The sequence below is a fragment of the Malurus melanocephalus genome, unplaced genomic scaffold, assembly GCF_030028575.1.
Source record: "Malurus melanocephalus ecotype Western Australia unplaced genomic scaffold, MMel_1.1 scaffold_129, whole genome shotgun sequence".
Taxonomy (NCBI): domain Eukaryota; kingdom Metazoa; phylum Chordata; class Aves; order Passeriformes; family Maluridae; genus Malurus; species Malurus melanocephalus.
The window spans coordinates 169,049-241,137 of record NW_026623361.1 but is presented as its reverse complement, the minus strand read 5'-3'; the positions used below and the strand labels follow the sequence as shown (position 1 = coordinate 241,137).

At 39.8% G+C, this 72,089-nt stretch overlaps 1 protein-coding gene across 1 annotated transcript; it reads right to left on the bottom strand.

The window, feature by feature from the left end:
- Positions 1 to 25,905: 25,905 nt before the first annotated feature.
- On the bottom strand, positions 25,906 to 71,709 carry KCNK13 (potassium two pore domain channel subfamily K member 13). Its single transcript, XM_057370581.1, has 2 exons — positions 71,332 to 71,709; positions 25,906 to 28,843 (listed from the first exon to the last, which is right to left on the bottom strand). Exons 1-2 carry the CDS (start codon positions 71,669 to 71,671, stop codon positions 27,951 to 27,953), a joined length of 1,233 nt encoding a protein of 410 aa, XP_057226564.1. The 5' UTR covers positions 71,672 to 71,709; the 3' UTR covers positions 25,906 to 27,950.
- Between the last annotated feature and the right edge of the window lie 380 nt (positions 71,710 to 72,089).

Genomic DNA, 72,089 nt, shown 5'->3' with positions numbered 1-72,089 from the left:
ACCTGAGGATAAAATTCCAAACAGSCAGAAGTTCAGTTTGTATGAACCTCTCTCTCTCAGTCCTTTCCCCTCAGCTCAGGTGGTGGCCAGGCATCCCAGCTGCAAAATATCATGAGGTAGGAACATCAGCCCCAGACAGACAACTCACTTCCCAAAACAGCTGCAGAGGGACAAACAGGTGCTGAAAGCATCCAGCCACCTGGAAACTTGTAGTGACCAGCCCAGAGGGAAAATCACAGACTGTCACCCTTGTGCTCTCAGGTCTCCAAAACAGAAAAATAATAAGGAGGAATGGAAACACACACAATGGCACCTACAATGTGTCAGGAAGCTCCGTGCACATGGTTTGTCATTATAGACATATATACAGTTAGGCCACTTGACATACTGATCTAATTTGAATGGGTGTACTGCTGAGAAAAAGTAGAGATGAGAATTTCCTCTCATAGCCTGTAGCAGCTGATTATTGTATCAACTCACTGTGAGAATATGGAAAACACAATAGCTGTTGAAAACATGTGAGCTGCTTATTGCCTTTTTGGCCACCTCCATGTTATCTCTGGTGTAGCAGAGAAATTCTCAAGTYCTTTGACTACACAGATAATTGTAAATTAATCACCACTTTCCAAGCATGGGTGCAACACTCAGGACCAGAACTGGGTTTGGTCATTAGGCTAATTCAACTCTGTGACAGTAAGTGTGCATCAGGATTGGCTGTAAGAGTCTGCCTGCMGTATAGACAGAGGCCAGAGTCAAGAGCTCTGATGAAAGTCCAGAAGCAGCAATCATACAAATACCGGAAGTTTTCTCACTAAAAACTGGAGTTCTGTTAGAGGCCTGTTAATTCTTCCAGTTAGGCTTAAGTGCATTGGGCCAGAAGCATTTCATGCTGCTTGAGGACTATGTCATTGAACAGCTATTGTTACAATTAGCCTTAATAGAGAAATCCTCCTGAAAGAACATTTCAGTTCATGGTCTGAACTCTGCCTTTAGCTCAGTTATTCAYTTCCTATCTAATTACCAAGTCATATTTCCTCTTTGCTACAAATCCCTTGCTATTTTTTGCCTTAGGAAGAACTAGTCTAAATTTTCAGGTGTTTACTGCTATATATCTAACAAGTAAATTGTTTCAGGAATTCTCTTGGTGCAGTTTGTTATGCAAACCTCATTAATTTACTTGTCTGGATTGCCTACACACTTCTCTGCAGCTGGCAGTGTGGGTGCATGTAAAAACTGGTGACCTCATTTTACAACCTAATCCTTTCCTTTCCTGACACTGGTGAGTGAAATGTGTGCTCCTTTAACTTGCAAGAGTSTGCTCAGAGCCGTGCTCCTGTCACCTGGGCTGGCAGCTACAGCATCCATCTGTCCTGAGTCAGGCATGGCCAGGGCTCAACTGCCCTCAGATTTTTAGTTCTAGAGTCAAACAAAACTTTACCTTGTGCATCAGAATGGAAGAGCTAACAAGCACATAACATATTTCAATAAATTCAGAAAGCTGGAAGGGGCTGTTTGGGTCATGAAACCCAGTCCCTATGATCCCAGGCAGCCACACAATAGAATTCTCCAAAGCATCCCCTCTGTGCTATATCTCTAGCCTGGAAATATTTCCCCATTTCCTGTGATAAATATAAACTCTTTTGTACCCACTACCAAAGGTCCACAAAACCATAACCTGCCACAGCAAAAAGGCACAGRAGAGATAGGGAGGAGACACCACAGTCCCTGCAACAGTGGATTTTTAATGGGCATCTTTAATTCCAATCTGATCTAGAAACTGACAGCAGCTCATCACCCCTTCAGTCTGGGTTGGAAAGCCACATGGCTGAATGTTCATGACCCAGCATATTCCCTGGTAATCTGCCTGCTCTGAATGAGTTGTGGAGGAATACCTGTGATTTCTATGTCGTGGAAGCAAACCTGGGAATGGACTACCAGATGTCCTACCCAAACCTGAAACTCTTCCCTTTGGATCAAAGAGGACAGACATAAAAGTTTTCTTCTGAGAGGATGAGAAAATTTTTTCTTTGCTTTGTTTGTGGGTTTGGGTTTGTTTTTTTTTTCTGTTATTAATACAAAGTTCTGTCATTTTTTTCCCTGGGGAAACCCTCACACAACCTTGACAGGAGTAGCTGTATCAGTATAGCATTATACTGATCAACTTGTGTTTGATGACTCCAGTTCTTCAAATCATGGGTAAATGTTCTATTCAAGAAAGAAGCAATACTTTTTCTCCCTTGCTAATTTATTAATGGTATGGTTTACTATGGCTATAAAAGCACTAAATGGCACTAAATGACATGAAGAGCTATTTAAACATTTAATCTCTATAAATGTTTATAGAGATTCAGATTAAGGTCAGCCATCCTTTMAGATCTCAGCTTGACCTTCCTTGTGAAATTCTGTCACCTCCAAGGATCACAGTGTGCTCTGTTTGGGAGTCTGCTGCTCCCACAGGGTGCACTTGTGCCCTAAAGATCGCAGTGAAGTTCAGAAAACACACAATTAACATGCCATATCCTGAGCCAGATCCTGCAAGGACACCATATGCTTCCACAGCTTGCTGAGATTCTCAYTTTGTAAAACTTTCAACAAAATCATGTAACAGTGGCAAATTTAGGGGGAAACGTTTTGCCATTTGGACTCCACTGTGAGCCTTTTGCAGGTGTTGACTTCATTAGTCTGACTTAACTCCCCTGGCTGGATGAATCAAAGCATCCACACCATAAAGAGAGGAGCCCTGGCACAGTGCCACTGCCAGTGCAGTCAGATGTACTTGAGATCAACTGATTGGGGGCAAAGTGCTCTGACTTCTGTTTGGCTACAGTCAACAGGTCAGTGAGGTGGAGGTCCCGCAGATCAAAACAGCCCCTTCTGGAGAGCTTTTGGTTTTGTCCTGGGACTTCCCAAACTGACAACATTGAGGTAACAGCTGCTAAGAGAAGAGTTTGTGCCTCCCATGCTTCAACAACCAAGCACATTGATTGCCGAGTGAAACAGACTCTGCTGTTGGGTCATGCAGTCTCTATTACAGGGTTTCTTCCCGAGGAGGCTGCATTTCCTACTCTCTTGAGGTGTTTATTCATTAGCTTTGAGAATCTCAAAGTCTTCAGATTGTCAGACAGAAGCACAAGGACACACTGGAATGGTGCAGAAGTTAATATACTCTYTCAACAATTATACTAGTTTGGGAAGACAATTTGTAATTGCTTTTGGGTCCATAAATATATATCAAAAGCTGTTAATGTACAACTGCAATGCATAAATGCTGTTTAACACTGTGCTTTCCTTTTGTGCATCTCAACACATCCTGCGAAATTGAGCTACTGCAAAGACTTAAAGAGGTGGGGAAAGCAAATTACAGAGAATTTAAGTTACTTTTCCAAATCCCTGCTCAGAATCAGCATTATCCAAGCAAAGTCCAGGTTCCATAAATCAATATCCATAGTACATGAAGTGCTAGTCTCACACAGAAAATCAGCAAAGTTGTGCTCCAAGCCACAGATTTCCCAGCTTAGTTTGGACCCCACTCCACCAATTCCCCAAGCCTCAGGTGAGTTGGTGTGTTTGTGTGAGCAGGTGTGCTGGAAGGTGTGGGTTTACACCTTCCACTGCTCCCTTCTTCACCGTGGCTCTGGATCCCACAGGGTCWTCTGGTGAGGTTCTTCTGAGATTCCTGCTGCTCTAAGTGAATAGGTTCTTCTCCCCAGTGCTTGAAGTGTGGATAAGACCCTCCCTTCTTCTGGCAGCAAGCTGCTGTTGCAGGCTGAGTGATCTTGTCAAGCTGTGTCCTGAGACAGCTTGTGCTTTGACTGACTCTGCTTTGAGGGTCTCTAGAGCTGGATCTATTATTTCACAGTGTAGAATCAAGCATGAAGCAAATTAATAATCTGGTAACATTCCTCTCAAATAGCTGAAGTTCCTTCAAAATTTTTGCTCTGACAGACTTATCAACCTTGCATTTTAATCTCCACAAGGTCATGAAGCTGGTGTAAACGCCTTATTCTGTACTCTGGCTAATTTAATAAGAATGCAGTTGTGTGTATGTGTTGGCCATTATGGCTAATGTTTTATTGTGTGATCTATGGATCTGCTGTTAACAATTACAGACTGATCATGCCAGTGGGTCTGATCATAAGAATAATTCCTTCAGTCTCTWCCAGCTGCTCAGTACATTAGGATATTCACCAGCTAACCTGTTAAACTAGGGGAGTTTATCTTGTGTGGTTATCTGAACTCAGTCACTAAAAATGTAACATACTGTTGGATCCTGAATACAGAACTTAACTTGCAAAAGAGAAACATGAAAAAGCCACGTAGCCAAAACACATACATTGATTTATTCATTGTACAATGGTAAGATAAACACTCATCTGCATTTATACCTGTAACACCACAAGCTTCTTTGAAAGTCTGGTCACACCTCATAGCAAGCTGTAGGTTCTTTGGAAACAGGGTACTTCAAGGGATATGAAAATGCCATTGTCACTCAGCAAAGCTATAATTAATTATGATTATATTGTCTGGTGATTAATTGGTAGTTGAATTATTATATTATTGTTGTTTTTCAAACAAACCATGGCAGCTTTAAATTGCTGAAAGGAAATGTTAGYTGTGATCTAAAGATACTGAAATGCTGTGATATAACTGGGCATTTGGTGTTATCATTTCTGTGTTTGTTTGAATTAGTTTACTGCACATGGCTCACTCTTGCAGGGATGTCTGGAATTTTTGCCTCTGAATGTTGCTGTGATGCTGAAGGATGAAGGATCCCTCAGTTACAGGAAACCACCCCAAAAAGCAGCAGCAATTAGAAAGTGAGTACAGTTATTTTCTTCTCCTGCACAGGTACCCAACCAACCAATCACTCTCTGCAGGAGCTGGAGTTTGCGCTTGTGGCCASAGAGCCACCCACTGCTGCTGGCCATGCACCTCTCTGCTTCCCACTGGAACATGTGGAAGGGGGAGGTACAGWCAGGGTTCATGGGATAAAAATGTTTTGGCTACACAAGTAAGATGTCAATTCCAAGAATATTGGCTTGACTACAGACACTTGTTGGGCAATATTTATTTTTACAATAGAAGATTACCTGTCAGTCACAATAAAATTTGTACTCTGTCACAAAGATGCCCAAATAAGGACCCTAAGAAGAGGATTCTAAGGATTATAAAATAAGACCTGGTGACTGGTTGCGTAATTGTCAGAAAAAAACATTGAACATTTCTGCTTAAAGAACATCCAGTATTATTGGCATTGCAGGAAATAATTACCCAGACAGGCCCAGAGGGTTGGATCAATGCAACAGCCATTATATCCCTGTGATCACGCTGGAATGATTCTATTTTTAAACAGTGGGTGGAGTCTCAACCCCAATCATCCTGATCGAAGCTACCTGCATATAATGAGGTCTCTCAAAGTCTGCCTTCCCCTATCACATGTGCTGCCAGAAAGCCTTGTTGTCCCATTTCTCACAAGCCCAGGTACACCTGGCTCTCTTTGCATCAAGTAACAGGACACAGCTTCTGCCCTGTGGTCTCTCACCTGAACCCACAAGAGGATTTGGTGCTCTCACATCGTTCAGTTGGGCTGCACCACCCAACCCATGTCATAGCTGCCTCCCCCTCTGTGCTTCACTCTACCAAATCTGCCCATCTCCCAGGCCAGCTCTGTTCCCCATCTCACACAACACAACAGTTCCTGTACTTTTTTGGACCATCASACTTGTTTTGTTCTCATGGTACATTTTAAGAGAGGTCTTCCTCAGCTAAGAGCCAAAAGGGATTGTGGCACTTGCTTGTGATGCAGAGCCTTTGGCTCACTGAGGCTTTCCCAAGGAATGGGCAATGCTGATAAGAGTGATGGCTTTTCCCCTCCTTGCACTGAGCCTTTCACTCTGCCTGTGCCTCMACACAAAGAAAAACCACAGCAGAAGAGGCCATAATGCTGCTGCTGCCATCACCCTTTCGACTCTTGGGGCAGAAGGAAAGAGAGTAAGAGCCAAGGAAAATACAGATTTTGCTGTGCCCCACGGAGGAAGCTGTCACCAGTGTGGGGCATTTTGGTATATTTGCTTGAGGACAAGACCTCCCTTTTACAAATTACCATAGCACAAATTGCCTGTACTAAACAAGGGATCATGGAGGCTTTTCTCACAAGGGCCAGACTTGTTTCTTGCCAAGYACACATAGCATTTACCTGCATCACCTAATTAGCTTCTGCAATCCAGTCTGCATCGCCTCAGAACCCGATATATCCCATATCCGACAAAGTCATTCCTGTTYCTATGTCATGCTTCAATTGCACCAGTTTGCAGGAAGTATTTGGATGTTAAATTTGATTTAAGGCATTATGTTTCATTTTTATTGAGAATTTTTGACTCACCATTTATTTAGCTGCTTCAGTTKCTTGTATGGCAGGTTGCCCATTGCCAAGGCATCTGAGAACCTCATCACCAGTTTAAAAATCAGCAGACTGACAAGCCCCAAATCCTGAGAGACTGGGCCAGATTTTACAGGGRATGATTCATCTTTCAGATGATAACTTCCAGCTGCTGATATTGGGTGGTTTCATCCTCTGTATTGATACACAAGTGTCTCAGCCAGTCTCAATCATTTTAGGTGATACAAAGAGATAGTGTCTAAACTAGCTGATCCCCGATGTGAATGTGCCTGCCCCTGTTTATTGGTAATGTCAGGAAGACTGTGTACTCTCTCCAGTGCCCTTGACATCAGTGGGAATGGAGCAGAGGCTGTGTCATTTCCTTCATCCATGGTGTCAAGATTACGAATCAAGACTAAGTGTGAGGGTTCCTGTGGTAAAGCAGCACATCTGGGAGGTGCCCAGAGGAGCATGRATAGTGCACTCCTTGGAGCCTCCGAGGTGCTGAGTTAGCAAGCAGGTTGTGGGAGATCCTGGGGTTGTTTTCCARTGATCCTGATGGCAGTCTCTCTAAACAGCCCTGTTGAGAGGCAGAATCAATTTGCTAGGCTGTAAAATGCATGAAMAGCAGGCAAGATTTATGACACATTATGTGTGAGCAATTAAGTTGTTTTAGTAATTGCAAACATTGTCAGATACAATGAATAACTGAGATTTTTCCAAAATCAGGGTATTTTTAAAAGTTGTCCTCAGAAAGCCTCAGAACCATTAAAAAGAGCCACAAAATCAAATTAGAGACTACAGAGAAGCTTCATGAAGAATAATTAATGTTTTAGACAACTATATAAAAACTTCAGATTTTCAAAATGAATGTCCCGTCAGTGCCCAGGCCTTTAGGATATATCAAACATCTCAATCACAAGGATGCAGTAAAGACACAGCCCTTGGGCATGTGGACAGCAAGCAAGGGCTGTATGGCATGCAGGATCTTCAGTACGGTGTGACCTACACTGCATGATTAGCAAGGTGAGAGCAGTGCAGTGTCACACCTCCACAGGTCTGGCAAAAGGCAGCGCCGTCCTTTTTGGGCACTGCTTGTGGCTGTCTCCATGAAGTTTTTCTGCATCCTGTGAGACTGTCCTCAACACAAGCTGCAAAGCATACAGAAACATCAGCACCTAAACTGTTGGATACATTGCCTGGTGTTTGTGGTAATTCCTGCTCTCTCACCAGCTGCTGTGATGGCTGCACCAAAGTCTCAGTCCTACATGGGGCCATGATGTCAGCTTGAGGATGCTCCTGCACAGCTTCCTGACGCCACCAAATCCAGAATCAATTAGGCTGGAAAAGACCTCTGATATCATCAAATACCACCTATGACTGAACAACACCATGTCAACCAGGCCATGGCACTGAATGTCCAGTCTTTCCTTAAACCCTCCGGGGATGGTGACTCCACCACCTCCCTGGGTCGCCCATTCCAATGTCCAATCACTCTTTCTGTGAAGAAATTGCTCCTAATGTGCAACTTAAACTTTCCCTGAGATTCCAGGCAAGATGTTGTCCTCTGTTCAGTGGGCAACAGACACCATTCCATCCTCAAGAGTCAATGTCATAGAGGACAAAAAATCAGTAGGGTGCCCGAATTGCAGGATATGGCTGTTATGAGTCACATAAATTTCATAGCCCAACTGACTACTGATGTACAAATCTGCTGAACRGTATAAATACCTGCATCATTGTTTTACATTACTTGGCCCTCAATTGCTTGCTTAGTGCCAAAACATTTATTTGTCACAAACTCTGGTTTCTTACTTGCACCTTTTTTCATAATTGTATTTAMAATACATGGGAAGAAGATGCTCTAAAACTGTTTCCATTACTAACTGAAGCATCATTAACATGAAATTTGTGCAGAATAATGAAGTAGAGCAGAAACTAACACTGATTTTGGAGAAATTAATTTCTTAACACCTCCATCTGTGGAGGGAAAAACAAGTCTAACTTTTCTAAAACTTTTGATAGTGTTTTATTCAAAATCCAATTCAGTCACGGTTACATTTGAGTCCCCACCCAGAAAGGACTGGTATAACTGGGCTGGAGGGGAAGGGTGTGCTCTTTCCTACACTTGGCTCTTTCTCCAGTTATCCCTAGAGTAGCAGTATCATTCTTTCCCTATGTCTTACCTCAAAGATATTAAAGTTACCACAGGGAAAAATAATTTTATTGGATAAACAACAAACAGCCAAAGTGATTTTCTGCCGCTGGATCTGCCTACTTGCCTTCCTTAAATTAACAGCTTCTCAACTGAAATCCCAATATTTCCTAGTGTAAAAGCCGTCCATCCTGTTTATTTATGTCTAGCAGGGTAAATAGTTCACTTAGTAAGCTCAAAAGGAAATCACTGTGAGCATCATCTGCAGCTGGAGAAAGGTTACCCCAGGGCTCTCTGAAAGTCTTTCCTGTCTCTGTCCTTGTGAGTCACACATTGTGCCGAGGTGGCTGGAAGGTCTGGCAGTGGCAGAGCAGACAGGGCAGTGTTCCATGAGTCAGGAAAGTCAGGCTGCAATTCACTTGTGGTGTSGCCCAGGTCAAAATAATTCCGGCCCTATCTCCTCCATGGGTTGTCTGCTGGTGGGACACAGTGCTTGTGATCTGGGATGATTCCRGAAACCACAGAGCAGAGGAACAGGTCTGTCTTACCTGTCAGAGCTGAGGGGGCCTCTCCATATCTTGGAGGTGTTTACTAACCAAACACTGCCTCATGARGTGAGACTGAGAGCTTTCAGTGTGCTCCAGTCATTAAACAGCACTGGCCATAATTTTGAGTTAAAAAAGATCCAAATAGTTTCTCATAACTGCAAAGAACACGACAGCTAACTAATCCTTTCCCAGCAAACTTGACASTCACTTTAAGGCACTCTGTACTAAGCTACCTTATGGTAAAGGTCTGGATACAAATATCAACAGAAGATTCAATTTTCACATTCCTCGATGTAAGCTCAGCTGATAAAATGTACCTACTTTGGTGTGCACAAGTAGCCATTGCCATTTTGGCTGCATTTGTTAATGCTTTTACAAATGTAACCACATCTTACCTCGGCTGTCGTGTTCACATGTGAGTAGGAAAGTCTGGGATAATATTATCTCCAGAGAAAATAACACCTGTCCTTAGTGTAACCTGCAATTATTTTCATTAGGCAACCTGTGAGGAACTTGGACAAAATAATGTATCTTTGTTCTAATATTCTTCTAATTTTCTTGAGACAAATAACAAAAAATCACAGAAGGGGCATTACACTGTAATTTTCACTTTTTGTGCTTTGGAGTATCTTCTGAAGGAAAATATCTAACATAAGTTTTTAAATTTTAAATTATTTTTAAGTACATAACTGAATACCTATTGGAGCTGCTAAGCCAAGCACAGAGTTGTTAGAAATTCTAGGCTGTCTGATCATGATTTTTGTTTCCTTAATCAGGTRCATTAGGCAACAATTTTTTATTTTATGTGAATATTGGGAGACTTCAGTAACCTTGACCAGAGTCCTTTCTTTGCAAACAAAACCCCAACCTTTCCAAAACTATTTATAGGAAATTTTTATAAAAACAAGCAAAGAATGGGCCCACTTCTCAGCTCCAAGCAGATAAAGCATTGCTACATGGGCATGCCAGCCACAAATTGTGGCAAAARTAATGTAATTCCTTTCCTCAAGAAGAGCCCTTTGAGCTAAGGGAGAAGAGTTAGAAACCAAACATCTTTGCAAAGCTCTGGTGCCATCTTTCCACAATATTTTCATAAGCAATCTAAGGAAATGTGGCCCAAATTACACTGCTTGAAGGTGAATCAGAACTAACTGAAAATTGTTAGAGATGTGGCTTACCATCAAAATGCAGGAAAAGGGACTTGGTATGATTCCACATTTTCACCAGTGAAGAGGTCAGAGTTAATACACTRTGAAATGTTCTGCTCACTACTAATGTCGCATGCACAGCTCCTTGTGCAGTATAAACTTGGCAATCCAAAACTGTACCACGATACTGTTACATAATCTCCTCTAATTTAAAGATATTTGGCTTGGTTCCAAAYCCCTAAGTTTAGGGAATCCAGTTACATAAAACATTAGCTATGTTTTTGAAGCCACAGGGAGAAAAGCCAGGTTGAAATTTTTTCCCATTTTATCAGTAAGCTACTTTGAGGCTTTGCAATCATTGACCCGACCTAATCATTCATCTAATTGCTGTAATCTCTCCTGACACCTGATCCACACATTTTCTTAAATTTAAAGAAAAGCATAAAATAATAGTCTTAGAATTATTTCTGAAATGCAGGTCTGTCCTGTTTGAGCGACTGCTACCTTTACTCTCAGCCAGACAGAAAGCCTCATGGTGCTCTTTCCAGGGAACTTGGGGTGAGGGAGCCACAGCCTGATCCCTCTCAATGCTTCTGCCCTCAGCTCGAGGCTGTTTCTGCCACACACTCCTCAGAAATATCCTATGGCAGCTGCAGCACTCATCCCAGAGCTTACCCTGCACTGCAGTGCTGCTGATTGTGACTGGCACACAGCAAAGATGGTTTGGGAACCCCTGGTGTAAAATTAAGGAGTAGAAGTCCAGAGTAACAGCCTGTAACACTGAAAATGCTCATTAACACTTCTCACTTATGATTTTGCCTACAGTAAACTATGACACACTGCAAACATGGGACTAAGCTTTAATGAACAAGTGCCAAAAACTCCCCCCTCGTGCATGTTAAAACTGGAAAGCTGAAGTGAGAAGCAATGACTGTACAGTTGCTGGGGCTCAGGGGAAACATATCACTGTATGTCTTTCCTAAGGACTCTCACAGGAGCTCAAATTCTTCTCATTTGCCTTAACATTAGTCATCTGCCAATCTCATTACCCAGGAATAAAACCTGGAACTCTATGTCTTCTTGGAGTAGTAAGATAAGCAGATTTTATAGCACAGCACAAATAATGCTGAACTGCAAATATTTTTATGAAGAACTTCTGAGATGAAGAGCCAAAGCTAAGAAAACTTGCTTGAAATCATTACTGGAGGGGCAGGCTGACCCAGCACACCAATGCTGCAAATGCCTATTCCTGATGCAATTTCTAAAGCTGTGGTACCTTGGAGTGTCTCACATTGCAGTGTCAGCTTTTCAGCCCCTAAATTACCCATAGTGTGCATGTGTGCACACATTTCTGTACTTCTTGACAGTGCTCAGAAGCTACCTATTTTGTTTTTTTATTACTCTAGAGTAACATCAAAGAGGACAAAATTASCTTAGGTCTTGTTCTGTAGAAAGTTACAGACAGGTTGCTCCAGGAGCAATAAACAATTTCACATCCCTCTAAATGGGTCACCTGAACCCTTTTTCTCTARGGGGAACAATGTCCTACTGCTACTCAGTGTATGGCTGTGCCATACAGCTTTGAAACAAAAAAATTTTTAAAAAGTTTTAGGCTGAACATTTTGCAGGTTCAAGTCCTGTTATYCCCAGACTGTGTGCGACCCCTGGGCTGCTCATCAGAGCCCTGTAGACACTGTTCCCAGCCACAGAGGAGGAGCCTTCTCTCTTCTCAAATACTGTGATAGCATTTGTCATCAGGAAACCAGACCGGGGGAAGTATATAAACATCAAAATCAAGTTTCAGCTTTCTTTAGCCACATGCAAGGTTACATCAATCAATTGCTGGTTCCGCTTACACATTAATCTAATAGCTTCATGCCCACCACGCTATTAATTTTAGGTCTAAGCTGGGACAGAATGGGAACAGGCAGAAAACATTTCTTTTCAAAACAAAAAAATATTTGTTTCAAAACAATAAATCTGTCCTTTGGATGGAAGATGTGTGTCTATTATACTATGAGAAATCAGGAAGCACTAACTCAAATACACAGTCCCTTCAGACACCTTAAAATGAAATTAATAATAATTTAGTCAGAGTTCATGAAACTTAGGTAGGTTTGTTTTTTTTTTTATTTTTTTTTTTTTAATATGAAGGATGCCTTAGAAGAAGACAATGAAATATCTTTGCTCTTTTTACTACTGCTACTATCAATTATTAAGTAGTATCCATGTRTCATCTTGCCTTATTTTGTTACACTTTGCAAAGTGTTTGGCTGAAAGGGATATACATGCTTACATAAGTGTAATAGAAAAACACTTATTATAAATTAAAAATATTTTAAGATTCTAAGAATGAGTAAACAGGCAAATCAGCAAGGCTTTCCTGGCTCAGTGAGCACATCATATGATGAGAGTGAAGATGAGTGAAGGTGGGTAAAGATCAGTCAGAGATTTGATCAGGAACCTTTTTCACAGAAACATCCCAGTTTTAGGAGCACAGGCCTTATTCTGCACTGATTTTGACCTATGTACTTTGCGCAGCTGTTCCAAATGTTCCACTCAACCCTTGAAACTTTGACAGAAGGTTTACACAGAACAAAGTAAGACAGTAACATCCATCTGAACATGACAATTAGATACTAGATGGGACAATATTCTAAACAGTATACATTGTGCTGCTCCTGGACAATAAGCTACATTCTAAGTGAAAGACATTAAAGACAGGGCTCCCAGATAAGCAAATTATTTTGCAATTATTGATTAATAGAACTCAATTACTCTTTCCTAAGGCACTTTGCACTGGCTGCTCCAGACACAGATCTGAATACGTCATTCATCTATATCCCAGTACTGTATTCCTCTCTCCCCACAGAGATAAATTAAAGTCCAAGTTGTTTATTCTGGATTTTTTTTGGGGGGTGAACATATGAAATGAGACAAGGAGTTGGAGGATTTATGGTTTTGAAGTCCTTGTTTCAAGATGCTCCCTTACTACCTCTTAACTTCCAATGCRTAATAGAAATAGTTAACTACACTTCAGGGGATTTAAAAAAAAACAACTTATCACCACATTCAAAGAATTTCCACCATTAAAGGCATTGCAAACTGGATTTTAAGTAGAGCAGAAGAAAATTGTGATAATATTTTCCTATGCAAGACTTGACATTCTTCAAAATACAGAAGGGCATTATTCTAAGAGAGAGACTGACATGACAACAGACTTTGAAGCCAGACATGAGTCTGTTGGGGTTGGATGGGATCATCATGCCCAGGATGCCTTTATATGGCTTAATTGAGTAACAAGAGAAGGAAAGCTATGACAGGCACCAGCACTAACTGCACAGGCCTGCCAGAAAACTTTGATATTACTCTTGCTTAGGGCATGCCACAATGTTTATAGTGAAATTGTCATTCAGTCTCACTTGGCTGAGTGGAAAGGGAGTTGCTACAGTGACCATAATCACAGAACTGATAGCAGACCTCAGAATCAGTGAACTGCAGCCCTTTAAACAGGATTCCATCATGTCYGGCAGTGAAAAAAAGAAAAGACAAAGCACAGACAAAATGAAAATCAGCTTTTTCCCCCCTTTCAATAACTAGCTGAGGTGAAATGCACAAAGAAGTGGTGGTTCTGAAAGATAAGAGACCTGAGATATCCCATCTGTTGAGCATCACCTAATTTCCAGCAGGCAGGCTACTCTACGGTTAGCATTTCTCTCCCTTTATTTTAGTGCAGCTATATTAAAACTTAATATTTGTATAGAATATTTGAACAGTCACAGTGCAATAGCTTGGCCTCTTAGGCAACCTAGCAGATGAAATGCCAAGTTTTCATACCCCATTCAAGGGAAAGCAAGTATCTGTATATGAAAAATGGGTCATCAGCAATACACTCCTTGGGAGAAGGAAGAAATCTGTTGGAACACTTGGRTACAAAGTGAAGTTAGATCTCTTTCAAGAACCATGTATTGCAACCATTGGAACTATAAACCACCATCAAGGCTAGCAGTAAGAAATTTGGGGTTTTTTTATTGCTTACTTGTGAGCATTTGGCCAACATCCGATTTTTATGAATAAGACAATTAAAATGGTATTTTTTTCCTTGTCAATGTTCTGTTCTGTTAAACTTGCATTATGTGAGAAGATAATTAGCAGAAAAAAGTCAGTACCAAGCCCTAGATCCCTGTGACACCAGGAGATGGCTCTGAGCAGAGGCAGGATCAGCAAGAACGTTTCCACTCAGAAGAAGGTGTGTGGGCAGAGCACAAACACAACAGCAGAAGTGCCCAAATGGGCAATGAAGCTGGCAGGGATGACAAATGTGGGCAGCACAACACAAATTGGAGGTGGGAACCCGACATTTAAGTCTGACATAGAAAGGAYTGGGAACATGTTGAGAACAGAGCTGGACTAGAGGGCAGCTGTAAATATGATCTGTAGTTGGTAAGGCCAGGGAAGGTCTGAAATGTTGGCTGAAGCATGGAACAGGTGAAGGAGAGAAGGAGACTGCACACCTCCTTGGAACAAAAGAGAACTGGAACAAAGATTGGAACAAAATGGAACTGAAGCAGTCAGCTGCTGCCGTTTCACCACAGTTAGCAGAAAAAAGTTTCTCCAGCTGACATCACACAAGAGGTATTACTGATCAGTAAATGAGATCTTCAAACTTGTAGTTCCAAGTTGCCTGGATTTACCATAGACAGTCTAGCACTCACCGCCATAACTCAGCTGCTTCTGCATGAACTCACATTTGAAGATCCAGTTACTTAATGGAACAGCTGTAAGAAAGAGAGAAGCAACAGTTTCCTTCTGAAGTGTTTATCTGAAGAGCAGAGACTACAAATGAGTGATTTAATAAGAGATGAAATTACCACACTCCCCTTATGAGTTCCATTTTTTGTTTATCAGAACCAAGCTGCTCTCTGAAGGCTGAAAGTATTCTTGTGTCTTTTTCTCTAGACTCAGATAATTTTCCCCATGAAAATATTCAGTTCAGGCACTTGAGATTGATGACATTTCTGAGTCTTGTCAGGAAGAGATGTAGCAGCTGTAATTGGTGAACAGGGTCTTACTTTGATAAGCCAAGACAGTCCAGGTTGCTGGGGAGAAAAATAATTTATACAGCTCATTGGTTTCAATGCAGGTTTGAATTTTCCTTGTTTCACATTCAGAAGAGGTGGCCTGACAAGGCCTAGGGATGTTTTACCAGTCCCTGTCATTGTCACATTTGCACTAGCACAATGACTAGCACAGAGCCACTTGGCTGTTTCAAGTTCTGATCCTTGAACAYATATCCTTTAATTTTAATGTCTTAGCAGGATTTTCCTCTTCTCTCGCCACAACCCTGCACCCACAGCCTTGTCTAGAATTCCTACCCACAGCCCATATTCCGTGTGTCTGCTAGTGGAGTTTGATTTAATTTCTCTCGGATGGATCTGTCTTTTGGTTTGAAKGATTCTCTACCAAGCAGGACCTCAGGCTATTCCAGAGAAACACCAGCATGATGCCAATGCAAAACACTTAATACACTTTATCCAAGTATGAATGTAACTCATTACTGCTCGTGGTTAAATTCRCTTCCTCACTCCCTGAGAGGAGTGAGGTAAAGTGGTACAGAGCCAATATTCTCAGAATTCTGAGGTTTGTTCATCAAGATAATAACTATTGGCAACAAAAGAGAAATGTCTTGAATACACCAGGCAACCACCTGCACTGTGGTGCTTTTTTAAGCAGTTGCTCATCTAAACACACTTGCAAGAAGCAGAGTATCTACAAATAACATTGCAGATTTATGACATATTCTCAGAATACTAAAACTATTATAGATCAAAGCTATTTTAAAATGTGTAGTTAAAGTAGCACTGTATTAGGGATCATTGTGTACAAAACGCATCTGATTACACACTTAATGGCCAGGTGCCATTCTTTTAATATTCTTTTAATCTTGGAARCTGTATTTGAACTTGCTCTTATATTTTTGCTGCAAGTGGAATTGCTCGACTCTGTGCTCTATTGCTAGAGCTGGAGCAAAGCTAAATCCTATTGCTCAAGGAAAAGGTGAGTGTCAGATGACTGTGATGTTCATGGTGATGACTTCAGGATTTGAAATTATAATGCAATTTTAAGTTCTTCTGCCATCAAATTTGTCTGCTACCAAATCACTAAGAGGCAGAGAATTTTAAAAGTTAGGATGAGAGATATGTAGTAGTAAAACCAGCAGATGACTGAAGAAAAAAAAAAAGATTATGCACAATAAATGTTTTAAGATTTGTTGAGAATTAATATAACATACATACATACATACATGCAAGAGATATAATCATGCAGTTTTCAAAGGCAATTTAGCTGAATATGTCTCTGAGACATATCTCAATTATTCCTCTTGCACAGTCTGGGCTATGAGATTTCAGAGATTTCAGTTCAGCCTCATTTCCTAGAATATTAAACCTTTGATAATACTGCTGTTAAATCTATTTAGTATTATTCTCTTATGATTTGGCTACCATCCCAGGAAAAGCACATAGATAAGGGAAGCATTTGCAAAACAAAGATGAAACTATGGAGGAGTTAATTTAAATAAGCTAAACGGGATTGTTTTCTGCAGGAATATTAGAAAATCCAGTTGCATAGATTCAAGAAACTTTAACGTATAGAAGTTGTTCTTACTGTAGGTATCACAATACCACTTGCCAGTAAATCAATGGCGAGTTTTAAAATTAGCTATCTGGAAACAACAGCAATGAAAACACAACCTTTAAGCACATTATCAGATTACYTGTACATAGGGCAATTGCATAGGCAGAATCCCTGGGCACTTGGTGTTCTGGCTCACAGCAAACCCAGACTGCCAGATCTTTACTCTGCTGTTCTCCCTACCGCAGTCATTCCTGAAGCTTCTTACCTGAACACACTCCAGRTCTCTTCAGTGTTGTTACTTTTACAATTACTTTTTTTCTGGAGGGTGAGAAAGAATATCCATCTTTTTTAACTGTGTGCATATAGACTTGCAAAGATGTGCACTCTAAAATGACATAGACATTAAATGGCAACTCCAAAGAAAACTTTTGCTAAACTTTTGTTAAACTTTTGTCTAAGGCAAAAGACTTGAGGTAAAATCCCRTAACTCAAAATAGCTGTTTCTCATAGCTGTTCCCAGAGAAGACAGAATGAAGTATTCTGTCTTTTCTGCAAATAAAGAATGGAAAGGAGAAACATGTTTCATTGTTCTTTTTGAGGTCTTATGTCCTATGACAAATTTCATTTAAACAGACCACAAGAACCCTGGTGCAATAATCAGGATGAAATTGAACCTTCAATCATCTCCTTTTCAATCAAACATTTTAATTTAGAAGCACAAGACTGGAGTTCAGGAATGTATGGAAACTCATTCTGCTCCTGTGTATCAGATAACTAATTCATAAGGGTGCCACATCTGCTATATGCAGGAGGAAAACAGAGTGTCATAAAGGCAGAGGAAACTGCCAGTGTAGTAAGTAGCCAATTTCCATGGATGTCCTCTGATTTCTATCAATCTAACACAGCAGAGTTCTTCATCATCCCAACTATTTAGTAAAATAGACCACATATAATTTTAGGCTCTAGAACAACCTCTCTTTTAGTTAAAAAAAAACCAAAACCAAAACAAACCACCAGAAAGTACTGGGAAGCATCCTTAACAGACCTTTCCCCCACTAGTTCACCTAATTTTCCTTTCAAATAATTTAAATTTTTTTTTTCCACTTACTAATTGGAGAAATTTTCAGGCCCCTACTATAATTTTTGCAAGATGGTCTGTAAGCAGACCATAAACCTGTGACTAAGACACTAACCTGGGGTTTAGGAGCCTGCTCTTTAGAAAAACAAAAACTAGGTCTGATCATTTGTTTCCAACAGGAATTTTAATCTGAATACTCATCTGTTTACACAAAGCCAATGCATTTTCCTGTAGGATTTCTCTGACACCAGACAAAGCAGGGGGAGAGTAAATCCAATTACAAAGAATCTGTAAATCATAACCCCCAGGTTATGCTCTGAGAACAACATCATTTACTTCCCATATGGGTCATGAGTTCTCCCCTCACTCACCACTGATAGTGTTTGTCAGAAGCACAAACTCAGACACAAGAATAGCTTCAGAAAGAAATAGAACTGAAGACACAAAAATCATTTTAATTACAGCACCACAGTTTCAGTGAGCAGAAACATCTGCCTTTGGCAGAGAGCACACCTGGAGCTGATGTGTGGGTGYGATGCCTCACATCACAGGGACAAATGTCTCAATCAGCCGATGCTGAGACCATGGGAGAGCTGAGACAAGCTCCTTACACACCCCAAAAAGGTGTTCAGAAGAAACCCCAATGTGTTTCCTAAAGTCTGCTGGACTGCAGTGTTAAGCAGCTGGTTATTTTGGTCAGTGTCACCTGAAAAAAGACTTAATCCACATGCATGATAACATCATGTTTATTGAATAGAAAAATAACAGTATCATAATTTTTAATAACTTACAAACCATCTCTGGGCAAGAAAATGAAAGGATTGCATGCTATTAATATTCTCATAGCTTGTTTGTGGGARACAAATTTGGTGATGATATTGATTTTATAAGGTCAGATTTTTATACTTATTGCTTTCAGTGTGCTGCACTAATATTTTTAAAAGCTAGTTGATAATATTTCTCAATGAGAAAATGAATAGGTAATTCAAGAAATAGTGGAAAAATCACTTTAAGATATTTGAATCTCATAAAATGTGAGTTTTGAGTGGTACATTATCACTGTGAAACATTAACCTCATCTCTGGTGCTAAGTTCATGCACCAATTCCCAATCTCTGCATAAAACAAATAGCTGTTAAATCAGAACAAGATGATGGAATACMGCATGTAAAATTCAATCTAAAGGATTCATACATAATATATATAGCTGTATATATTAATCATACTGGTATTCATTTCCTCACAAGTGTTTTTAACGTAAATGTTCTGCTACATTTTTCTCCTATTACCTATACTAACTTCTGAAAGAAACAGAAACTGGGCACTCCAGAAAGCTYTGGAGGCAGCAGGATATTATTTTGATGGGAAACGGCTGGCCCAATATTTTTGGAAAAGGCCAAATAATTCTTTGGTGTAAATCTGCTACTTTATCCCCACCTCAGAATTCTGTTGGCTTCACCTTGCTACTGCAGGCACAGCAGCCCTCATGGAATGGGCTGGTCACACCTTGGAACCCTCCATGTGGGGAGGGACCCCASCTCTGTGTGCAGAGAGGGAAGCATGGGGTGGGTGTGTTCCTGTCAAAGGAGGCTGTTGGGGTGGCATGGGCACATTCCCCACTTTCTGTGGAGCTCAGGGAACTGTTGAAGTGGGCTGGTGTTGGAAACATAGCTGCTGTTCTAAGGTGACCAATGGAACTTGGCTGAAAATAACTCTATTTTCAAGTTCAAGCACCTAAATTATCTTGATATTTTGGAAATTTTATTTGAGAGGAACCTAGTCTGTTTAAGGTATTCAAGTCTTTTTCTTCCCTTCAAGAGAATACACTGTTCCTGTAACAATAATTCAAACACATTGATTATCTTGTGTTCTCCTGCCACAGTTTACCATGACAATAGGATTACCATGCATTTGCTTGCACATTCCTTAAAAACCAGCCCTAAAAATTTCCACTTTACCATGCCATCTGGAAGAAGACCAGAGCTTCCCTTTTGAAAGTCCCAATATGTATCCAGTCTTTGACATCCAGTGTCACTTGCTGCTGGTAGTACGAAGAGGAATATGTTTAGTCAAATCTCATCACTTTTCTTTCTGCAGTCCTGTTCTACATTGTCTCTGCTCTTTGCTATTGTTATTAACTCATATTTGCTTCCAGAGGCCCCATTTAGCTCTGTGCTGGAAATTGCTTACTGCAGTTATTGCTGCTGCCAAACAATTGTGATACAACTCCTCTCATGAGCCCATTCAAAGTTTATCAAAATCAGGACAGTGACAGGTTTACTCTATTGACCTACTTTGTACAAAGCTGATTTTGCATATTTAATGTGTAACTCTCCAGGTTTATGSTGGGTACCTGATAGGAACACAAAGTACATTTAACACCTTCTTTTTTCTGTCAGACAAACATTTGCTTGGACCATACCCCAAGATGCCTTAAACTAATGAATAATGAACTCCATCACAATCAGCACGTTCATTATAACTCCACAAGGTTTGTTTGGGGATTGAAGCGAGAAGGTTTCTATCATCTGCTGGTCATACAGTTCTATACCTGCTGTTCTTAAGGAGATCAGTGTTTGAAAAAAAAGATACTCAATGGCCTGATACATCAAGGGAAGAATGTTCTTGAAAAACTTGTTTGTCATACACATGGAGAAATAGTTGTTCTGTGTGTTTTAGTACTTGTCAGGTTAAAAATGTCTAGCATAATTCTACTTCAAACAGGATTTGATGTATAAAATTAAATTAAAATAATATTCATGGAAAAATATTCCATGCTGATGTTTGACTTATTTTTAACGGATTTTAATCAGTAAAACAGAAATACATGCTGTGTTTTACACAAGTTGTATAAAAACCAACCCAAGACCTTCCATGTATTGCCAAATTACTTCTGTATTTTTCAGACTGAAAAATAGGTATGGGAAAGGGATCTGGAAAAAACAGAAGCAATTCAATARCAATACATGAGAGTGGTACATCAGAATAATCACCTGCATAACTGGAGGCACTACAGTTGAGGTAACAGCTTTGAAAAAAAAAGAATTTGGCATTGATACCATAAGAAAAACTGAAGATGAATCAACAGTGTTTAAGGTAGCAAGCACCAGCCCAGAAACAGGGACAGGATAKGTAGGTCAGATGAAGAAAATAATCATGCTGCTCCATGCTGTATCAACAATATATTTTCTGTGTTATTGTAGCTCATTTTGAGCAGTGTACTTGAAAGGAAAAAAAAAAGTGGATGAAGGGAYGAAGCACAATCTGGAGCATGGCAGAGCAATGGCAGAAAATGTYGCAAAAGGAAGGGGATATTTCTATCCTGAGATAGTAAAGACTGAGATGAGATATTGTAAAAAATACCTTCCTTTCCCAGAGGAAGGGAATATTCTGTTCTCTRTATTCAGCAGGGCTCAAATGCAAACAATATGCCTCAGCTGTAGCAAGGGAGAGTTAAATTAAGCATCTGGGAAAATGTTCAAAATTAAGATGCTCTGCAATAGGTTGCCTGGGACAACTGTAAAATCTCTATCACTGGAAATTCATTAGAAGCATGACAAAGTTCTCCATTTTCTTATCATCATGGGCTGTGGTTTGTGGATTCTAATTCTTGCTATTGCAGAGACCTATTACATGGCACCAAACAAGGACCAAATCTTCTGCAAATAGAGTGAAACCTTTCTGTAGTTTCAGATGCTCATGCACAGGGCCTTAAATCCTTAGGCATCCAAAGAAGGTAAAAGAGTGAAGGGTAGGGATGGAGTTTGGAACAAAGACGTTTAAATCCTGGCAGATTAAAGGGATTTTTTTTTTAGAGAGGCTAAAATATCACAACACTTGCTGTTTACCCTTTGCATCTCCGCTGCAATCTGAGGAGGTGTAAGCTCTGTTTGACACCTTCTCAGCTGATGGGGCATTCAGAGCATCATTCCCTCTGTGTGCCTCACTTGCTTTTCCTCCTGACTTGCTTTGTGTAGTATATATACCATGATATATTTGGCTAACAGAAAGATTTGATGCAGTGAGAAAAAGATAAATGGAAAGAAAAAAAGAGGGAGAAGGATCTTGCAGGTGTAGACTGAGAGAAGAAAGCTGAGGGAAGGAACAAGCTGACACAAGCAGTCAGCACAGAGCAAATTCTAACCTTGCAAMACTGCAGAAAAATTTCATTTCATRGAAAATGGGTTATTTGTCAGAGTTCTTTTAGCTGATGAAATTAATGACTACCAAACAATTCTTAGAGATAACAACAGTCTGGGTACTCTCAATTTTAAATTAATTTCCTTAGAAGTAGATTATTATTCTGTAAACCAAAAAATTGTTCCTGGGCAATAACTTAGTGCAGAACACAGCACTGCATGAGTAGAATTAGCATTTGCAGCACTAAGGACTCTTCTGGACGCTACAGTGTCTCCCTGAGCACGGCAGAGATGAGAACAATGGTGATTCCAGCCTTTTGAATGCCAACAAACCTAGCAGAGTGCCCATTATTCAGACCATCAGCTCATTGCTGCATTGAAACATATGAACAAATACAACTTTGAAGTTCTTTCATTTGAACTGTGATGACTACTGATAAGATCAAACCTCTTGGATGAGCTGGAGAAATTAAATATAAACTGATCCTAACTTGCAGTTAGGATAAAGAGGAGGATTTCAGCAGCTCCAAGCAGTACATGTAAAGGTTATGTAAGGTCATTTTCATTTTTCTTCATGTGCATCTTTTTCTTCTAAAGAGGTTCTTTAGAAGAAAAGCAAGGTTAAGTTTTCTCAGTGAAGACAAACAGAGAACACTGACAGTGTTCTATGGCTTTAAAAGGGGGAATGGCTTTGAAGAGCATTTCAAAAGATAACCTTTGAAAACTAAGCCATCTTGACTCTCTGGGAGCTTCTGCACGTACCTAATAGGAAATCCATTTGAGTCCAGAAACTGCACCCTTGCTTGGAAAGAGTTGATTCTCCCTTTCATCACACTTCCCCTTTACAGAAAGCTGGGCAGCCTGTGGATTCATTTAAAACATATCTCACTATTGTGCCTCTCAAAATACTTGCAAATTTATATTTATTCATTATCACATATAATTTCAAATAATTAAAACTACAGGCACATATTAGAAAAACAGGCACATGTAGAAAAACAAAAYGTAACACGGTATATCTATTCAACAAGGCTGTTCTTAGACTTACTAATGCTCTCAAGTCTGCAGTGATGTGGTTTTTGTCTGGTTTGATATGAAACAGCTCTATAAACATAGTCCATATCAAAAAGCTTCTCACTACTTGGACCTGAAGTGTCATTCTTCGTGCTCACACTGTTTCTCTTAAATCTAATAAAGAAAAATAAGACTGTGTTCATCCACGTTGATGAACAACAGCTTTAATTTTCCTGGTGAAATGTGACCTATCAAGTAATAAACACAGTATTGTGTAGGTATTATTGCCAATGGATGTTTGGAAAATAAGGAGTAGGGAAGGGATTGTGTTCTTATTTCCTGGATTACGCAAAAAGCTACTGTGAACATTCTAAAGAAGACACACTGTACTTGCGTATTTGGCAGTATTTTCTGCATGGGGAAAGAAAACACTTGATGATTCTCCACAGCTTGTACATGAAATTGGACAAAATAACTTTACTACTTCTTGAAGGATCTAGGAAATTACTGTATTAGCCCAGTTAATAACCTAAACAAAAACAACAAAAGATGCCAACTGTATTGCTTGGAAATGCTGCCCCTTCTCTCAATTGAGGCTCACTGAGCATCTGTCCCCAGTGTGGGGACATAGGCGGGTCACAGGGATAGTTCCATGTCTACAGCATTTGGAGAAGAGTCATCCAAAAAAATTAATACCCTCCACCTTCAGAGAAAATTCAATCAAATATAATGTTAATCAAAAAGCTCTTTTCCCAATCTGACCTCTTTCTCTTGATTAATTCAGTTGGGGAAACGGAGCTGGTTTGTTTTTCATGCCTAGCCCAACCTTCTCTTTGTTCTTCAGTTTGTGAATGTGTCAAATAAAATTAAAACTGACAGAGGCCAAGATTAAATCAAGCAAAATGTAAACATTGTCTTATTTGGCTGATGTAAAGCTTTCACCATAAAAAGCTTTTAGATAAATGAACTCAGCTATTAGAGTGCTGCAGCACTGAAACTTTGCTCCAAGTGTTTGAACTTTTCAGGGACACTGTCAGGTCAGCTTAGATTCAAAACCTAGTACATGGCTGGGATTCTGAAGCTGTCTAAGGGAATTACGTACCTGACTTCAGCTGAAAGTCAGTGTGTGGTGGGAAGTGAATTGACTTCCAGCAGAAATTTAATGCCTTTGAAAAGTCTATTAATGTCCTTGTAGAAAGAGGCTCATGTCCTTCATGGAGATAAATGAATGTAACTACTTTCACACCTACATACCAGCAAAGCATCTGATGCACATATTTTACAAACCCTAAACKAGCAAGAAAACCCTAAGAGCTACCTCCACTTATTTGATTGGATTTTGGTTAGCACCAGATTTCCTTTCAATATGCAATAATTATACTGTTCAATAATGATATTATTAAGTTGTGGTATAAAGCTAAATTTCAGCAAATTACTCCATCAGGGACTGTTAGTTTCTTCCTGTCTGGCTGCAAACTGCAGTTTAATCCATTGATTTTAGTGGTACTCCTGACCTCTTAAAAGCAGATTTYGAATCTCAATACATCCAAGGTTTCCGCCCAAACATTTTGCCTTAAATCTGCCACCCCCACATCTCAATAGCCACTATGAAAATTCATGGCAGGTAATAGCAAAACTCAGTACTTTTGAAAGCAGGTTTCTGTCCTGTTGACTGAGATTTTAGTATTAAGCAATAYGGCACTAAAATTTACACAGCTTTGAAAATACATCTCTATCTCATTTAATTCCTCATTGCTACTTTAAAAAATAATGCAAGAAATGTGACATTACCTGTATTTTTATTGTAACTTGGTTTTCACACATGATGGGCATTTGTCACTCCTATTTTGAATTCTGCTCTTTTTTTGGTATATGTAAGTTTGTATCTYCACTTGTTTTATGAACTTAATAACTTGACCCTACATTGTGAACAGGGCTTTTGGGGATTTCTCTCTTCAACGCCTTTAGAAAAAACAACTGTAGTAGTACCACAGGGCTGGAGTCAGATATTTCTCTCTCTGATCTTCAAAGTTTTATTTATCCACAGATATTCTCTAAGAATTCTACTGGTCTCCTTGGCAAAGCTACCTYATTCAATATTGAGTGTGGCTGCCAGAAAGGGAACCCAATGACAAAGCCAGAGGTCTTTTAGGGACAGGATGACATCATGATACAAGATGGCACAGGAACAGAATACTCCAGTCCTTCATCCCTTGCAATTGACATCTGAATARAGATGATTAGTGCGGCTATTCCCTCATTATCTTCAGTGGACATGAAATCCAACCACAAAATTGGTGCAGAGATCTTGCACCTGGCAGGCTTGGGTCAAGAGGAAGGCAGTGCTTGAGTGAGCAGGACAGGGCCGATCAATGAAAACAGAGCTAGTGTACACCAAAGCTCCCTCACAGCCTTGCCAAAYCTCTTGGATAGAATCTCTTTGATTTATTAGTACCTTGCTTTGATAACCATAGATGTTTTCAGGCCTATTGTTTCCTCTGTGGTGATGAGTAACCATRGCTTGTTACCAGAAAGAATGGAACAGAGCAACACAACTGTCCCATGTCTTGAAACCATCTGAAGACCCTCTTAATGACTGCTTAAGCAATGGCTAAGTCCTACACTATTTCTGCTGGTTGGCAGAGGAATATATTGGTAACATTGAGATCTTAGCGTTACAGGCAGYGAACAAAGGCACTTCTGAAGGAATTTGGAAAGGACTCTTCAGAGCAGTACTTTTCTCTTTTTGTATCCAAGTATTTTTTATTCCATGAGATTGAGATAAAGAAGGCCTTGGGACAAAACAAAACAAAACAAAAAAAATAGAAGTGTAACAATAGAATGGATGTTGGGTACTATAGTTTCACCCAAAATAACTCAGTGGCAATTTTTACTAACACATACCTCCCCCCGCCTCCCCCAACCAAATAAGACTTCCACAGCAGTCAGGGTTTTGGAGCTGATTCAGATTTTGCATGGGAAACACGTAAACACGAAGGGATATTTTTAAGGCTATTCCATTGCTGCACAGCTGAGTTGACGGGTATCAGACTTTGGACTAATGACTTCAGCTTGAAGCTTTTCTTGTAACTAAAGTCAGCAGGATTTGACTTTAAATTAGAATTTTTACCTCTAATAATGTCAAAAGAGCTTGCCATTTTTTCACTATTTAAGTACATTTGTTGAATATCTGGGRTTAGCTTATTACATGAAAGGATTCCAAACTTTTATTTTTAAATACAAATATTGATAAAATGAGTATTAAAATGTTATTCTGTAGTATTAGCAACRTAAGTATAAGAACTTTTGGCCAGAAACAAGAAAAAGGGTATTATATTAATTCCTAATACAAATTAAACCAAAGAGGCTATCTGCATTGTTCTGTATGAGAGAAAATGAGAACTACAGAATGGTGTTCTAAATTTCCTCTAATTGCAGTATTCTGAAAGGCCTTCCACCTGTGACAAAACATTTAGTCCTGATGCATACACTATACTTTCCAGGGAATCAGGTCCTTTGTGACCAATTCAACTTATTTACACTCTCATATATTGTTTAGCTTTAATGTGCTGTATGGTTAAAGGAGAATCAGGAATTCAGCCCAGTCTTCCTTAAATTCTTGTTAGACTTTATGTGAATTTAATACCTTATTTCCCCAGCTACCTAATACAAAGGATGATTTCACTGTCATTAAAGATGACTTTTTTCCCATTTTCATGTTCTTCTCACTGTAACTATTCTTCTCATTGAAATTTTCTTTTGAGTCATAATGAACACTGAGAATTTCACTGAGAAAAATGAGAAGCTAAAACATTTTTTATTTCCCCAATCAAGACCCTGTCATTATCATCGCTGAAAAAGAGAAATAGGTAAAGAATGACAGAGTTACATGAAAGAGAAAAAGGACACTGCCAAAGTGATTCTGTGATCACATCCATTTGCAATAACAYTCTGAATGCTGGCATGGCAATCTAATAGCATACTAAAGCCTGTTGTGTAAACTCAGTTACTTGTTGCATTACACAATGCTGATGCTTSAGTCATAATTCAGGTAAATAAGAACAGAAATTTGGGAATTTGATTGCTATGTGGAATAATTCATCCCACTCATCAGTATGTCAATTTTCAATTTAATTTGGTATTTTTGAAACAGAAAACCACAGTGATTCAATTCTATAAGAAAAAGTATCCTTGAAAAAAAAATAATGTTTTGMAAATGAAGAAAACAAAAGTGGGATAAATTTTTATTCTATCATTTCTGACAGTATCCTCTTATAGGGAAGACTAAATTAAATTCTAAAGSCAAAATTCTCTCCTCATTCACATTAAAATAGCTCCAGAATATACCTGCCAACTTTCATATTATTTTCCATTAAATAAGATCTGCAATATCACAAAGGCTGATTCATCTYTTGGTCTCAGATAAGTTACTTCCAGGAAACAGGCATGATGAGAGTAAGACAGAAAGCTCCAAACAACCTTTGAATTAAGAATGTGTTCAGTAGACACACTTGGTTTCTTCCCATCCCACAGATTTCTTATCCTGAAATCTGTATTTCACCTAAATGAAGAAGAATAGGACATGGAAATTTGATCTGAAAGTTAAATTAAAATCCTCCTGCAGTAACCTGCTTGAGGAGCTGAAGGAYGGGGAAGAAGGAAGGCCAGGACTGGTACAATGCAAAAACATTAAGTGGCAGCCCCAAAAAAATGGCAAGAGACCTTCCATCAGGAGGTAGGCCCTTCACGTCATCCCACCCTCTGGTGGCACTCCCTCCAGCTATTTAATTTGATTCACATTTCAATACCTGTTGAAATGGTCCACACTGTTWCAGTGTTGTTACTGTTATAATTTTACCTATCTACACTTGTCTCTGCCAGTCTGTTGTTCATAATTGCTAGGGCTCCAACCCCRCCAGAGAATCCATTTTGTTTTGAATTAGAGCCCATTTGCCTTGGGTATCCATTAGCAGTTTCTGACAGCTGTTTCTGCATGATGGCCAGTGAGACTTTATTGGAGGCCAGGAAGTCTTTCATGGAGATCATCTCTCCTGACAGACGGCGTCCGTCTGTGTCACTCTCATTGACAGCGTCAGTCTCGATGGAGATGTTTCTCCGGCTGCGCACATTTCCTGGCATTACCACATTCCTGCGTGAATGAAATAATCTTCTTTGGCATCTGTGGCAGCACTTGCAGGCCAGCTTCTTTAATATCCAATTTATGGACTGCTTGATGACAATAGAGATCACATTAAATAAGGAATAGATGCAGCACACCCCCATGAGTATGAAGACAAAGTTGCCAAAGCGATAAAGGCCTTGGCTCTCATACCTGATGTTCTGGCTACTGACCAGATCACCAAAACCAATGGTGCTGAAGGCCACAAAGCAGAAGTAAAGTGAGTCAAAGTAACTCCACCCTTCAATCGGTGTGTACATTGCAGAGGCACAGCAGGAAATGATGAGGGATGCTACACATAAAATCAGCATAACATAGTACACAGAGGGCTTCCAGCCTGCCAGGCTGTCCACCTCAGAGGTCCCCGAGCCCCGCCGGCCATTGTGAGGGAGAACCCCTTTTCTCCTCAGCTGTCTCTCGTGGCAGGACTTCATGACGTAAGCTATGACAGTGATCAAGCGCTCCAGGAACAGGTTAAAGAACAAAATGGTCCCTGCACATCCTATAAGGCCGTAAAATATCAGAAAAATTTTGCCTCCAACGGTGGCTGGGGTGGTCATACCAAACCCTGGAAAACAAAACAGAACAGTTGAAAAAAATAAACCTCTAGGTAGCATGTTAGGACTTCTATCACATGCAAGATCGATGAACTGGTAACAAATCCCTCTGGTACAGCTCAGCTTCAAGTAAAAAACATTCTCCCAAGCTGTTACCCACTTGTGCTTGACTATGTCTGAGCCATAAGGGGAAGAAACACATGCCAGCATTTCCTCCAGAATCAGAATAAAACAAAAAGCAGAACAAAATATACAGGAAGGAAAAGAGAGTTTAGAGGAGGTCTGAACTTTGGTCTGGTTGCTAGGTTCACTCTTCTTTGTGCCTAGGATTGCTTCCAAGCTTCAGGGTTATCGCACCCACTCTGTTCTCTCTGATGCTGCTCTGCATCATCGGTTTGTCACAGGGGTGGYTCTTGCCTTCCAGAAATCCATCCACACCAAATCTTTGTTACAAAAGGTGCAATTTCTCTGAGGCTTTTGACTCCTGATGTTAGTGCAGGTGGCACATCATCCAACACTCAGCACACACTGTAGCCTGGCCATGGAAGCCCAGGTGGSAGCACACACCAGAGGATGCAGCCCATGGCAAAATCAGCAGCCCCTCATGAGGGTCCCAGTAGGAGTTAAAGATGCCCTGCATCTGAGCCTAATGTCTTTCACCCATTATTAACCCATTATTTTTAAATCATCATTACTGAAGTTTTCCTATTTCTCAGGGTCCCACTTCACAGTTCRTCAGCATGTGGATCTTATCAAACTGTCTCCTCTGGTCTGACTCCCTGTCATGAGATTTTTCAGGCCAGAGGTGCTTCRGTCTACAAACACTTCCCATCCTAAAGCCTGAATATAGTAATATTGTTTTAGTTAAAGCTGTTGATAAGACAAGCTTSCTTTAATAAGATATCACTAAAGAATAAAGGGCATGTCCAGAGCATCATTGAGCAAATTGGAGTAACACTCATGATAGATCTTTGCTGGTGTTTTATTAAGGTTAATAAAGGATTACACAATTTACCTGCTTAGCAAAAACATTCTTGTTGAGAGGTCAGAAAAAAATCCCAAGAGACACTGTTTTTTGTTTCTTTTTGAAACTATGAGACGCCGATTRTGAAATAGACATTAGGCTCTAAGAAATAAAGGAAAATGTAGTCAGTGTGATACACTTGTGCTTCAAAGACAAGTGTGAAAAGACCACGTTTGCAACAGTGCAGAACTGCACCCCTCTTCCCTTCACTGGCACCCTGCTACCAGCACAGATTCCTCTCTAACACTGGTCCTGCCTCATGCTGTGAATGACATCCCACACCTTCACCCCTCCAGCACAACCCCCACTAATGACAGCTCCAAGCGTGGGCTTTCCAGGGCCTCTGCATTTCTGCCTGCATCCACAATCAAACATCAAGTGGTCCTACAGGAGGCTCCAGCCTCCTCATTAAATTTCTGTGCTAGGGAGAGCTCGACTGCAGCTCTGTGGTGTGGAAAAAAGCACAAGTGACAAACCACRCAGACAAAATGCTTTTCACGATAAGAACTTTTTGCTGTTGTTCCCTTTGGCATACAAATATTTCCTCCCCCACCTTTCCTTTCTYTTCCATGACTTGATCCCTCTATAATTCTAATTTTAATGCTTCTTTTCTGTGCAGGCTGGTTTATACGCAAATCATGACCTCCACCCTGTGGACAGACATGCAAAAACAAATGGACAAGAGGAATCTCTCAGCAGCTGGGGGGTTGTGCCCAAAGCACCTGTGGGGACAGAAGTGAGGGGCTGCCATGCCCCTGGCCCACCCTGTTCCTTGAAGAAAAGAAGCAGCTGCAGGCTGGCCAGAGATGGAAAGGTGGGAAGCCCCTGGTGCAGGGTGGACAGCATTAAGGACTGGCAGGCATCTCCCACAGCATAAAGGAAATGCCCTGSAAAGAGAAACGCAGTTAAGGCTCACATTCCCCGGGTGGCATTATGCCTTTGGGCTGCTTCCCACAGATCCCTCTTGGAATCCTGCTGGTGGCGTCAAGGCTGCAGTCTGAACTCTTCAGGTTGGTTTGTTTAGTTGACTGGATTTTGTTGCTAGGTCTGTTGTGAGAGCCACTAGCACTCAATAGATATTGCAGGGAATCACGGTGAGCTATGAACAAATGACTGCGTGAGCAATTAGAGCACCAATGTGACCCACAGAGCACAACACTGAAAGAGCAACAAGTTACATTGCASATTGGGAAGCAAATGCAGAACGAAATGATGAAATCGTTTGATGAAAATAGTCAGCAGTGGCTGACACTTGGAGACCATTTGAAAATACAAAATTGCTTCTTGTGATGAAGAATAAAAACAGGAAGCAACTGCAGGAAAAAATGCTGGTGATTTTATGGTATGGGAGAATGCTGATAAGGTTTAGTGAATTTTATTTTACAAGTTGGGTGACATTTCTTGAAAGCACTGTTTCAAGTAGCAATGGAGATCATAGTTAATCAAGTAGAAATCAGATAATTCTGAGTTGGGAAAACAGAATGGTTTTAAGAAGTGTTAGAAACACTACTAGTAGTAGAAACACTACTAAGAAGTGTTACAATCGATTTGTTAGACATATCTGCAGATATGGCACTAGATTATCACCACTGATAGAAATGCATGACGAATCCTAACTTTACCAGCCCAGCAATGAAGGCAGCCTTCTTAGTAAAAATTTCAGGGTACTAGYTTGAAATTAGTTTCATACTGATTTGCCTGTGTCCCATTATCCATTGACCATGATAAACTACTSTAATCTTTTCTAATATTCAGCTGAACTGGGGAAGTATATTCCTTATAACTTCAATTTTCCTTCGAATACTGTGGGGTTCTTTTTTAACCTATTGCTTAAGCAAAAATTCAGATTTTTTTTAAGGAATATTCATATCAATTCTGAATTTTCTGTAGCAGATGTATTTTTGAGAAGTTGGAGGGAACTTAAACTCCAGATAGAGTCAGAAAAMGTTTTCTAAACACACCTCCTATGTGAAACAAATTTTTAGATTTTGTTTTGGCAGCAAAATTTCAATTATGAAGTCTGTTACTGCAAAGCACTCTAAAATTCACCTGTGTGTTCAGGTTATATTGTGTGGATATTCCAAAAGGACACACATATATAAAAACTAATTAAAAAGTGAAATCACATTGACAGTGTAATATCATCACACTACATTATTTTTTTAGTAAGTACACTGGGCATAAATGGAGAAAAGCAAGCAGCTGTAATTCTTATCAATAGCCAGTTTGATAAGAAGGACTGAGGTTCAGCAGGAAGTTCTCCTAAAGAAGACTCCTCCAACAGACAGTAAACAGTGAATAATATCAAGCATATATTAGTCTCAATCTAACAGTAAAATAGCATCAGCTGCCTATTCCAGGCTAACATTAGGTCATTTCATCTTTTCTGTTGGGAACTGCTCCAGTGTTGCCAGCTGTAAGTGTTTCTCCTGTAGCATTAAACACACTCACCATTCTCTGTCTGGTGACACGTTCAGCATTTAATGTTTGAATTCTGGATRTCCTGACATTCACAGGTTACATTAATTAAAACTTCAGTTCTCATTTCCTGGTGCACCTGGTGCCATGAAAAAATATGAGAAACAGTTCATCAGCCCTAATCCCTCATAAATGAAGCCTGGAGCACCTCATACAGTGAGTGTATAGGGAGACTGGGACAGACATAAAAATTTCAGTTAATTTTTGATCATGTGATTGGGTCTTTCTTTTGTTCTCCAAAATATCTCTCTTTTCTGAGAGTTCTCATTTCCTTTTTGAACATTTGCAGTTCACTGCTTCTGCTTCCCACAAAGAGGAAGTGGGTAGAAAGAGGGGGCAACACTATAGCAACAATGAGTCATTGTGATGTTAGAAATATAAATATCAACACAAAACAGTGTTCCAGTTTAGCCTAAGATCAGAGCTCTTTGTGATGTTGTGTCTGTATTCCTAATGTATTTTATATTTATTTCTTTTGCTCTGWCAGCTCTGTTTTAGACACAACTCACTGGTGAAATCATGAATTTCCAGTGAAATAGACACTGGACAATAATTGAGGTTCACGGAAAGTGTGAACCAAACTAAATAGGACAAAGACTTTCAACTGCAGTGAAAAAAACCAAGAAAATAGTAACTAGTAAAGAGAAATACAGGAAGTCTTAGATATCTGCAAAGATGCTGACCCTCTTTCTCTCAGACAYTCTGTACTGAACTATCTACATACGGATGTTTTGTAATTCTAAAAGAGACAGCAGAAACAATTCTAACAGAAACTCTACTTCAAGGACTTCATTGGGAAAATGTCTTGTACTTTGCACTGTTCCATTAGTGGGCAGACACCAATAATTCGGCAAAATTCACTTCTGCCATGGTATCCTATTCTGGTGCTCTCTGAGCGGAATGAGTAGTCCTAACAAAACTACTTCTGGTGGAATAATTCTCACCTGTAGGGACTCCTGGAGGAACAGTKAAAGGACTCTCAGATCTTGTCACATCATTGCCCTTACGACACTGCTGCATCAGCAAGCATGTAAAAGTGTCCTGTTCTAGAAAGGAAGGAGGGTATTAAGTCCTTCTTTCAAGAAAGAGAAGAAAAAGACTCATTTCTGTGAAGACTTCCACTGTATGAGAGGACACATCCATGGAGGCAGGCATGGTGTCATCACAGCTACCTGACAGCAACAAACCTGCAGTTGGGTCCAATTTCTGATATGAAAAGAATCTCTAGTGTTGTTGATTTTGTTGAGTCTATGCAGAAAACCAAACACACACACACACACGCATGCACGCAGACACCACTGATTTCCCCTCAGTGGAAGAACAGCATCTGAACTGTGTGGCTGGCAGGTGAGATACACAGCCATGCATGTTGTCTCAAACATTAATTTCAACATGTTGATCCTCTCTCTTATGAGGAGGGGAGAAGGAGCTAGCCAGGAAACTTTCCTTGACTGCTACAATTATTTGAAAAAAGATTATTTTATCACAACAGCGCTGGGGTGTGGTAGTGTTTATTTRAATACTATTTTGTTGTGCAGATGACTAAGTGGTGGAGAAAGGCTCAGCCTGCCCAAGGAGGCAGGGAAACACAGCTATAACAGCATTCCTTTGTGCTCTATGCTCTTCTGTTTCCAGATTTGCCTGCCTGAGCAACCTCTGCACCTCCTGCCTGCCACCTCCCAAACTCCAGAGCTGTAAAACCTGGAAATGTCTCCAGGGCTACTTGAGCTGAGTCATAACTGCAGACAGACTGCTATGATGAGTGCTCAGCTGCTCGGTGACCTGGGACCTGCCCTGACTGCTGCTGTGGCTGCTTCCACCTGTGCCAGGGAGCACCTGCTGTATCACACACAGACAGGCTGAGAGAGACACAACCTKCTGCACATCACCTGGCAGGGTTCAGTCCATTCCAAAAGGACAAACACTGATGCTGAAACYAATGGTGTAAGATGTCTTGATGAAACCATACATATATGAGATTTTTTTCCCTCTCTAACTTGTTTGGACACTCATCACACCTGACAGCAGTCTTGACATTGTTTCAATGAGGCTGAAGGGCTGGTTAGAGATAATGCTTTGAGGACTGCATGAGTGCTGTGCTCAGAGTCTGTATCACCACAGGGATAGAAGACTTGTGTAAAAGATTGTGCAAAACATTTCTTGCCCTCTGTGAAAAGACTTCTATAAACCCAGCCCTGTGACACAGACATGGGTTAGTGTCACACCAAGTGTGAATGGGAGGTCTAGGTTAGAAATCGCAAAACCTTGGGCTTTCACTGATTTGTTCTGGAAAGCAGGAGAAACTGGTTTTGCATTAAAGGGTGTGAGGCAATGTCTGTCTAGCACAGAAGGCTCAGCTCACAGAGCCACTGTTAAACCCTGTAATATGGAGAGCTGGAGGCCTGTTACTGCTCTTCTCTCACTTCATGTATAGAAACTGCATGTTCTGCCTTGAACTGAAACCTACACTAAGAGAAGCTTCCAAAGTTAAGGAAGGCAAAAGACATAAATAGAAAAAAAAAGCTAAACGGACTACATTAAATGAACAATGTTATATACAAATGACTTTTAACAGACATCTAGAGGGGTATTTTGACACCTCTGTTATCATGTCTGTGTAGTCTTTAAATAATATATGACTCTTTGGGAGTCTAGTTTTCATTATTGCAAGAATTTCATATAAGGCAATTCATGGAAACCTTGCCACTCTATTTGATATAATTAAGGTTATATTTTATTTAAGGTTCACTCCAGGTCTTTTATAAGAAATGTACACAGCATTGTTACAGCTGCTGTGTGATCATAAAGTCAACGTATAAAAGTTTTATGCCTACCTTCAGGTTTGTTTCTACTTTTTATGTCATTTTTGATGCTGGATGTGCTATGTCCAGTGCCTTTCCATCACCCCTAGACAGATTTGTACCTCTGTACAGCTTTTGTGTTACTGAAAGGATAGAACAGAGCTCAATTTTGAAATACCTTATTAGTATTCTCAAACTTCATCGTAACTTGTTGAACAGTCATTTAAAGGTTTTTATGTAGTCTTAAAACATATWAACATTTATCTAATTACATAATATACATTTTATTAATATTTGTGTTTAATATTTAATCACATTTTAGTTTTAATATGTTGTATGAAAAGGCATTTGTTCCTGCATGTGGCTGACCCCAAGACAACCTGAAATCCTGTGCTCAAATGTGCTTTACAGCCTTTGCCTTGGTAGARTAATACTGATGAGTTTTAGTTCTGTGGACAAGAATCACACACATATATGCAAAACTGAAAAATGTACATAATTGCAACTGAGTCAGATACATATACATGTATAGAAACCATTTGTTTGTTGACTATAAACACCTCCTTTCTGTTGAATAACAAATAGCAGTAACTTCAAGCCATAATTCATCTCGGCAGGGCAATAGTTTATCTGAATCATGAATGCAATTAACACTGTTTCAAGGGTCTGTTTGCAGTCATTTAGTCTGTGTAAACATAATAACTCCAACTATCAAGGAACAGGAACATAATGCTGTGTACTCATTAAGCTAAAGCTCATCTAGCTCATCACTAAAATTTTACTTTAAAATGGTACAAAGCTGCCTGTATTTTAAGACTTTCCAAAGGTTAGCTTAAATTTGCTACTTACTTTTATTGTTGGCATATACAGCTTTTCTGTGGCATAAAGCTCTAGCATGTGTCTCACTGTGGAAAATTAGGAAGGCTTTTTGGACCCCCTCAGGGCTAAAAAAACAAGTGGTGCCTGTTTGAATCTTCTTGGTAACTTGAGCTTGGGGACATATTGTTGGGGGCATTTTAGTGGTGARGATTTTGTAAAATTAAAGCTATTCCTTGGGTTTAAATACCAACAACTTTATGCAACTTATGTCACTTATGATTCACTAAAGCAAAAAGACCTCAGCTGTGAGTACTAAGCTCAAAGAAGTAAAGAAAACCAAAAATTCTGCAGTATTACAGGCTATGAGAAAGCTGGACACAGAAAAATACTTATTTTTGATAAGCTGAAGAAACTGTATATGTGCAGGCCTGTTTGTGTGTGATTACATTTTCCTAACCAATTTCAAGCCTTATCTTGACGTCAGAGAGGAAGTTTGGTAGCAATTGCTACCAGAACCACCACGTGCCAAGGGGCCTCAGCATGGCTACCTCCCAGGAAACAAAACCCACTCAGAAAATTATGTTTCTGATGCTTGGACACATCAAACTGAAGGACAGATCAAAGGAACACAGCATAAAAAAAGCTAAGAATAAAGGGAAAAAAATCATAGTTCCCAAGCAGATGCTGCAGGGATTACAAATTTAAAGCAAAGCCCACGAGCTCACACCATATAGAAAAGGCTGTTGGTACAGTGTGTAGTAAGGATTTTGAAATATTCCATACAAAAGCAGAAGCAAATATTAATACTGTGACTAAAGTAACCCAAACTGACAGATTAATGGCTGACAATATTTGCAGAAATTTCAGTGACTATTCATCATTGACAAACTGATGATGGAGAACTGACAAATCCACAAGCGGTTGCAATGAGCATATGATGATGAACTTCAGTTTTATCAGCTCTGAGTTTCTTATCTGTTAATCTGTGTCTCAAAATCTAGGAGTAATGAAGGGGGMAAAGGCTATTTCTCACTTTTCTGTRCCTTTTGAAAGCAAAAATTTTGGGGGTGTGCTGATGGATAGACACTTGGGGGCAAAAAATCTGAGTTGTGAAGTAATCAGAGAATTACAGAATGRTCTGGGTTGGAAGAGGCCTTCAAAGATCATCTCATCCAATCCCCCTGTTATGKGCAGGAACACCTTCTGCTAGACCAGGTTGCTCAACCTAAGCAATGTCAGGCTACTCCAAAGGCTATACCACCTACAATAAAAGCATTTTGGCACCAGGTGCAAAAATATCAAGACAAACTTGAGACATCATAAAGAAGGAAAAAAAAATATCAAAGAAATGTGACAGCAGTAGAAAGTACAGTGAATTTGGCTCAGAAATTTGGCACAGTGATTTTGGCTCAGCATTCTCACAATGCTGAAACATTGTGCTGGCTTCTATCCGCACAACTGCAAGGCATGTACCTTTGTTTTGAAATCTCTGCTTTTTCAAAACATAAAAGCACTACTAAGTGCCTGGATCATGCATGTCCTAAATATAATGCATATGTCCCTTCCTGTGAAGCCAGAGATGCTCTTTAGTGACACCTCTAGTGGCAAATGTTTGTAAAATAAACACAAATGCAGTGACCAAGTCTACTCATGTGGTTTTAACAGGTCCAAACATTTATGTAAAACAGGACCTATATGTAAAATGTGACAGGGAGGTTCAACACGTACTACTCCAAATCCTCCACAGCAACTTTGGCTTGCTGTCAAAGTGTTGTGCCAGTGCAAATGTAAAAACACCTGCCTATTTCAAGGGCTGAATCTCTTCTCACCTATCTGGGTGATGATCAATCCTGCTCTCTGTGCATCAGGAATATTCAAAATCTCAGCATTTGCCTTACCCACGCAAACAGTTAAACAAGGACAAGACAGGCATGCAGAGGCGGGGAGAACTGAATGAGATTATAGCAAGATGTTAAGGAGTAGTTAAAAGCTACAAAGCTAGGCATTTTCTGATATAACTGTACAAGTGATGTACTAAGGGCATCCCAATATCAGACAGTGGCTAAAGTTGGAAGGGACCCTTTAGAGCCTGGTCAGTCCAGCCCSCTTGCATGGTAGGTGCCCAGTCTGATAGGAATTCATATGGACGATAAAAGGGATCTCTGGCTTTCCAGTCGGATATTTACAGATTTGTGGAAATAAAATCATACCTTAATGATGTCTGGAAACATAGATGTGCAAAGATAAAACTGCAGTGAATTCTTTCAGAGGTAAAACTGTGAAACTGTTTCTAAAATACTTCTGATTAAAGGTTAATGCCCCCCAGCAGCTTTTGACAGACCCATAGAAACTATTTATTTACTTTCTCTCTGCTTTATGAGGTTTTTCTCTGCACTGAATTAACAGCTTTAGTTTGTGAGCAAACACTGCACTGCTGTTGGAAGTGTCAACCATTCTAGAGGAGCTCTCCCTTCTGCCCAGAGGTGTCTGCAGCTACCTGGCCCAGCAAGGGAGATTTCCAGCAGCGTATTTGAGAGCCTCCAGAGAAAGTGAGCTCTTCTCTTATGAAACCCCCTGAATGGAAATCATAAGGCTGAAAAATATAAGAGTAAAAAATTTGTAGGTAAAATGTCTGGCTGAACTTTGAAGAAGCTACATGCACTCTACAGTGCAACAAAGCACACAATGCTACTCATTTTTTTGAAGCCTGAAGGCTCTAACTTCGGGCCATGTCCTGGCCTTCATGCTAAGGAGCAAGAACTTCAAAAACACCAATCTTTTCAATGTTACTGTTTAAAGAAGGAAACACATTTTAAAAAGCACAAAGAGAAATTTATCACAAGAATGATCCCAGAGTTCAGATTCTTTTGGAAGATAGCTTTTCCTAGTCTTTTGGAAATTGTTAAACCTGGAAGCAGGGAGGTTCAGTGGTTGGCAGGTTGTGTACAACACTCAGCTTTGTAAATACCTTTTTCACAGATGTGATGCGGTTTACTTGATACTGTTAAGGATGATCAGTTTAAAACCACATTTAATTAAAATTGTTTTTCCCACTCTGCTTATGAGAATAGTGAAGCTGAGAAAGCTTTTACTAAATATGTTTATCCAAAAACATAGTAGTATCACMTATTTAATTCTTTAAATATTCTTCCAGAGGAAGAAAAAATTCCCAATTTCCTCCAAACACAATCTACTTTTAAATTTTAAAACCCTGGAAAAAATAACTTAGTAAAATCCTGTCTCTTTCTAGAAGTTTTGAAGATGCCACCTGTACTAGTAATACGTTTAAAGGTGTCTAACCTCACCATTCACAGTATTTATTCCCCATCTGAATAGCACATTTTGCTTTGGAAAATAAGTACGTAATTAAATAATAGGATTTCTTAGGACTGTGTGAAAAGAAATCTGAAAGTTTTGAGGCAATTTATCAAGTCCTTTCTGCACTTAAAGGACTATGTCCAATCTTTTGTCTCTCTATAATGGCTTCCGGGAAGCTAAGTCCAAAATAGTTTGCCATACATGAAAAGGCAATAGCGCTTTGATACAGCCTATAATGCACAYGTTGAAAAATAGGTACAAAATCCTGTGCCACAAAAGAGTCTCTTCTAAAATAAAAAGCCTGTTAGTGAAGTAGTTGAAGAGACAGAGCCTATCATACTTGTGAAAGAAACGTTTTTGAACCATACAGAAAAAAWTTTTTCCCAGCCAGGTGCTGAAGAAATGAATGCTTTCAAAGTCACAGCAACTCTTAACAAGTAGAGAAGTAAATCACATTCTCCAAAAGAGTTTTAAATGAAGAGGAAAAGATTATGTGTTTATGTGGTGCTTTCAAAAAAATTCTCAACACTTACAATAAAGAGTGATATAGACAGAGAAAAATTAACCCTGTTTCAGCATAGGCAGACCATAGCTGTCAGGCTCCCATGAGTGCAATCTGTAGAAAAAAACCCTAAAAACAAAAACACAACATGCTATTGTCAGGAGAATGACCGAATGAGCTGGTCCAGTATAAGAATATTTTGTGAAGTAACAGAAGGGTTAGATGTCATAATTCTGTTGTGTTCCTCAGAAAAAGTATTAATARGAGCTCAGAAAATCCTGTTTACCTTGCTTCATTACTTAATAAAGGACATATATTAGAAAATAGTGACTATGAAACATCTTAGAAACATCTCATTAATGAACTTCCGGCATTTCATAGAGATTAAACATGACATACTGACACAATAAAAAACACAGAGATGAGGGAGGCTGGGCTGACTGACATCATACACATGATTGAATTTTGGGTACCTCCTCCCAAACAAGTTTTGATGTGAGAACTAATCTGTTCTCATAAAATTATTATGGGGATATTAGTAAACCAGAYTTACTTTATTGCATGTCAATTAAAATTAGAACAAGATTCTGTGGCTAAATATCATTTGAATGGCAAATCACCATATTGTCTCCATACATTATTAGGGTACATATGTCCCTCCAACACAGAATAATCATGACTACGTGTATTTCYGTTTTTGTTCACAACTCAATTATGAAAACACAGAGTGCTCTGTAGATTACCTCCTACATGTCTTGCCACAGCTGAGGCCTTGGAGCTTGTGGGGAAGAGGATTTGAATTTCTTCTTCCCCTCTTGTCCTTCTACAAAACATTCACAATTTCAGTTGAACACTTTGCCATTTTTACCTTAGAATAAATGTGTCTGAGGAGATCTCTGATGATTCAGGCAAAGGCATTATTTGCTTTGCAGCCCATTCAACACATGGAATGATTTTTTTTCAGGGATGTTGCTCACCTCAGGTTTACTGAAAACATCAATGCTTTGGGTACATTACTTTTGGTACATGCAACTTTAAAAAACCCCAAACTTTCACCTTCTATATATCACCATAAAAAGCATCCTTTTAAGGAGACTGTTTAGTTATGCTTTTTATAGTAAGTAGAATATTGCTAAATTTGCTCTACTCAATTAGTAAAATCTGAGGTTTTTTATGGTATCCTCCAATTAATTTTATTTTAAATAGGCTGAAGTGACTCTTTTCAAACTCAGCAATGTGAGGACAGGTAATTCAGCATAGTCACAACTTACTGATGTGAGCAGGAGTGAGGAAATGACAGATTTATTCCAATGMTGTATGAGTAAGCACGTGCCAACACAGTCTACTCAAGGATCAGGTCTTCCACAATGCAGTGATACCGACTGGTAGAGTATAGATATCTTTCAAAATGAAACATGCTTTACTGCTTTGCTTTGGCTTGTAAAATGCTAACACATAATTTTAAAACTTCGACATTTCCTGTTTTACATAACTCTTTGCTGCAGCAGTGCTCTCTTTGGAGTGAGCCAAAGCACACAGTGTTGTCTGTACTGATCCCCAAGAGCTGGGTCAGGCATACAAACCATTTGACAGGCTGAACAAATTTAAAACCTTATAGCATGGGTTGACGGAATTGAGTAGGAAGGTATCTGTKAGTAATTAAGCTTTTCTACCCACTGCACTGGCTAAGGAAAATCTAGGTTCCCACTACTGTTTCCATAAGCTTCTCTTCCAAGATTTACACACCTACTGTGTATTTTCCAAATCTCTCAAAAACCCATGCTCTATATGACCAATAGAAATTCACTTTTAGTTTGAAAAGCTATAATATACTTCTATCTCTTCATGTTTATTAGAGATCTGCCACACACACTTCTTTTCTAATTGGACATGAGAACAGCAATAGCTGTAAGAACAGTGATAATGTAATTTCCCCCTATTAAGACAAATTAAATGCACAGCATACAAGAAAATGAAGGCATTATAACCACTGATGGGGSCAAGCTCAATGACTTCAAAGCCTCAATGCCCAATTTTGAACTGCACCACTAGTCTGAGTTACAACCTACCAACTTCAGCAGTTCTTGATCAGAGACCTTGCCATATCCAGCCTTGTTAATTGCTGTTGCAATTCTGCTATTTGGTTAAATGGAATTTATATAATCTGTGGTCAAAAGCCACAGATCCATGGTTTCACTGGCAAGTGATGGCATATGTTGGGCATGAAGGAAGAAAAGAAAGAGAATGCAGAAGGAACTTGGAGTGAGRATAAATGACCTGATATAGAGTGTAGATCTGAGTACAAACATCCCAATGTTAATGTTGAGACTGGGACTTGGATTTCCAGGAACAGACTTGACAGATGCTGGCTTTGTATTRGTATTGTGCATCTTATATCAAATCTTTTATACCTTCAGGTGATGGCAAATTTGAGTGCAGAACTCCAGGGTAAGTAGATCCTACCTACCAAGTTCCCCTTGAGCCCTGTTGCTGCAGTAATGCCAGCATTGCCACATAAATAGAGAAGTTGCCAGCTCCACTGACAAAAAAATGTTGCTTTCTCAATTGACACTGAAATTTGATAAGCATTTATCTCAGTGAAAATGGCAGAAGAAGCTGCTCTTGCCCACTTGACCCCGGCATTGGCTTTCTTGTGCCAGTGCAGTTCCCTGTAGCCTCACATTCAGAGGAGAGGTTAAAAATCATAGAATCATAGAATCATAGAATGACTTGGGTTGGAAAGGACTTTAAAGATCATCTCTTTCCAAACCCTCTGCCATGGACAAGGACAACTTTCACTAGATTGGGTTACTCAGAGCCTCTTCCAATCTGGTCTTGAACACTTCCAGGGATGGGGCATCCACAGCTTCTCTGGACAACCKGTTCGAGTGCCTCACCATCCTCAGTGTAAACCATTTCTTCCTAATATCTAATCTAAACCTACTCTCTTTCAGTTTAAAAATGAACCTTTTGTAGACTATTTTTAACCAGTTGAGTCTCTCTATCCAGCAGATTGCACAGATCCACAAGAAGCCGGCAGGTATGAGAGGAGGTGATTCTGGGTTCTGAAGAACATCAGGGATAGGGTGTTTCCACCAGACCAGCTCCTAGCAGGTAAGTGATTCATCACTTTAGGTGTTGGATATGCTGTCCTCTCATTCCTGGAAACTGTTGTTTTCTGGAGGTATGTTTCCTTCAGTCCTGCTCACCAGGGGAGGATCAGAGAACTGAGCTCTGCCAGGGCTGCTCCAGRGGAGATGACAGCACCGGGGGCCTTTTCAAATGGGTGTTGCTACGGGCAACTGTATATAGGAGAATGTAGGCAGAGGCTGAGAAACCCAGGGGATGGAGCAGAGTGGAAACAACAGCCCAGCAGGAGCAGCTCTCAGAGCAGGCTGTAAATGCTGATAAAACGGCATCTCAAGCAGTCTTCAGCAACTGGGGTGCAGATGGAGAGGTGCAGAGCCACAGCAAAACAGTCAGCTCTACACCTTCCTCTGCTGTCTTCTGTCCTCTCGTGAAAGAAAAGGAGCTGAAATGTTCAGAGGGAGACTTCACCATCATTTACATMAATTTATACACATTTCCTCACATCTATCAGGGTATAACTTTATTTTTTTTTTTATTTTGGAATCATCACGGAAATGCACTTTTAGGTTCTTTCAGAGAAAGTCAGTTTCTCTTGAAGAGTGACAGGCATTTGTACAAGACAGTTTAACCTGAGCAGTTCAGCTGCCCAGGAAAAAAAGAACAGGTTACCCTGCTGTGCAATCCTCCATTGAACAATATTTTTCATTCTTTCCATGACCACAAAAAGTAGCAGAAACAGCCATTATATATCTAAGTTTAAAAGCTGACTTTTACCTCCCCTTGTTTTGCAACTGTGTTTAGGAGTGCAACATGAAAAGCTCCATGCATGCCACCATGCCTCAGCTTTGTAACCTTTCTGCGACAACAGCAGTGGGCCAGAAAGCACTGAGAAAGCAAGGTATTAGGTATGTCAATGCTACTGCTGGAACCTGTGTCACTTTTTCCTCTGGACCTCCAGTTTGCCTTTTCCTGCTGTCCTGGTCTGTCCTTTGGATACCTGCACAGGGGAACCAGAAGTGCAATTCTGCTGCTTCCATATCAAAGGCCAGACCAAGTAATTGTTTTTTCTTAATACTGCATCTCATTGCTGCTCCTTTCTTTTCCCAGAWCCAAGATAAAGCATTAGCTTGCTTGCCTGTTTTATTTTTCCTTAGGCACTTTGCTGACAGAAGTCCAGGCAGTTCAGGAAGAGGGRGATGAACTAGGACATTACACAAATAAGACTCCTTTGGGACACACTTGTTCAGATTAGACTCCATCCACCTCTGTTATATATGATGGCAGTTTATTTTATTCTTCTATATCCCAGAGGATAGAAGAAAGCTCTCTGGAGAAATTATAGTGAAATAGTTATTGACAGTTTATTCACTGCCCTTTTTTTCAATAAAGGATGATTTTATTCAAGTCAAACTTCAATAAATTGAACTAAATCACATCTTCAGGTGTCCAAATATTTCCCATCATCATTAAACAGACACAGTAAAAGTCTCCTAGCAGCTCATAGAAAAAACTGAGACAGCTTCTAAGTAAGTGTGATTCTACCTGAAGACAACATTCAGCTCTCCTGCTCCCGATGTTTCTCTTCTCACAATTGATGCAGGCATGATCTGCTAGAAACTAACAATCTCACATTCTTCAGATTTTAAAATTCTCTTCCCTTCTATTTATGTGCAGGTAAACTAATTGGAGCATTGCAAGGGAGAAYTACAGTTTTATACACAAAATATAGAACAGGACGATTTCACTTCAAAGCAGGTGCAGAGCACATATGCATCCACAGATGAAGCACTGTGTTTTAGCACATTGGATAAAATGCAATATTAACGCCAATAATTAAGACATAATTGCTAACATTGCCCATTGTAAAACAAGTGAAGATTTCCGTCAATATAAGTTTGGTCTTGCCAATTTAAAGTAACAAGATGTAGGAAATTGCTACATTTATTCTTCATAGAAAGTTAACTATCTCTTCATGGACCATGGACACTTTTGAGTTCTTTTCACACACWCTAAAATTTCTCCTTTTCTGACAAAACTTTCTCCTGCCTTCCAGGATGCATCTGACTGAGTGTCAATGAGCAATATTATCCTGCTATGAAGAGATGCTTCGTTTTAGTTTGACAGACAGAAAATAGAGCCTTTGAATGGAAAATGCACAGATGGTGTGTGGCTTATGCCTTAAAAAAAGTGAAGACAGGAAACATGAACTTCAACTCTTTTAGAAAGAAAAGCAGTTTTTGATGGCATGTGCAGATAGGAAGAGGGTGTGCAATRTGCGCAGTAACACTGAGTCTCAAAGACACAGACTTCCCCATGAGCATCTCACCAAAATGTGAATGACTGAAAATATGGTTGCTACTTTCAAAAACTTGCATATTTGCTTAGTTTATCCTATGGTGAGAAATTGCAGGCTTGAAGCCATGACAAACTTCAGTGCATTGGTCTTTGCTTAAAGAAACTAATAACTGATGGATGGCCATACAATCCCACTGATGGTTCTTCAGTGCACTTTCAGTCACAATCTTTCAGTGACACAGAAATCTGATGTTCTGTGCTCTATAGTTTTTTACATGCTTGAAACTGATCCTGATATAGTTATAACCGGTTCTCTCAGAGGTAATTTTTTTCTTTACAATACAAATCAAAACCAACTCAAGCATTTGTTTTTCTTCTTCAATGTTGATTACATAGTCATAGACTACTGAAAGTAAGAAAAGGAACAAGAAGAAAAYATTTCAGTAATTGCCATCTGTGGCCCTTCTGAGGGTTTTTTTTAGTCTGCAGTTAGTGAAAACAAGTGAGTTCTGCTTTTACATCTGGGCAGAATCCTGGGCAGCAACATACAATGCCATAATATTTTGGCTGCAAACACTGGAGAAAGTGATGATTTAAAAATATTTCCTTTTAATAATTACCATGYCTGCTACAAAAATGTGTTCATTAGCATATGGAGTGGTAATTAAAGGCTAGAGTAAAACATTAGACTAGCTTTCTTTCTCTTATTTAGACTTCCATTTTAGACTTCTATTTTAGAAGCTGGAGACAAATACCTTCCACAGAGCATCTTCCCATGTATTTTGATGCCCAGAATGCAAAAAAAAATGTGGGAGGAGTCACTTTTCCCCCTATGTATCATATGAAGTTCAGAAAGCATGACACATAAAAAAAGCAAAGACTGTTCATGTCTGAAAGGGAATGCATTATGTAAGACAGGAGATTATATTTAAAGCAATAAAACAGTTTAGATTAAGAAAAGTAATAGTTGTTTACTCTGAATTATACCAATATTCTTGGTGTTAGTGCTTCTTGACATGGGAGAGTAATGCAATTTTTTTTTTTAAGGAGGGAAAAAAACCCTCATAAACAAAAAAATCTCATAAAAAAACCCTCAAACGTCATAAATACTGAATGAATGAATCTCTGTCAATGCTGATGGACAAATTCTGCCATAACTCCAAGAGCTAAAATGAAAGACACATAGGAAGCCTAAGCTGGTTAAACAATACAAACGCAACAGCTAGACTGGCTGTCTCTAAAATCACTTTTCTGTTTCTCACACAGTCAAGAAAGCACCACAGACCCCTCCTTTTTCATAAATTAGAAATGACCTATAGATTTTTCTTAGAAAACAAATCTCACAATACGCTATTATTCTCATGACTTTTTCCTAAAAAATTTTATCTTGCCTCTCTACTCTTTGTACGTAGTTTGAAGCAGGAAAGGAAAAGCAAAACTTGCCCATGGGAGAGAAAACTGGTCTCTCTAATATACTTCAGGTGTCTTACTAAAGAAAAAAATAGACAAAGTGAAAAAACTAAGCAATGAAGCAGGATATTGAAGACAATCCATCATAACAAATAACTCAGTGGCCCCACACTACTTACTCCCAAACCAGTTGAGGCACAGAATTTACAAAATATTTCCTAGTAATTTTAAACCTGTATGGGGTAACTAAAAAAAMCATTCCATTGGGTTAAGGGTACAAAACATCCGCATTTGAAGTAATATCGTGGCTTGGCTGAAATCAATGACAAAGAATCACTTTGAAAACTGCAGAAGCTAATGAAATGATGATTCACAAGGCTGTAACCCTGTATTTGCTTGTATTTTTCATAACTCATAAACTCAAATATTATATTCCATTATATACATGATTAAACTGAATCTCTCTGCAGTTGTATTAGATAATCAAGAATTTTGCCTAATTCAGCAGATGTTTAAAACTAAGACATAGGAGAAGCAAAGTCTATTAGCTAGTGGCAAAACTTTGACTCCCTTTTCTTTTAACAACTTATTTTATTCTTCTATATCCCACTTAAAGCACTAATTCCTTGACTAAGCAGATGTGTGTAAAACATGAGTGTGTAACRAGTGCATAATAGGCAAGCATATTAAAGTACTAAATGCAACAAAACCACACTGCAGCTTATAGCACCTAACAGATTAATCCCGCTGGCATAAGGCATCTGCATGGCTGGCTTCTAACTGACTTCCCAAGGACTAATTATTCCACATTTSACTGCACGTACGCTTCCATAGCTAAAGTTGCCATAAGCTGTTGCTGTGGTGGCAGAAAGAAGGTACTGCAAAAAGCCACGAACAACAATAGCCTCACATCTTCTGGGCCATTCCCACATTTCCAGCCTCTCTAACAATGGAACATGTTAACCCTCCAGCCCAGCCCAGGTTTGTTGGCCAGTTTCAGTGGCTGCCCTTACCCTTGTGTGCTGTTCCCCATTTTGCACTACCTAGTTACTTCTGCACTTCTAAAAGAGAAGATGCTAGCAGCCAGATATTCTGCCTCTGCTACACAGTACAAGGCAATATGCTCAGCATGGGAGCCCTGGGTCACAAGCTAGACTGTAAATGGCATGAAGAAAAGGCAAAAGTATATTTTTAGAATTGTGTTCACTACTCTTGTGTTACTGTTTGGTTTCCCAGGTAATATAAATATGGCATTAYGGTGTTTGCATGCCCAGCATGGTGTTTCCCACCTCCGAAAATAACCAGGTAACTACCCTTTGTAAAGGGAAGAGCTTCTGCCAATTGCCTGTAAGACAATCTGCCTATATCAATTAAGAGAGGAGTTTAGTTCCCAAAGCATAACTATGTACACAGCTCATAAAAAAATGATATGTGTATATTCTCATCAGCCATGCACAGATGTTCACAGAAGAAAATTTCATAGTAGCCAAAGAGTTTGGTCCATGCTATGTCACTTCGGTCTTATGCCTTTGTAACTCTATTAGAAAAAATCTGTTTACACTGGGGAAACACAATGATGAATCAGACACCAAGATAGAAAATTCAGTGGCATATAAATGTGCTGTAAACAACAGATGTAAAACTTTGCACAAATGACTCAATATATAGAAAACAAAATAAAYGTTATCTCATAAGGTTGACAAAAATGGGGGAAAGCATCAAAACCCCCAAATCATAGCCTAGTTGAGTAATAAGATACATAATATTTCAGCTACATTACTTTTATATTACTTAGAAACAATATGAAAGAATTGAATATTCTGAAAACTACATGTTGGGCCTAGCTTTTCTGTTAAAACCAAGTTACATGGTATTCCTGAATTTAAAGTAGGATTCTTATTATATTAAGATTTCTAACTCACTGAAGTAATTAAATTGGCTGAAATGAATCATGCAGCAGGATCTGCATAGCTTCTAACAAAATATCCCTCATTGACTCATAATCAAAATTTTTTTCTGTGCARGAACCACACCTTACTAAAAGAGATATCACGCAAGTACCTCTTCTGCCTGTGACTGAGCATATCAGTTCCCTCAGCATTTGCAATTGTAGCCCCTCTCATGCTCAGCTTGGCACAATTAAAAACATGGAAGGAAATAAAATGAAAATATTCACAAAAATTCTTATTGACTTAAACATAACTTAACAGACAATCCACGTTGAACACTTAACAGTAATCATCTTCTAGACAACTGCTGATTCAAAATCACAATCTGATAGCTAATATTTAATACAATTTTCAATTTTTTTCCTGATATTTATCTGATACTTTTTCTTGATTAATATTTGTCCATTACTATTAATCATGTTTTTTCCTGTTAAGCAAATCCACTCCTCCCATAAGGTTAGATTTTCAAATACCTGTAGACTGTGATCAGTTTATCCTGTACTAGTAAATATTCACAGGCTGTTACATCACTGATTCTTACCATGCAATTAATATTTGCCTTTTTTTAATCCTCTGTCATCTATTTAYACCTTGACTTGCTGGAAATTAGTGTAGCTCTCCCTTAAGCTCCCTTTAATTGGTAAATATTTTGTTTACAATACAAAAAAAAAGTCAAAAAACTTCTGTGTGTTTACCCAGACAAAGTCATGAGAGAGCACTACAGGGCCCCAAAAGACTCCTCCACTTTGGCCAGGTGTGTGAGGGACTGGTCGAGGGGGRAGCTGCCCCAGCTCATTTCCCACTCCCTGGCACCATCTGTCTCTCCTCTGCCTGGCTGTGGACAGGGATGGTGGCAGATATCCCTGTTTGCTCCACAGCCAAATCCTGTGCACCCTCTGCTATCCAAATGAGCTTCTAGGAGGCTTCAAGAGGCATCGACCTGAGGGTTTTCTAGAGGTTCTGTGCTAGAGAGGCAGTACAAGAGCTGCCACTACCCTGCTACTTAAATGAAGGAGGCAGAGATCCTGACTGCAGACATCTGCAGAACAAGTACATCTTTCCTCTGGTTCCTGTCCCCTTCACAAAACTCAGTGAACTGACTAAGCAATAACTGATTTTTCTGGTTTCTAGAAGTACAGTGGAAATACACACTGACTTGCAACCAACAATTGTATTTTCCTTGCCACTAAAGCATTAATCATGAGAACATGCCATTAGTGCTTTTAGTGCCTGTGACTCACAGAGGGAAGGGAATTGTTGAATTCTATTTTAAAGAAAATACCCTCTTAAAAAAGTGTGGGTTTATTTTAAAAKTCTGTAAAAGTCTGATTCCTCAGAGTTCTTTCAAAATTACTGGAATGTGTCATGTATTCATACATGAAGATATTTGTTAGGAAACTCCTGCTGTATGCAGCCTGATACTGTTATTTGCTCTAAAACTCAATTTCCACTGATGTTCATGTTCTGAAAAATGAACTATTAGAATCAACTCAAGGCAGCTTTAATGAGCATTTAGGAGAAAAGTCTGTATGTAGGTCCCTGTTAAAGCTTGTGGTGAACTCTCCAAAAATCCTAACAGAGCTTCAAAGATAAACAGTTAACAGTATCAGTGTTAACAGTTAACAGTGATAACTTGGAGTTATCACTCCAAGTAGCCTGTGTTTTAGATTAAATGGGATATTTTTYTTTTTTTTTTTTCTGATGCAGACAGATTGAACTAAAACTTTATTTCTAAGCATCRATTTCAAACCGCCGTTTATATTGATGTGCTATGACCACAATCAAGGGTTACTTTGACAGTAGCCTTGCTGATTTCATTATATATTCTGGCCATGGGTAAAATTAAAAGGCATACCAAGTGCTAAAATGGCAATAATACCAAGTATAGAGAGGCTGAGTTAATTTTATCTCTAGCAATTTTGCTGTTACTATGGCAAGTGTGAAAGTACTCGTATTATTTAAGGCAGGATTTTGCAGTGCTACAAGTCCTCATCTCATGGATACTTAAACCCTTTTCTCATACATGAATTACTTCTACCATCCACCTTTGGCTTTTCYCTTGTGGAAAAACATTGCCAGCCCATGGCCTCACACATTGGGTTGCATTGGGTTCAAGACTGCTTCAACACAGCATTTGGACCTGATTCTGTCTCAAACTGCATACAGGCTCTCCTCCTGATTATATCCTTGGTCAGAGAGACCACAATTGGACCTTTAATTTTGCAAAGGGAATAGTTCAGTAAAGATTCTCCCTGAAGAGAGAGAAATCATCAGACTTTTTCATGTGGGGGGAAAAAAAGGAAGCTATACATGGAACAAACAACAAAAACTGTAACTAAAACCCCACTATTTTAATGCATTAAGTTAGTGTATGTATGTCTCTTAACTAGCTAAGGATTTCTTCAGCAAATCATGCCCAGCCGTTCCCTGACAATTTAAATCAAACTATCCTTCATCTTCCAGGAGAACAATCACAAAATACTTTTCCCCTAATTTTCTGTTGCACTTCTAAACTTCTACCTGGYCATTTTCAGTGGGTAACTTCACGCTCTTTTTGTATTATTATCATCTTTAGGTTCCAAATGAGTAAGTGGTTATTTCCTACAAAGCAAGCAGCAAAGCCATCACAAGAGGCAAGTGGCAAACCTCCAAATGCTCCAATTTGTCTTCCTACCCATTGTTCAAGGACATACTGTGAAACAAAATGCTTCATCCTTGCATGGGAAGATGTGTGATGGCAACCACATGAGAGTGAGCATTTTTCTCCTGATTGCTTCTTACCCTGGCAGAATAACACAAAAGATTTCTATTTTGTTTGAAAGTTTCTTAGGGAAGCAGAGAATTTTAACACCAGCAGATCATTAATCCTACTGCCATAAAGGCCAGGGACTCAAATCAACAGCATTTATGCATGTACTCACCCCTCACAAGTACATCATAACCACTAATACATTTATATATGTATACTATCTTACGTATCTCTTATGTATTATTCCTTAAAATCATACAAGCATTTTACTCCTACTACATTTCTGTAAGGCCAGAAAGCAGGAAGYGCTTCTCCTCATGCTGAGACATTGAGCCAGTGTTTCTTCTAGTCATTGCTGTGCAAGAGGGATGCAATGATCTCACAGCATTTAAAAGGGTTTRGGAAGTCTTGCTGTCCTATCAATATTCCCACCTTCCTGTTGGCCAAGGCACTCATCACCTTCAYTCTGAGAAGGGGATGCTCCAAATATCACTGTAGTATGAGATCAAATATGGAAATCCAGGAAGATCTGTAGGAAAACATCACTTCAGAGATAACTAAACACTAATTTTCAGTGGCTGGCAAATCATCCTTRACTTATATAAATGGGAACTCTAAAGTGACTAAAATTCAGATTATAGCATAGTCCAACTAAATTTTAATGTTCAAGACCATCTGTAACAAACTGACAGCAACATCTTGGCTGCCACATCTGCTTAAGTGTGAGGATTAATTTTAGTTAATTCTAATGTCTTGCACTGATATAATCAAGTCCATATAGTCCAAAAGGGAAATTTTATTATATTTTTCTACTTAAAATACCTTGTTAAGGAAGGTATCTTTCCAAGGTGACACTGTTTGCAGTATTGTAAAGACCTCAATCAAGTCACACATTTGAGCAATATCTCAAAGTATAGCTTGCTGTTTTTTGGCATGTTTCCCATTCCAAAGCACTGACCCAATCTTAAGATATTTCAGGACTAAATACAAATCACCACAACTAAMACAACTGGATGCATCACCATGAAAATAATGAATTACCCATTCCTAAATACATTTCTTTCCTTCCAGATATATATTTATTTTTTAAGAACAAAACACCACTTCTCAAGGAATATRTCCAGTAATACAGAGTTTGGAATAAAGAAAAAATATATAATCCAAACTCATTAGGATAAAAATCTCACTCTCATAGGTGAGAAACAGAGATATTTTCCTCCTTCCCTATTATAAACTGACTACAAAGAAATAAAAGTGTTGTTGAGTTCTCAAATTCAGGACTTTCTAGGTGTAAGTAAGTAGCACCAGGCTCTAATCTAAGACAATAGATTTGTGACTCAAAACACACTCACTTCCCAGCAACCATCAGGTGCACTGCCTGTATAAGAGAGGAATTAAAATCACTGTTAACAGCAAATTTCATATCCCAATGTGGTAAGCAAAAACATTACCATTGTAAGATGTGCAATCACCATTTTTTCCCTAATGGTGGAGCAATTAATTTCATTGAAATATGGCTCATGAAGACAGAACTCTTAGGATGATTTGCATTTCTATATGGAAACAAGAACCTGAGAGCTGCAAACTCAGCTTCATATATTAGCACTGCATTAGCAGTGATCTTTTCCTAGCAACTGACAAAATTACAAGGACAGCAGGCTTTCTTGTCTAAGCCTGCCTTACTGTTCTATTTAGCTGCTTTTTTATGTTGGTTATAAATGGTGGTTCCATATTTTAAAAATTATAAATACCTGGGTGAATCAGTGAATTTTTTCTATTCTTTACATTTCAAGACTTATTATTTGGCCTGGATTTTCCCTACTGGGTACTGAAAGCTCTGACCATTTATGAGTTCCAGGTTTATACAGGGGGATGGAAGTGTGAAAATCTCCCCCACAGAATTTCCCCCAACTGAGTCAAAGGCTGCTTTCTCCAGTAACTCTTTTCTTATAACTGCTAAGGAAGATTCATCGTGCTCTCAATTTTCATTAAATGTGATCATGAGCAATGCGYAAGAGTCAAAGATGATTCACTGGATTTTGTGGGGGAGAGAAAYCCAGCTACTCCATTTTTACCCAGCAAGTTTTTTCATACCCTATAACAATGAGGAGAAATGGAATTTTTCAGCAGACAAAATGATGGAGGTAACAATGAGGATGTCATATACTAGTGTTTAAAAAAATGGAAGTTTCATCTCRCTCATTTTCATAAAAGGTTTCAGTTTTGGCTTACCCATTTCCACTTCCGGCTCAGATGTTGCTCAAGTTTTAATCCAAGTGTGTGTGAATGTCCAGTCTATAGCCTTACTTCCTATCCATTATATTCTAGTGTATTTAGACTATTATGTACAAAGCAAAAATATTCTTAGACAAAGATCATGGTTTCCGTGCCTGATTCTGTCATGAGAAGCCCTCTATAATTCTTTTGAGCCTATGTGTGTACATTTACCTACTACATGTGAATGCAAAACTATTCTTTTCATGCCAGGCTTGGTATTAGAACAAATTAATTACACCCACAAACATGTTGTGAAGCTCAAAGCTTTCAGAAATCTAAAGAAAAGCTTGGCAGAGGAAAATCCAGTAGTGATGACATAACAAAAAAAAAAAGCATATCTGTAGTATTACTTGTGCTTTACAACAAAATGGAGCTTATGTGCTCACTTGCCCCCATCTCTCTGATTATCTGTCAGTCATACTCTGCTTCAGCAATTTTTGGAGTTGTTGATCAGTCTGTCAAATCTGAAAATGAGCTAGAAATCGCCGAGATAATTATGATCCTACACATTTTCTGACAATATGAGTTTGGGTGACAGACAGAGATGCTAATTCATGTCATTCTAACACAAGAGTAGTCTGATAAGACTTCTATATTTATATTTGACAGAGATCAGCATGTTCACATTGCCCAGCATTTGGCAATGTAACTTCATAAGACACAGCATGTGCTGACTATTATGAAATGAAGGGGATCAGAAGATACTTAACAGTTTCTGTAGAGTGGATTGGTGAATGAATAAAAGGAATAACAGGAAACTGAGTTCAAGTAAAACTTAAAYATAAAAAGCAGTCTGACAGAATTGATACAATCTTAATTGAATTTCATTAGATCTTCACAAACACCAGATCATTTAGGATGCTAACACATTCACAGTTCAGTTGAAACCTAAGTWATAACCCCTGATTTGTTTTTGAAAGCTATTACCATATGTGTGAGCACACCAGGTACAGATAGAATCTGTAGAATCACCCCTAAACTCAGCTCCTCTACAAGGAGTTGACAGTCATCACCGGTCTCCCTATGACTTTGATCAAGTACACACATTTTGATGTTCAGTACAGGGATATTATTCCTTCATTTTGATTGCCTAACAAACACAGAAGTCAGCTACATTATATATATGGTTTCTGCATGAAAAAATCATATCTGAAAACAGGAAAATCCCGTATCAAATATAGATAAATAAGAGGGAAAATTTGCAGGTTTGGTTCATTTTTATGTATTATTCAACTTTTTTGAGTRGGTGTGTGTAAATGAATGCAGGTCTTCTACAGGGTATGTGTCAAATACACATTCACACAGAGATGTCACAACAGCCTGGCCACCTTTCTCTGTAACTTCAGCAAGGAAGCAATCTGTAAGATTAGAAATCTTCATTTCTAAGTGCTGATGCACTRGAAAATGAAGTTTCTGCCTGTTGTGGCTTATGAGATCTTMTTTTGTTTCCTTTCGTGGGAATTTTTCTTTCCCATTTTTGTTGCTGGGATACACTGATTGCCAGGTCATCCTTTTGATGGCAGGGCGATTAGTAAAGACAATAGGACCTACACCCCACCCAAACGACCTACACCCCACCCAAACGACCTTGCTGAGTACTGGGAGGGGGTGTGTGTGGGTGTGGTGGTGGCGGGTAACTATATATACTGCCCTGCTTGGCTCAGAGGGGGGTTGGCCTGCTACCTGTGGAGCAGAGCKMGACTGCTCTTTGGTTCCTGTTTTTGCTGCACTGTGATCTTCTGCCTCKATCTGAGCCAGCCGGGACCTGCRCCACAGYGCTCCTGCAGTCACTGGGGAATCAGGTGAGTATCTCTGTGTGAGGCTGTCACTGGGCTTGTGGCTGGGCTGGTTGCTGCTATTGTTGTTATTACTTGTTTTCACTTTATTATACATATTAATAAAACTGTTATTCCCTTTCCCCCATACTCTTGCCTGAAAGCCCGTGGTTTTTTCCAAAGCTATAATAAGTCAGAGGGAAGGGGGGGTCATATCCACCACTCCAAGGAGGGGGTCCCTGCCTTTATTGGCAAAACACCTGTCTTTCAAACCAAGACACTGCCCAACACTGAGCCAGTATCACAGCCCTGCACCTGCACATTTGCACAGTCTGCAGGCATGATGGCCCTGGCACTCTGACTCCCAGTGACACATCTGGGCAGCCCTTGGCAGAGCTGCACCTTGTGCCCAGACCTCGTGACACAGCAGCAGAAAGGCTCCCAGTATAGGGTTCACACTTCAGGCATACAGTTTGACTAATGACCATGAAACTCTTATTACCATGGTTCATTATGTTATATCAAAGGAGACAATGACTGTTTTTCCAATAAAATGCCCTTAATTTAATGACACTAAGCTGGTTTCGATTGCAATCCAGAAAGGTTCAAAGGAGATATAATCTCTAAAATTCTGCAGGGATGTTGTTTTTATTGCTGATTTGTGCATGTTTTGACAGTAATCACTGAACCCTGTGATGGTCCCAGAGGTTCCTATGGTGCTGCCATGAGAAGTTTAGGCAGATTCTGCAGTCCTCAGAGCAACACTAGGAAGATTTCCTCAGGAGCACATACTGGGTTTATTCCTTTACTCCACACATCAGAGCTTCAAGCCTATACATTTTTGTCACAATACCTCAAAAATTTTAAATGTAAAATTAAATGGACACTAAAGACTCGAAATCTAATAAATCTAAAAAATAGCTACTTTTTTCTCCTGACATTGAGGTTTTACAGTACACTTCACTTCCTCTTCTGTTTCACGCTGTTGTAAGAAATGCCTGTATCTTATCCCACAAGAAGTTGGCTGAGATAAAAGCCTGAGGGAGCTTCTCCAGACCTCGATCTCAGAAAAGCACTCTTCAGAGAAGCCAAAATGCAGTTCAACACAACCTGACCCTCAGTCATGCCTGTGTTATCATCAGGGGCAAAGTAATGGTCAAGAAATAAGAACAGGTAAACAATGAAGAAGAAAAAAGAAAGACTGGGTGCAAAGTCTGTGGTTGCTGAAAGCAATTTCATATAAAGTGGAAAAAACATTCAGAGCAGTGTCTGTTGAACTTCTGCTGACTTCAGACCCCACAGCTTTACTGAGGCTTGAAACAAAGAACAAGACCCAGAAAGGCTCTGAGAGGGATATGTTTCTCTCAACAAACTAGTAGCAAACAAAACATTSTCCATTTCAGAATTAAACTTCTAACATCAAAAACCCTACTGATATTGCTTCTATTTGACACAAAACTGAATTAATGATTTCAGAAAACAAAACCTAATCAGTTCATTATTTCTTAGTCTGATCCAGAATTTAATTACTCTGCTGAGTAACATTTTGTTCTACATTGCTTAGTTTTGTGGTATCTTGCATAGATTTACTTTCTGGATTTCCTCTGAAAGGTCAAGTGCTAAAGACAGTACATGGCTATAAAATCAGTAGTCATATGCTTCAAAAGTATTTGCCATTCTTTTGATATGGCTGTTACTCCAAGTACTTAAAAGTTGTCTTTGATGTAATTGAGGCTTTTGCTTCTCGCTATCTATAGGTCTTTTGATCACCTCCTAATTAATGCACTAATGACAACCAATTACATTTACATCTAACACAAAGCACATTGTTAAGGTTTGTCATTACCASTTTCCTTTCTTGCGTGCTAACACAATGTTGTAACGCTAACATTTTCTGCCTCACCACTGCTGGGAGCATTAATCATTAAAGTTATTTATTCTATTTTAACATTTTTATTAAGTGGCAACTATATATGAAGAGATGAAATGTCTGCATAACTCATGACTCTCAGGATGTTTCTTTCAAGCCAAAATACTTAAAATGTATCAGAATCCCATTGTTTTACTCTGGACAAAGCCTCATTAAAGCTATGGGAGCTACACACCTCTCTGCAGATCTGCATCCATGTTTTATCACTGGTTTGATTTATCCAGTCTCTGAGTCAGAGCCCTGCAAGAGCACAAGCCTCAGAAATGGTGGGGAAGACTAACTTCACTTTCTTATGTTCATGCTGATAAGCACTGTTGGGCTTTTTGCCAGGGAGAACTTGAATTTGGTTCTGTAGTTAAGGCAGAGATTTCTGACATCCTCTATGGAACAAAAAAAAGTTTGTTTTCTCTGGATTTAGRTAGGATTCTGTTAGCCACCATAGATGAACTTCAGGCAGAACAAACTGACATCTTACCAAGTCCCATGATAGTTACTTGACATGAAGAAAAGCCCATGTTGCCAGAGGTTTGATTTATTTCTAATTTTAAAAATGGAGCATCTTTGAAAAATGAAAAACAATAAGGGAACAAAGAAAGAAAATTACTTATATTCTAATTGTTTCTGTGTAGTAGAATTAACTAGGAATTTTCTAACAAAACATTCTTTCATTTGCTATAACAAARCATCAAACCTAAGCTATTCACAGAAACATTTTGGTTTTGACATATTTTTCCCAAAACAGAAACAGGATTCTGACAATTGGACAGCCACCATCCTTAGTGGTCTGCTAAAGAGCCCTGGTTTCCTTGCATGTGGCTCAGGGACAGCCCTGCTCTGCAGCTTGTRCAGTCACAAGTAACTCAACCCCAACACAGAGTTTGTCACAGAGCCAAAGGCTCATGACAGCCCAGTTGTGCTGGCAGTTCTCAGACTCACAACACATCTCACTTCTCCCTTTGGCACGAAGAAAAACTCCCCTTCTTCCAGGAAAAGATCTCCAACTATCCCAATACCAGAAAGGTTCCAGAAACCATTCTCTTTTTTAGATTCAGCAAGTGGAGTCCTTGCAGCACTTGGCAATGTGCAGAACCCCGGGCATTACATATCTCTCTGCTCCATGCTGCTTTGAAAAATGAGAAAAAACCACATATTCCTGCAGATAACTATTGTGTATAATCTGTAGAAATTTTTGTAGTCTCTGTGCAAATGGTATTTTGAGCATGAACTAGCTCCATGACATCACCTGCCTCCCGTAACTCCTTTGAAGACGGTGCTATTACAAACTGTTCTATAGCATTCTGAGCAYCAACACTGTGCCCTGGAACAGCTGCAGAGTTGAGGGGTTTACTGGGCCAGTTACTGATTACCAGACACCTCCTTCCTCAGTCAGTTGAGTGTCTGCTTTGTAAACAGTTCTGCTAAGAATCACACTTCCGTTTGATACCTTGGTCTGTAAATGCAGTAGCGCTTCAGAAGTGAAGTCACAGAAATTCTGCAGCCTAATTTACCATTAAAGGTMGACAAAATGATGACAAAATATTTGCATTTTCAAGAGATAAAAAGTAATACTCTATTCCAGGTGAGAAGAACAAATTCAGCTGGTGTCAGGAGGAGATTGCCCCAAAATACCCACCTCTTGGTAGCTAGTTACCTGCATCCATGATTTTGGCATTATAGCAGAATAAGGGGTCAGGGCCCACTAGGCATTACATGGAAAATAAGACTTGCAGAACAGAACTGAAAAATGAAGAAGAAATTATTTTTGCCAAAATCAAGKCCTTCAGCTACAAGAAACATAATTCCCAGTCAGTGGGGAATAATGGGCTGGATACTCGGAGCCAGTAAGATCCCATATCCCTGGTTACAAAACTTTTACAGAGACAGTATTAGGTAAATGTTTCTACCTATTGCTTTGCTGAGAGCAGCTTCCTTCTCACAAATCCCAGCCATCAATCAGGCACTAGGGTTTGGTTTTTCCAGTTATACAGTTTGGGCACAGCTCCAGTTAGTTGACGGGACAAAACAGCAGAGAGTGAGGAGAGAGAAAGGAAACTGCATTTGCAGTCAAGATGCTATATAACATGAAAGGTAAATAAATGATGTGATCTTAATGCTTCAGCTTAATCAGAGAAATCTCCCCTTCTGTGGATACTCATTGTTTTCCTGTAAATTCATAGCCCTTTACATTTATTCCTTTCTTCCACAGCTATTTTAACTTACAGTCACTTGACCTTTCTAATAATCTAGCACGGCAAAATCTGACTTCTGACCCTCAGGGCCTCCTCACTGCAGAGAGCTGTACCTCAGACCATTGGCTTGCACTTGGAGCATGTCCTGAAAAGTGTTTATGGAGGTCAGAGCAGCTCTTCTGCTCACCCATATTTCTTGCTTTCATTTCTCTTTATGCTGATAAGGTAATAATTCTGTCAACTCAAAAATATCTCAAACTAATACTTAAATGTGTCTCGTATTTTTTTTTTAAATTACTCATTATGTGTCAGGAGTTTACATGATTTTGTCAGAATTGCAAACACTTGCCAATGCTCCCCTTTTAATCTGCCGGGGAGGTAATTCTAGGTATGAGACTGTTGTAATTCACAGCTCTAGCAGCAAATAAACACATAGAAAAATGACCTGATGTTTTTTGTATGATTTTAAGATGCTCATTTTCATGCTAGATTTGGACTACTCCCTATTATTTTGTTCTTGTGAAACATGTTACATCATGGAAAAAATTACATGCTCACAATTGAAAGTGCTGTTGATATTGCTCCAGGAAAAGAAAACAAATATGAAAAAACACTGCTTTAAGTAATTTGTTCTAACCAGCACTTGATTTACCCTAGCATGGACAGAGTTAGTTACATCCCAGATGGTCAGAGAGATTGCTCTATGGCAAGGGAATTTTCTCCTGAGAATCTGAGTGGGGTGTGGGTATGGGTGTGTTTGGGTGTGTGTGAATGGCAGCAGGATCACCCCAGGGACCTCACTGAATCAGAGCAGTTTTGAATTCCAGCTAGGATTGCACAAGAGACTCTGACAAAGGATGCCCCAAAATCATGCAGAATCAGTGATATTAACACATTTGTGCCCTTTCTTCGTCACCTTTGGTGACTGCTTAAATACCAATCTGGCTGTGTCAGAACAAAATGATTCCTTGGCCTGGAGGAAACTTTTCTGCCATCAAGATAGATTCTGTTAGTGGCACTCATGGTGCAGCTGTAGCAATGTGAGCTCTATCTCTGTGACAAGGATTGTGCTGAAATCTCCACAATTTTCTACATCCTTAAGAGGGTTCTCAGCATGTTTGGGACAGCACAGGAGAAAGTTTGAGCAGGAATGCCAGCCTGGAGCTGAGACACAAGGGAAGTGATATATATAGAGAGACCATTTTTATCCTAAATATGTTCCTGGGATCACATTAGTTAATTGTTCAAGAAATTCAACTGCCATGGGATGGGTTCCTCCCCTGTCAATACATGTAAATGAAGTTTTAAATTCAGAGGTCTGGTTTACAATGAGATTATGCCAATATTAAGCCTTTGCCACAGTTGAAGGAAACATGAACCACACCCACTCCAAGTGATGATATTTTCTGCAAATGCTGGAAGGGATTAAAATGCTTCCCACTGAAACGGTAAGAAGCAAAACAGGCATTTGTGAAATAAATGGACAGACATCATTAATGAATGGATYCTTTCATTATGTTAAAGGTCTTTTCTGGAAGTTAGCAGCAAAGCCTCAAGCCCTAAGTCAATAAAGAAATTAAATGTTTTAGAACAAGCACCTGTGTGATGCCCTAATCGTCATGTGTAAGGGACAAAAATCTATCTTAGGACTGATTACAGAATCACAGAACCATTTTGGTTGGAAAAAACCTTTAAGATCATTGAGTCTAATTGGTAATCAAGTACACCMCTACACCATGAAAGCAAGTAGTCCAGGAATAAGCAAAGCAAAAGGTTTTAGAGCACAGCTTCATTGTTAAAAGGCAAGTGAACATGCTCTTTATCCAGACCTTTTTCTTCAAAATATCTGAAGCACCTATGAATGAGGGACAAAGACATTTAGCCTGAATAATATTCAGCGGTACTAAAAGACAGCTGGATCACTTTAGTTTGAGCAAGGGGTAGTGAGTACCTGTCCTGCTGCTGTAGCTCAGCAGGTGACTCTAAGCTTGTGAGCCTTATTCTAAACACCTGCCTGCCTACTGGCCTATTACAGGGCAGGACTAAAGTTTTACAGAGGGTGCCAGGACTGTTCTAATGTTGCAGGCTTTTGGTTTACAGCTTGTCTGAAAGGCAGTATCTCTTTCAGCACAAGGATGCTTAAATTTGTGGTAAAAGAGGAAGGACTGGCCAGTAACGCTCCCTGGAGCACACAGACAGTCTCAAGACCTTTCTCATTAAGCCACAACCCAAACTCGGGCCTCCTGACTCAATGAACTAGGAATATTGCAGCCTGAGAGGGATGAGGCAGACTCAAGCTCTTTAAGCAGATGAGAATTTCTATTTAAAGCATTACACAAGAAAAATGAAAGGAAGAAGAGCAGCCTGTATAACAAAATTAACTCATAGTAAGGGGAAAAATAAGAGAAACTGGCCGTTATGAACTATTTTTCTTAGAACAAGCAGCAAAATGGTCCAAGTGCAAAGCATACAGGGAATGGAAAAGGGCTGTGATGTAGAAAGACTACAGAARGAAGGTATACTAACAAGAGGATTTATTCTGCAATATGAAAGAGAAGTTGCTTATACAGAAAAGATTTTACCCTAACAGCACTATCTTATTCATATTTTAATAGCAATGACTTCAGAAAAAAAAAAAAATCTGCTTCTAACTGGACTATGAAATTTCCTTATTTTCAAAGCAATTCACGGAGCATGTTGGCTTTGCTCTAACTAAGCTCTTTTAGATTTTTGAGTTTGATTACATAAATAACTTTATGTGGGTGCATAAGAACATAGAATTCAGTATTGTGTCTGTTTGGCAGGCATTAACCTCTACCATAGAGAATGAACAAAGCTCAGCTGTCCCTACAGGCAGGTATGGATGTGAGAATCACAAGCACAGATGCTTGTGATACATAAGGATACATAAGGAACAGCCTATTTTAGCAAGATGGCCTGACAGCTGTTTCTGTGGATTTCTGACTAATTACCACAAGAGTCTTGCAGAAAAGTACAAAATGGATGCAAATACATGCTTAAAATAGGAAACTGGTTTTTTTTTACTCTGCATCTTTAGTGCTTTTAAATTCAATGTTGTGCTACACGTAGTGGGGGTTTCTTACAATGTTATAATTTTACACTGAAGGAATATATACTTTCCACTTCTTTAGTTTTGTAATAACTGATAACGATCAGATTTTCAGCAGAACTGCTTTCTATCAAAACAGTCATACTTGAAATAGGCATGATTAGTTCTGYGTGAATAAAATCACATTTAGGGTCTTATTAATATTCTCACTGTGAGAACAAAACCACCTCAACCTCAAAATTGATGCTGAAAAAAGTCTGGGCTATATTTGCAATCAACAGCACCTACTGATATATTGAATTTTCACTTGTCAAGAAGTCTGAAACACTTCCATGAGCCATATTCTGCCTTCAAGGATAGCAGTGTGAAATCAATGAACACTGAAGTCTCATGAATGCTATAAAAATCTCCATGTTACCACTTATTKTTCCTGATAATTTAAATTTTAGGGTAATATTTCACTATTTAGCTAGAAAATATTTTTTTTTTCATTTTTAACATTGAAACAATTCTGGTTTTAATAATTTTTTATGTGCTGAAAAAGCTTTAATACATTGACTGTTGGTATGTCAGTCATCTGAACCTTTAACAGTGGAAATAATTCCACTGGACAAACATTACTACCAATGAGTAAACATAAATAGTAACAAAGCCTTTATTTTCAGTATTTTCTATCTTGACCAAACTATTCTAAAACTCAGTTAAGAATTTCAGCTAATACAGGGATTTAAGTTTGCAAGCCTTTCCCCAGCATTTATGACATAATTTAGAACAAACTTCTCCCTCTTTGTATATGTGAGTTAATCAAAGTCAAAATAATTATTTTATATTAATAGCTACAATATATATAATTATTAAAACTGACTAGTTATTAATCACTTAAGTCAATACATCTTTTTTTTTTTTTTAACAGCCTCATTATTCAGCATATCCAGACCCTCTATATTCCTAGACTTTATCCATGGGACAAATTACGACTGCTCCCATAACCAGTAAGTAATTTGTTTAAATTAGTGTTTTTCTTTTCTCCATCCAACTTATCCCACTTAATAGCTAATCTTCTCAGTCCTGATTAGGCATCTGCTTTCAATTAAAAAAAGCAATTTTTCCTCAAGGAAATAGGAAAACTTGTGTTACCACTCTAGTCAGAAAACCCTCAAATGCTGAGTGCTGCAGTCCATAGATCTTATCTCCAGCTCAGCCTGCAGCAGGCTACCCAGGAAACTTCCAGCTTGGAAAATTAGAGATGCTTTAGAAGTACTAGGCAGAAGTAGTAGGATGAGAGCAGAGCTATCAGTTCACAAGGTGAGTAGGCAGGAGAGTGGCCTGTCTGGGGAATGGATGCATTCTCCAGCTGGCCCAKGTGGAGCAAGGCAACACCTCCTGGAGCTTTCCTCAGCCTGATGTTTGTACACCCAGTCTGCCAGGGAGCTGCGAAGGCCCTGATCTCCTCACCTTTCTGCAAAGGGCTGTAGTGCAATAGCCTGGGGATGGAGGCTCCTTCACCCAGACAACTGGCAACATTTCATTCAGACACACAGGGCTCCTACATGGCCCCTGCTGCATGTCACCTGAAGGACTACATTCCATTTTCAGCAGTGTTTAGTGCAAAAAATGCACACTAACACTACTTTCCTCATGCTTTTTTCTCCAAGTCATACCAGTATATCAAACACGCAAAAGGAGGTACAGCTGCCAGAACAGAGACTTCCAACAAAGTACTCAACTCCTTGCAGGACCAAGTTCTTCAAAGAAATTGTCTGTTTACTTTTAGCTGGTTTTCTTGATGACTATTTTTCCATCCAGGTTTTTTTTGTTTGTTCTTTTTTTTTAATTCCAGCAGCAGTAAAGAATTGTTATACCTGATTTCACAACTTTAATTAAGTGCTTCTCAGTCCATGATCAGTTCTATTTTGGGCTGGTTTAATGTTTATTTAATTTGAGATGTATACCAAGCAAGGTAGCATAATTGTACATCTCAGAGCTTGTTTAATTCTTATACTAAAATGTAATTTTATTTCCTATAAGTTAAAAAAATCTAAGAAATTCAGTGTAAATTTGTCAAAAAATTCTTTTCATCTGCACTCTAAAACTACAAGTAAAAATAGCCAAAGAACAAGACTCTATATGCAGGGTGATTAACAGCTTGCCTTTTTTTTTGAGGATAACTGCAATAATGAATACATACTATCATAGAACCTGGGGAAAAAAAGCCCTGGCAGAGGCAGAAAAAGGTCATCTCAGTCATTCACTGCACAATGAGGGAATTAAGGAGTCGTAATTCTTGTGGGGTGTCTGGTTAACCTGAGTGTAAAGGACTCTGGTGATCAAGTCCATGCCCTTCCTAGGGAGACTGCACAATTGATTCACTTCATTTAGAAAACTTTTTCTCATACACAACTTGAATCTTTGTTGCAATTTAAACCCATTCCTTTTTAATTACTTCCTGTCATCATTCCTTTTTTAAAAATGTCACCTAAAGCTGCCTGGAATTTCAAACCCTTCTATGAGTTGCCAAAGTTCTCTTTATTGCTTTAGTAATTTTTCTGAATATTTTGAATGCAGTTAAGTTGACTTAAATAATTTTAAAAGATCTGACAGATTTAGGGATTCTAACCTTTTTTTTTACTTTCCTCTTTCTTACAAGTGTTAATTGTACCACACATCAGTTCAGAGTTGACCTTTTCAGCAGACTGATGCAGAAAAAGCCATTACACATTTCAGCCTTCTTGGAACCATTTGTTGAGAGGTCTTCCTCTTTTGTATACAGCAGACCAATGTTTTTCTTAGTCTTTCTCATCAGTATTGTACTGATGAATCAGTTCACATCACCTTTGACACCCCTTGCTAATAGCATAATTTTGCATCTGTTCCTGTATTTCTGTTTTATTCCTTTTATTTGTCTTCACTGATCTAATTTTCTATCCATTTTCTATATGCCTCCTTCTTGTGACAGAAATTAACTTAAAATTTATACATTTATCCTTCACTACAGTTCCTGTCCTCCTTCCACATTTTACTTTAGAATCCTTTTAGCTGGCATCATTCATATCTTTTGTCCAGGATACTGACAGCCTGCCTTAACTCATTTCTCTTCAGTTTTGGTTCCTCTAAGATTCCAAACTACAGATCTGTATTTAAAGTTTTGCTCTCAAAATCCCCTGGTTTTCTGTATTTCTTCCTTTCCCTTTAAAGAACAATAAACTCTGCCACTCCGTGGTCACAGAAGTTGCCTTCTGCCTTCAACCACTAGGTTTAAGTCAAATCCAGAAAGGTTTTCTCTTAAGTTGTTTTTGTGCTTCAAAAACTTACTAGGGAACTTGTGCTCAGGTGCCAACACATTCACCAGCAAATAGAGAAATCCCTCTATTATGATAAAGACATGCCCTGACACCCTGCACAAAACCTAATCCCAATCTTCCTGAATGAGTGTAACTGATAACATTACTTCCTTTACAGAGTTCAGAATGCTTTTAACTACTTACTGATCTCATTTAAGAGAGACAGAGGACCTGTGGCAGAGATGTTACAGTCAGTATTGACAACAGTGGTGTGCTGATCTGGTTTTGCTACTGCCTGGGTACTCATCTGTAGATTGGTAGGGTGGGACTTATTTAACCAAAATTTCAACACTAATAGTAGAAGTATCAACCTTTACACTTGGCACATCAGCTATTTTATTCCAATTAGGGAACAGGCACATTAGGACATATTAATTTATCTGATTTATTTTAGAAATCTTCTGTAAAATTGGAGGACTGGCACTAACAGATGTAAGAAAATTTATGTGTGAGAATGGATCTGGTCCTTCCCCTACCCTTGTGGGTTACAACCATGTGGCTTAAGTTCTATTTCAACCAGTGTCCAAGAGAGAACATGCTAGGCTATCACACCTGAACCTTTTTAAAATCTTGCTTATAAAAGCAAGATTTCCATGTTGATTTAATTTTATACTTCCTTTCTATTACATGCTTTGCTTTAATTTTTCTACTTTGTTCTGTATATAGCAGAGACTGGTGACAATACTATCATTATAACCAATGTTCTCCTTTTCATATTTTGCCTATATTTTTGCATTACACAGATCTGTCATATATTATAGAAAGCTTTTGGTAAAGTTAGAGTGAACCATTTACTTGAGCATGTCATTCAAAGGTGGGCAATGTTCTAATTTATTAACAGATGCAGTCCAGGGTTGGTGTCAATTAAAACTTCAGTGAGTTGACAACTACATGGCAGTCTCTCTGTTAAGCAAGCAAATTGCCTCAGTTTATATGCAACTTCCCAAAAAAGCCTTTTGTTCTAGAGATACCTTTCCTGCTCTGATTATGGCTCAATGGCTGAAGAATTTTGAATTATTAGGGCTGTTGCAGCATAAACAATATTTAAAGAAGATATAAGGAGAACAAGGTACCTTGTTCAGTAGAAGCTCAAATAAGAACAGCTTTACCAACCAGTTGAGGGAGGGGATTGTCCCACTCTGCTCTGCACTGGTGTGGCCTCACCTTGAATCTTGTGTGCAGTTTAGGGCATCACAATACAAAAAAGACATTAAACTGTTAGCATCCAAAGGAAGGCAATGCATCTCTTGAAGGACCTTGAGGGGAATGATACTTGGAGYAGCTGGATTCACTTGGTCTGTTCATCCTGAAAGAGATAAGGAGAGACTCCACCGCAGTCCGCAACTTCCTCAGGAAGGGAAGGACAGGGGCAGACACTGATATCTTCACTCTCATGACCAGTAGCAGGACTCAAGGGAACAGCCTGAAGATATGTCAGGGGAGATTTAGGTTGGTTATTAAGCACATGTTCTTCACCTAGAGGGTGGTTGGGCACTGGAACAGGGTCCCCAGGRAAGTRGTCACAGCACTAAGTCTGACASAGTTCAAAGAGTTTGGACACTGCTATCAGGCACATGGTGCGATTCTTGGGGCTGTCCCGTGCAGCATCAGAGGTTGGACTCAGTGATCCTTGTGGATCTCTTCTAATTCAGGATATTCTACTGTTCTATGATTCAAAATACTTCACACATGGTACTGTTAGGTAATGGCACATCATTTGGTCTCTGTGACACCAGGAGGAAGCTTGGCTATGGCCACAGTTGGATCATTTAATGCGGCTGCCACCCTATGCTCAGTCTATAGACAGGAAAGACAGGCTGATCTCAAGGCTACAAGGCATATTCCAGCTCTCTGGGATTAACAGCCTTGGTGGTTTGCTGGGCTTTAACACACACACTTTTATTTTGCACAGCTGTAACTTCACTTAGCAGGCATTGCACTGACAGGTAAAAATGAGGAAACAGGCACCTTCTGATACTGAGCAGAATTCCTTCCTTCATGACAGGGCTGTAACAAGGACAGTGCAGCTGTCTACCCTCATGCAGACTTCYCCGTTAGCAAAAACCACGTCCATTAGCAACCCTTTCTAAGAGGCTGCTCAAAGCAGATGTTGTGGCTCCTTCTACCTCTTCTGCACAATACACCATGTGGTTGCTCATCACTCTCTATGGTAAAAATCTCAGTCTTCACTCCAGGCAATTTTACTTTTTGGACCTCAGGTAATGCATCAATTGACAAACCTCTTGTCTTACCTTGTACTAAGACTTTACATCTCCAGCCTAATTTGCTGCAGCTTTTTGCAGAGAGGAAGGATGCAAATTTTGGTCACACACTGGTCACACAGTTCGCTCAGAGAAGACAAGAAGCAACAGGTGCAAATTGAAATTCAAAATCCATTTGAATAGGAGAAAAAAGATCCTCTTTTAATGTGAGGTTGGTCAAACACTGGCACAGGCTGTCCTGAGAGATTGTGAAGTCTCCACCCACAGAGATACTCAAACTCCAACAGGACACAGCCCTGAGCAGATGGCTGTCACTGACCCTGATTGGAGTATGGGGGTTGGACCACACATTTCCAGAGATCCCCTCCATTCAGAGTTTCCTGCCCTTTTCACAGTTGATGCTACAAGTAATGTTTGAGTGATATTTAAGTAGATATCAAAATGGCTAGGTTCACCTTATTCACTGCAGAGAAATAAATTTATTCTGGTGGAGTAGCAAAATAATTCCCATTATTCAAAAGAGGAAACAAATTATATAAAGTTTACAAGAGAAATAAGATTATTGTTTTTACAGCAACTTACCTGCTAAATATAAAGCTTCTATACCAGAACATAGTTCTGGTGAACTATGGTCACCATAGAAGGTGAGCTAATATTAAGAATATGTCATAAGCACCAATTCCTAAAAAACTATTTTCACTGAAGACACCAAATTTTTTTAGCTGCRGGAATGTACAGAGCCACCAGAAGTATAGATTGAAAAATGCATGAAATAAGTCTTCTACTTTCCTCAGAATTAGGAAGGCTGCAAATAGAGTAATACATTCWTTTTGGGGTACCGAACTGGGGCATGAAAGAAGATGTGGACCATTTGGAAAGGGCTGAGAAGAGAGACAAAATACTGATTTTAGATGTGTAAAMCAAAATCTATCGTTAGAATGCCAATATGGTTGATACAAATGAGTCTGTGGTTGCAGACCCTGCAGGAGAACTCTCCTGAGAGACACATCTGAGGGGAACTGGTCGAAGCACGATCCTGAGAATGCCTGGAGAGCCCAGCTTGCAGCACAAGCTAACTTAAGGATTGAAATGCACAATCTCACAAAGCAGAAGTTCTRCTGAGAAGGTTAAAACAGACACATGCCACTGATATGATGGAATAATGCAATGGTGCTGACTAGATTAAGAAAGAATGATGCAATTCACAAAATACACTGAGAAAGTGACATCATTGATAAGACTGAGAAAAGCATTGTCAGGTCAAAAGAAGGGACAGGATATCAATTGCCAAAGCCTACAAACGATACACAGTCAGAAGGAGAAAGAAGACTTGAGGACATTTCTGTAAAAACATTGAGGGAGCTATAAAATGTGGTCAATGGAAATCAGCAGGTAATAGGAATTACCAAAAGGTGTGAGTGGATACTTGTGTATCCACTCATCTAGTTAATAGGATCATCTAGTTAATAGGATCATAGATACGGTCTTGTCCTTAACCATCTCATTTATGTAAGACATATATTAATGCAGAACTACTGGCATCAGTAGTGAGAAATGGAAGTGACACAATGGCAATGGTCTTTGAATAGCCAAGAGGCCATTCTCTGAGTACGAAAGATGGCAAAACTAAAATAACACAAGACACTGAACTGCAATAAGATAGACACCAGGATAACATCAGGGTAATAATGCACAAGACCGGATTCCTTGTGGAAGCTGTGGAATCTAACAGTGCAGGTTTGAAATGGCAGCTTGGACAAATACTTATCACAAAAAAAATAAGTCACATAGAACTGACCTCCTTTAGGAATAGAGGCAATGCAGGTGAACTTTTGAAATCTGGTCCCAGCTCTTTTTACTATGATTTTATGGCTGTAGCAAATGTTAGCATAAACACTCTCAATTTATTTTGATCATACAAGAAGCATGCTTCAAGGGAGATGTCACAATGGCAAACTATGGCAATCCACAAAAATTAGCTTAACAATGTTATAAATTACTTTAAATTGCTAGAACTCAGCAGAACACTGAAGCATAGTTCCTGGGACTTACAGACTTTAGATCTGAGGACACAAACCACCCAAATCCTGAAGTCCTGAGGAAACACAAAACCAGCTCAATGACACCTTTAACTACAGAATAACCCCAGAAAAAAAAACCAAACAACTCAGGGAGGGATGTGCTGCAGGACAGTGCAAACTCTTGTACATCCCAAATAAAGCAAGGCATCTCTAATTTCCTCTTCAGGAAAAAACTGTTAATGGAGATTTCCTGAAAAATCAAATACATATACCTCAGTGTAAGTTTCACTTGTAAAGGGAGACTGATGTGAAYTGAATATACCATTACTAAGATTTAGTGATCTCATTTGTCAGTGATAACTGCACACGGATTGCCCGTCTTTAACTAAAGCAAGCTCCGTTCCTCCAAGGCTTTTAGCTGTCTGCAGCTGCCTGAATGAAGCCTTTCTGTAGACACCTATGGGCTCCCTGGGGTGCTTATGTCAGTTCCTGCTGCTATCCCTTTTCATCTTAATGTGCACCTGTCAGACCGCTCAGAATTTCTATTCAGTATCCCCTTCCCCCAAGGGAATAAACTTGGTTTTATTCACAGGTGAAATAAGCTGTGCTCACTGACTTMATGGTTCTGCCTTGAAAACCCTGAAGCACAAAAACCTGAGTGGTTTGAAATCCAGTCTTTCCAACTTGTACACTTTGCAGCTGGACACCACAAAAYCTATGAATGGTTCTTGCTAAGACCAGTCGACCTCACAAAGGGCTTTTCTGAGTGTACAGCCTATGAAACCTCCAGAACCAAGATTTGCTATAAGATTTCTCAGAATTTAAAGACATACAGAGAGATTGCTTAAAGCTTTCGGCTTTGGATGCGACTGGTCGCTCACAAAGTCTGCCACTGCATCCCGAAACCAAGTTGATCCGAGCAGGCGAATGACACCGGCGGAGAGCATCCCGGTGCCCGCTGCCCTGCCCGTCCCCAGCGCCGGCCGGGCTGCCCGGTGCTTCTGGGGCGCTCCCGGAGCTCAGCGCTTCCCGCGTGTGGTGCGCCCGCGGCAGCGCCTCTTTGTCAGGAAAAAGGCAAAAAAAAAAAAAAAAGGGGCAGTGAGGAGATAGAAGCATGCCCGGCACCGGCACGAGCCCGCTGTGAACTCGGGAGCCGGCGAGGAGAGGAATCCCGCATCCCCGGGCCCCCAGCCCTGGCCGCGCCGCCGCCCCTCGGTCACCGCCCGTCCCGCCGCTCACCGATAGTAGAAACGACGGTGCCCACGAAGTAGAAAGCGCCGGTGAAATCCCATCGGGGCCGGATGTCATCGACGCGGATGCCGGCCACGCTCGCCTCCTCGTATTCTCGGAGGAAGTGCCGGAGCTCGGCACGGCTGAGGTTGTGGCGCCGGGTGAAGTTCTCCAGCCGTTCCTCCCAGCGCTCCTTCGTCTCGCGCTCCGTGGGCAGCTCGATGGCCGAGAAGACGGCRGCTCCGCACAGCATGTACAGCACGATCAGCACCGCCAGCAGGAGGAACCGCGCGTTGTCCGCGTTCAGGCGACCCGYGCTGGAGCAGCAGCAGCCGCCGCGACACGCCATCCTCCGCCCGCGGGACCGGGCTGCCGCGCCGCCACGCTACGTCGGGGCCCTGCTGCCGCCGCCGGGCATCACGGCGCCGCCCGCCAGCCGTATGCGGGGCTCAGGGCGCCGCGGCGCCCGGCGGCGGCGACCCGTGCTCCCGGGAGCCGGCTGGTCCCTTCGCCCCGGGGGCAGGGCGCGGCCCCGCCGCACCGGGCAAGGCCCCGCAGCAGACGCGCTTCGGGCTGCGGAGCATCCTGAGGGCAAGGGGGCCGCCCGTCCCGTCCCTTCCCGTCTCGCAGAGCCCCTCAGTCCCACCGCTCGCTGCGCGGGGCTCCCGTCTCCTCCAGTTTCATACCCCCTTCCTGCCCCCGCCCCGAGCACGTCGGAGCGGGGCGCAGGGACAGGCATCGCCAGGCGCCTCCTGCCTGCCGGAGGG